At 42.4% G+C, this 71,488-nt stretch overlaps 5 protein-coding genes across 6 annotated transcripts; 3 read left to right on the plus strand and 2 right to left on the minus strand.

Moving 5' to 3' along the window:
- Window positions 1-9,783: 9,783 nt before the first annotated feature.
- meltf (melanotransferrin) lies at window positions 9,784-20,257 on the plus strand. 2 transcript variants are annotated; one of them, XM_085375966.1, is made up of 16 exons: window positions 9,784-9,826; window positions 10,447-10,601; window positions 11,006-11,105; window positions 13,727-13,909; window positions 14,893-15,046; window positions 15,159-15,237; window positions 15,376-15,528; window positions 16,738-16,903; window positions 17,000-17,151; window positions 17,636-17,732; window positions 17,830-18,024; window positions 18,380-18,533; window positions 19,011-19,078; window positions 19,180-19,367; window positions 19,558-19,750; window positions 20,190-20,257. In XM_085375966.1, exons 1-16 carry the CDS (start codon window positions 9,784-9,786, stop codon window positions 20,255-20,257), a joined length of 2,148 nt encoding a protein of 715 aa, XP_085232092.1. The 2 variants fall into 2 exon arrangements, with proteins under 2 accessions (XP_085232092.1, XP_085232090.1); XM_085375964.1 differs by having other exon boundaries at window positions 15,159-15,226; window positions 15,344-15,528; window positions 19,207-19,367.
- A 2,502-nt stretch (window positions 20,258-22,759) lies between these two features.
- LOC146614614 (protein NCBP2AS2-like) lies at window positions 22,760-24,425 on the minus strand. Its single transcript, XM_085376410.1, has 2 exons — window positions 24,367-24,425; window positions 22,760-24,270 (listed from the first exon to the last, which is right to left on the minus strand). Exon 2 carries the CDS (start codon window positions 24,218-24,220, stop codon window positions 23,915-23,917), a length of 306 nt encoding a protein of 101 aa, XP_085232536.1. The 5' UTR covers window positions 24,221-24,270; window positions 24,367-24,425; the 3' UTR covers window positions 22,760-23,914.
- Window positions 24,426-25,239: 814 nt separating this feature from the next.
- fkbp2 (FKBP prolyl isomerase 2) lies at window positions 25,240-26,478 on the plus strand. Its single transcript, XM_085376025.1, has 2 exons — window positions 25,240-25,753; window positions 26,125-26,478. Exon 1 carries the CDS (start codon window positions 25,310-25,312, stop codon window positions 25,724-25,726), a length of 417 nt encoding a protein of 138 aa, XP_085232151.1. The 5' UTR covers window positions 25,240-25,309; the 3' UTR covers window positions 25,727-25,753; window positions 26,125-26,478.
- A 22,936-nt stretch (window positions 26,479-49,414) lies between these two features.
- LOC146614616 (uncharacterized) lies at window positions 49,415-51,871 on the plus strand. The gene is made up of 4 exons (XM_085376081.1): window positions 49,415-49,436; window positions 50,239-50,433; window positions 50,522-50,598; window positions 50,855-51,871. Exons 2-4 carry the CDS (start codon window positions 50,308-50,310, stop codon window positions 51,828-51,830), a joined length of 1,179 nt encoding a protein of 392 aa, XP_085232207.1. The 5' UTR covers window positions 49,415-49,436; window positions 50,239-50,307; the 3' UTR covers window positions 51,831-51,871.
- A 585-nt stretch (window positions 51,872-52,456) lies between these two features.
- LOC146614617 (uncharacterized) lies at window positions 52,457-53,651 on the minus strand. The gene is made up of 2 exons (XM_085376621.1): window positions 53,468-53,651; window positions 52,457-53,185 (listed from the first exon to the last, which is right to left on the minus strand). The coding sequence occupies exons 1-2, from the start codon at window positions 53,636-53,638 to the stop codon at window positions 52,457-52,459; spliced, it is 900 nt and encodes a 299-aa protein (XP_085232747.1). The 5' UTR covers window positions 53,639-53,651.
- Between the last annotated feature and the right edge of the window lie 17,837 nt (window positions 53,652-71,488).

The raw sequence follows: 71,488 nt of genomic DNA on the forward strand, positions 1-71,488 counted from the left end.
CTTCAAGCAGCACAATTGGAAAAAAGTATCATTAGTTCAGGAAAAAAGGGTGCAGATTATATATTGATTATAAATAGGGTCTTGAATGGGTGCAAATATTAATTGTGTTGACAGGTGTTATTAAGAGTTTTTTTTTTTACCATACTTATGCTCAAAAAAAAGGGATGCAGACGGAAATTTCTAAACTCACACTGTCACCGCTTTCTTGAAGGTAATGCTCAACAACAGAGACACACTTATCCAAACACTAGGATTTGTTTTCCAGATGTTTAATATTCAGGTATATTCTATTAATACACATGGTTTGAAAAGCATACCATGAAATGATCAGGCAAAGTCCATTTCTGTCCCTGCAGTACAATCTACACAGATGTCCATTCATCCATCCATGGATTAATTTAGAATCATTTACAAACGTAAAGTGCACCACTGTGCTGCCCACATATGGAACCTCTATGGCTAACTAGTAGAACTCATAGCACTAGGCGCTCACAGTAATGTGTATGGATACCATTTCGAGGACCAAAAGAGGTACCTACAGGTATGTGGTTTACAATTCAGAAGAGAAGACAGAAAGAGGGGACACAAAGAATCAGAATCAGAATACTTTATTGATCCCTGGGGGAAATTATTTTTTTGTTACAGTGCTCCATTTTAAACCAACATTAAGACAAGACAGACAATACGCTAACTAAGAATAGTACAATATATACATATATATACATACATACATACATACATACATACATACATACATAAGTCACTCATAAATAAATAGTTGGAAAAGAAACATGTGTAGCTGTAGCAGCAAACAGTGTGTTAAGTGGATGCGTTGTACAGGGAGATGGCCACAGGCAGGAATGATTTCCTGTGTCGTTCAGTGGTGCTTTTCGGTAATCTCAGTCTCTCACTGAACGTGCTCCTGTGACTGACCAGCATGTCATGGAGTGGGTGGGAGGTGTTATCCAACATTGTCTTTATCTTGGACAGCATCCGCCTCTCCGACACCACCTTGAGGGAGTCCAGCTCCATCCCCACAACATTGCTGGCCTTACGGATTAGTTTATTAAGTCTGTTGGCATCTGCGACCCTCAGCCTGCTCCCCCAGCATGCAACAGCATAGAGGATCGCACTGGCCACAACAGACTCATAGAAAATCCTCAGCATTTTCTGGCAGATGTTGAAGGACCTCAGTCGCCTCAAAAAATAGAGACGACTCTGGCCCTTCCTGTAAAGTGCTGTGGTGTTTTTAGCCCAGTCCAGTTTATTGTCAATGTGTACTCCAAGGTATTTATAGTCCTCCACAATGTCAACACTGACCCCCTGAATTGAAACAGGGGTCAAGTGTTTCCTGGTCTTCCTGAAGTCCACGATCAGTTCCTTGGTCTTTGCCACGTTGAGCTGCAGATGATTCTGCTCACACCACGTGACAAAGGAGTCGACCAGATGGGTGTAGACACGATTGAGCAGGTAGATGATGGCGTCCTCAGTTCCGAGACGAGGCTGATAAGCGAACTGAAGGGGATCCAGGTGTGGTCTTACTATGGGTCGCAGCTGGTCCAGGATGAGCCTTTCCAGGGTCTTCATGATGTGGGAGGTCAGTGCCACGGGCCTGTAATCCTGGGGGCCACTGGGACGAGGCGTCTTTGGTACAGGGACGAGGCATGATGTCTTCCACATCACCGGGACCCTCTGCAGACTCAGACTCAGCATAAACAGTTTATGAAAGACTCCACACAGCTGGGGGGCACAGGTCTTGAGGACAAGGGGACTCACTCCGTCTGGTCCAGCAGACTTGCCTGAGTGAAGTCTCCTCATTTGCATCTCAACCTGGTATTGAGTGAAGGTGATGGGTGGGGGAGGGGTGTCAGGAATCTCACAGGAGGCAACAGCGCCATGTGAAGAGAGAGGCTGGCACAGTGGTGTGGTTCTGGATTCCAGGCTGACTACAGGTGAGGTTGTGGGGGTAGGAGCAGACACTGTGGTGTCGAATCTATTGAAAAACAGATTCAACTCATTGGCTCTATTCTCACCTCCCTCAGTTCCCCTGCTGTTGGTTGGCCTGAATCCAGTGATGGTCTTCGTGCCCCTCCACACCTCTCTCATGCTGTTCTGCTGGAGTTTCCACTCCAGCTTCCTCCTGTAATTGTCCTTAGCCTCTCTGATCTTGTCCTTTAGTAACACCTGGATCTTCCTCACCTCCTCTTTGTTGCCCCCTCTGAAAGGCAGACAAAGTAAAGAAAGAGTAGAGTAGAAAAAAACTTTGGTTTCTTTTTTCCTGAGTGGACCTCAGCAGGTTGTTCCTGGATCAACATTAGCATGCTGATCCAGGAACAACAACAACACGGGAATATCAGATAGACCTCGGATAGACGATGTGTGTGTACCCATAATTTAGAATTTGGTAGTTTCTATGTAGCAATATCCATATTTTAAACACGGCATAAAGTCATGCTATGACTGTCAGACTCAAACTGTCCAAACAATAGTCTTCATATACAATTCATGCAGCTATTTAGTTCCTTCCACTTATCAAACTCTGCCCTGCAACTTAAGAAAACACTAGCACATAAAATACAGCAAAATTTAAATAAAACGCAATGGGAGCTGGTTTTTGTTTTTTGCCTGCCCTCAAAAACTTTCATTGTGTTTATGAGCTTTTTTAAAGCTTTTGCAACTTTTTTTTTATTTGCTGGTGTTTTCTTAAGTTGCAGCATGTTTGACCAATCAGGCCCACCATACTAGCCCACCTGTCATAGAGTATACCCTATGACAGGCTGTTGGTCTAAGACAGAGGGACAAATGAACTTTCACACTCATATTCACTCATACTGCCAATTTGTAATCACCAGGTAACCCAACTTGCCTTTCTTTTGACTCTTGGACGAAGCTGGAGTGCCCAAGAAAAACCTATGCAGGCTCAAATAATGCTTTGTTCATATAATTACATAATGATAACCATAATAATAACATGAGTAATCATCTTTCAAATTTACGTCTTTTCTAATCAATGAACAAGAAAATAAAACACGTTTACCACGTAGTTATTACTGAAATGTTTGTTTTGGGGGTTTTGCCTTCCTGAGAACAAACTTTCAAAAGGGAGTTTTTTTTTTCCAAGTGCTTGCTCATAGGAGGTCAGTTGATTGTTGGGGTTTTCTTTGTATTGTTGTAAGGTTTATACCTTACAATATACAGTAAAGTGTGTTGAGGTGACACTGTTGTGATTAGATGCTATATAAATAAAACAGAGTTGAAGACCTTTTTGCAGATTCAGTTTACCCATTGGTTAAATAAAAAAACTGTAGCTACAAAACAAGACAACACAACAACAAAAATAAAGAGGCAGGTGAGATCCACCCAGGGTCTGGTCTGGTCCTCTCTCTCTCTCTCCTGCAGTCCAGGGTTGTTGTTTTTTTTATTATCATAATCTGATATTAAAGATTTAAATGATTTTTTGTGTGTAATTAGTATCAAATCATACATTTCAGATATTAACTAAAGGAAAAAAAGTAATCCCAGCCATACAGAGGACTACAAAATAATACAAGTGACTGAAAAACTTATTTTATGTTCATTCGACTTAGGCGCTCTGATGTCTGTACTTATCTCCACAGATATAATTCGTCACCAGGTCCAAGGTTCACACTTTCATAGTTCTTGAGTTCATCGAGTCCTGGAGTTCAGCTTGTCATTATCGAGAAGTTCGAAGCAAATATCCTGCAATAAAATACCCAGGGTCACTGGATATAAACTATTCCCATATCAGTCTTGGCAGGCCTAGGGCCTAGGGCCTTCTGTGCAAGTTAAACTGTCATATGATAATTATATGTTTAGGTACAGTGCATGCATGACACTGGCCCTGGTTCATGTGACCAATGAGAAAAGCCTAGAAGTGCTCAGGACAGTCATGCAGAGGCAGTTCAAAATTTTTATGCAAAGAACACTGTTTTGTCCTGCATTGTAAAATGCAGGTTAAACGCTTCATATTCAATGAAAGGCAGATTCTCATGTCTGCTGACAAAAAACACTGACTGAAAATGGCACCACTCTGACACCTCGGTGTGACTGTCACCTCCGTGTCATCCTCATGCTGTCACAGCGTAAAAAATGAGCAAGCTCACACCCGGACAGTTTCGCCACAGTGAGGTCTTTCTGCTGATGAAGTTTTATTATCATCATCTCCTGTCCCGTGCCTGGAAATGATCGTTGTTAGGTATCTGAACATTTTATCAACAATGAGAGCAATTACACATTTTATGATAAGGTCGACTTCCTGAGTTTTGGCAAAAGGCTGCAGATTTATAATTTGTTTTATGACCACAATAATGCATCCTCATGTGCTGCAGCATCCACTCAGCAGATGTTTGGCACTGCAGCATTGTAAAAAAAAAAAGAAAGAAAGAAAGAAAGAAAGAAAGAAAGAAAGAAAGAAAGAAAGAAAGAAACATAAAAAAGGATTCAAACCTCTTTGAACTTTCTATTATTATCTCTGGATGTCAAACATAAGGCCCGGAGGCCAGAATTGGTCCAGCAAAGATGCCAATCCAGCCCACTGGACAACACTGGAAAATGTGAAGCAGGGCATAAATATTGAACTTTTAAATATATTTTCAGACTTTTTGTATATGTGGATATCTACAATAGAAATTTAGACATTTTTTTCCTTTTTGTGGACCCACACTGAAAAAAATAGGACACTTTCTGTGAATTAACAAAAACATTCTGTTTTATAGAAGGGCTTTTTTCTCTCTATTTTTTTTTCCACATTTCTTCCTTGTAATTGAAGTTGTGCTGACTGGTTTCTTCCATGTACTATAGCAAATTTTCTTTATCATGTATAAAAATTGAGACACACTGTTGAAATTGCATTTTGTTGTTATATATTAAGATATCTCACTAATTAAATATTTTGTTATTTTGTTTTTTACAATGACAGAAAGGGGAGTTTCACTCCCACTTAAGATCAAAGTGGGCTGTATGTGGCCCACAATGTAAAATGAGAGTACAGTAACTCTCCTGAGACCTGTACAGTGAAACAGCCCCATACGGGACAAAGTTCATCCCTGTATATTATGCCTACAGGGAGTGCAGAATTATTAGGCAAGTTGTATTTTTGAGGAATAATGTTATTATTGAACAACAACCATGTTCTCAATGAACCCAAAAAACTCATTAATATCAAAGCTGAATGTTTTTGGAAGTAGTTTTTAGTTTGTTTTTAGTTTTAGCTATTTTAGGGGGATATCTGTGTGTGCAGGTGACTATTACTGTGCATAATTATTAGGCAACTTAACAAAAAACAAATATATACCCATTTCAATTATTTATTTTTACCAGTGAAACCAATATAACATCTCCACATTCACAAATATACATTTCTGACATTCAAAAACAAAACAAAAACAAATCAGCGACCAATATAGCCACCTTTCTTTGCAAGGACACTCAAAAGCCTGCCATCCATGGATTCTGTCAGTGTTTTGATCTGTTCCCCATCAACATTGCGTGCAGCAGCAACCACAGCCTCCCAGACACTGTTCAGAGAGGTGTACTGTTTTCCCTCCTTGTAAATCTCACATTTGATGATGGACCACAGATTCTCAATGGGGTTCAGATCAGGTGAACAAGGAGGCCATGTCATTAGTTTTTCTTCTTTTATACCCTTTCTTGCCAGCCACGCTGTGGAGTACTTGGACGCGTGTGATGGAGCATTGTCCTGCATGAAAATCATGTTTTTCTTGAAGGATGCAGACTTCTTCCTGTACCACTGCTTGAAGAAGGTGTCTTCCAGAAACTGGCAGTAGGACTGGGAGTTGAGCTTGACTCCATCCTCAACCCGAAAAGGCCCCACAAGCTCATCTTTGATGATACCAGCCCAAACCAGTACTCCACCTCCACCTTGCTGGCGTCTGAGTCGGACTGGAGCTCTCTGCCCTTTACCAATCCAGCCACGGGCCCATCCATCTGGCCCATCAAGACTCACTCTCATTTCATCAGTCCATAAAACCATAGACAAATCAGTCTTGAGACATTTCTTGGCCCAGTCTTGACGTTTCAGCTTGTGTGTCTTGTTCAGTGGTGGTCGTCTTTCAGCCTTTCTTACCTTGGCCATGTCTCTGAGTATTGCACACCTTGTGCTTTTGGGCACTCTAGTGATGTTGCAGCTCTGAAATATGGCCAAACTGGTGGCAAGTGGCATCTTGGCAGCTGCACGCTTGACTTTTCTCAGTTCATAGGCAGTTATTTTGTGCCTTGGTTTTTCCACACGCTTCTTGCGACCCTGTTGACTATTTTGAATGAAACGCTTGATTGTTCGATGATCACGCTTCAGAAGCTTTGCAATTTTGAGACTGCTGCATCCCTCTGCAAGATATCTCACTGTTTTTGACTTTTCTGAGCCTGTCAAGTCCTTCTTTTGACCCATTTTGCCAAAGGAAAGGACGTTGCCTAATAATTATGCACACCTGATATAGGGTGTTGATGTCATTAGACCACACCCCTTCTCATTACAGAGATGCACATCACCTAATATGCTTAATTGGTAGTAGGCTTTCGAGCCTATACAGCTTGGAGTAAGACAACATGCATGGAGAGGATGATGTGGACAAAATACTCATTTGCCTAATAATTCTGCACTCCCTGTAGGTGTGAAGTAAGGTACGGAGCCCCGCAGGGGACATGGGAGAAAAAAAAATTAAGACGGACTTTTGCGAGATCTCGCAAAACAAACTCGGGATCTCACAAAACTTTTGCGAGATCTCACAAAACAAACTCGGGATCTCGCAAAACTTTTGCGAGATCTCGCAAAAGTTTTTCTTCGGACGCTGGCTCGAAGCCAACCGGGAGGTCGAGGCACGATGTGCCGGGAAAGCGGTAGTAGTAGGTCTCGATCTCCTGTTAGCTTCGAGCTAACGGGAAGAATGCGGCTAAAACTTTTGAGAGATCTCGCAAAAGTTTTACGAGATCCCGAGTTTGTTTTGCGAGATCTCGCAAAACTTTTGCGAGATCTCGCAAAAGTCCGTCTTAAGTTTTTTTTTCTCCCATGTCCCCTGCGGGGCTCCGTAGTAAGGTGGAATAAAGTACACACATTTTCTTTGAAAAACGAAAGTGTGTTAAATGTCTAATATATATATATTCTATATATATATATCTTATTAGCAGTGTAGGGCCTAACACGTTATTAAGTAACTCGTTACAGTAACTACGTTATTATTGTGGTAACGAGCACGGTAACTAGTTATTATGCCAAAATCAGGAACGCGTTACTCGTTACTGGGATTTAGATCGTTATTCGTTACTTCGTGTGGTGGCGGAGCTTCCACAGATTCAGTCATATTAGCAAGTGGTGGAGGCCAACAGGTAGATGAGGGAAAGGAGAGGCAGGAGGAGCAGAGACCCGAGGCGGCCGCCGGTGAGTGTCAGGTGAACTGAACTTCAGGTAAGAAGTTATGACCTGCAGTCTCTCTGGGTCAGATATGAACCAAGTTTAGGTGGAGTTTATTTTCGTTGTGCTGACTTTTTCGTACTGCGTACTAGCTAGCATCATGGAGTTTCTATACAGCTGGGTGGTGCTATGATGTTACTGATGTTGAACTTTATTTTGTTTATAAGGTTAATTATTAGAGTTGCCAACCATCCCCTAAACAATGGAATTGTCTCGTATTCAAAGAAAATACTACGAGTTTCGTATTGAGGTGAAAAGGAACACAGTTTGTCCCGTAATTCAGCTACAATGAAAAAGACACAAAGCTGGAGTTACTCTGTGTCTTTGCTGCACAGCTGCATCTTCTTCTCTCATCCTCTCTCCCCTCCCTCTCCTGTTTCTACTTCAATCATAAAACTGATCAATGATCAGCTGATCGGCTTTTCTCTCTTGTTTGTTTATCGCCCACTTTGTACCAGAAAGAGTAAACCAGTGGATGTCGCGCTAAACAACAGCAGCACGTTTAAGCTTGATCAGCTGTTGTTAGAATTTATTTAATATTAATTTCTAGTATCAGCTGATGTTTGCTGGAGCCACAGCCGTAAAAGCTGCTGGTCATGATGTCGGTTTGGTTATCTGGTGAGAGGGGAACATGAAGATGAAACCAGGAGATGTCCTTACTGAATCATCAGAGCTGTGATGGAGAAACAGGTTTACCTTTTAGGTAACATGAATGAGTTGAAGAGAAGTTATGAACTGTTTCTGAGAGACAAATAACCCCAGGATCCTTTTCTAAGTAGCTGACAGCTGGTAACTGTGCAGGGGCGGCTCTAGCAAAGTGTTGCCAGGGGGGCAGGTAGGGCATTAACAGGGAGAGGTGGGCACAAAGAAACACTTTTCTTTCTTACTCTCATTTAAAATGTCTCGTTTTTAAAAAATAATTATCTGAGTCTTACAACAAATAAGTGATAGATTGATGCATATATACCATCAAAACGGTGTACATCACTGTCACAACAGTGTTTCTTTTCATTCAAAGGAATTATTTTTCCTATAATGGTGGGTCGGTCTCTAGTCAAAACGCACGGACCGATTTTTTTGTCCCAGTCCAGCCCTGTATGCAGCTCATTTGCACTCTGGTGTTACCTACATCTTCCTGTTTGGAAGGCAGAATTTCCGAGTTCTGAGTACAATCGAAAGCACCACGACTGCATTTTTCCTTTTGGATGTAAAAAGCGCACATGACGCTGTGACGTAGGCTAGAATCATGGGGCGGTCAACAACGGTCCAGGCGTGGGATTTCTCTCGTGGAAATATGCACATTATCTTTTCCTTTCTATTGGTAGGTGGCGCAGTGCACTTGTGGCAAGTAAGCAAGCTAGAAGACTGTCAATCTGGCTGGGTATCCAGTTACGGAATCAACACATTAACAGGAGAATTCTGAGTAAAACCAAAGTTACTTTCCCTAGTAACTAGTTACTTTGAAAGTAACGAGTAACTTGAAGTAACTGAGTTACTTTTGATAGAAGTAACTAGTAATGTAACTAAGTTACTAATTTAAAGTAACTTACCCAACACTGCTTGTTAATGATATAAAAGGCTCCCCCACCAGCATCAACAGATTTACTCACAGACTCATGCCTCTGCAACACTTTATTAATAAGTCGTAGTACTATAAATCCATCACAGAGAGACTTTTTTTTTATCTGCGGTAAAAATAACTTTTGTGTAGACATGTGTATTTCTTAATTTTAAGTGAGATTTTAAATGCCCAACTTTTACGTGTAATCCTTACATTGTGGTCACCTTGTGGTAACAAGGCCGAACTGACTGCAACTTATGGAAAACGAAGGTTACAAAAAAAACCCCAAATCATGTCAAATTTAGCAGTAAGAGCAGGTAAAAACACTTCTTGTTTTGTGAGTCAGTTACAACCTCAATGTGCTGGCCTGAATTCCTTCTTTCCTTTTGCACATCAGTGGAAAAGCACCACACTGATCAAGGAGAGGAGGGAGGGGGAAAGCAGAGGTGGGTTAAAAAAGACCTCTGTGTCCAGGCTTTGGCCTGCAGCCAGGCAGCGGCAGCAGAGACGTGTCAGACCTGGTAAACCAGGGAGGCACACTCCTTAAAGTCTAGAAAAAACTTGAGCTAATATCTTCTTTGAATCCCTGCAAGACACTATTATAGTTGTAAAACAGTGGAAAATACAGCCTTATACAAGCTTTGCACGTGGACTTTAAGCTGAGCCTTGGAGATTGAAGGAGGACTTTGACTCAGAAGTCACTTTATAAAGCAGAGGAGAGGAGAAAGGAGGTTATTTCATCCAGCAGAGCGGAAACAAGAACAAGGCTGTGGCCATGTGGAGGACAGTTGGAACACTACTGCTAATACTACATACTGGTAAGACTGGCTTTTTAAAGCTAAATATGCTGTAAATGTATGAAAGAAGGTGCAACCGTTTTTCTTTTATATGAAAGATCTTTGATCCTGTGTTGGATCGTATTGAGTGTCCATGTACATAAAAACAATTTTACTTTTAGATTTGAATATTCTTAAGACTCTTAAGATTTAAATAATTTGGCAAAAAAAAAGATTAACCAAAAATGATTAAGAAACCATAATGACAAACTGTGCACAACAACGTTACTTACAAAAGGTTTAAAAAGTAGGACATTTACCTTGTACTGGTGCCTTTTGTATTATTACAGTTATTTCTGGTTACATCTTTACTAACTGATGACCAATAAAAGTGAAGCTATTTCTATGAATAATCCCCTATTCTGGAGGAATAACACTGTTCAGTCCTTATTGCTGTACCACAGAGAAAAATATCTGAGAAAATGAATGTCGTGTGTGCAGTAAAAATATGCTTCCTTTCCCATTTAGTAAATTATTTTGCAACCCTTTTTAGATCCCAGCTCCCATGTTGGGAATAGCAGTGCTGAAGCAGAATGTAATTTTTGTAAATCAGGTGGTGTAACAATTTAATGCCAGAATAACTCCCTCTGTCTCTCCCTCAGTGTTTGGCCAAAGCACAATCAAATGGTGCACCATCTCACAGAACGAGCAGAGGAAATGTCAGGCCATGTCTCAGGCTTTCAGCGCAGCCTCCATCCGTCCTTCCCTCAGCTGCGTCAATGCAGCGTCAGTGGAGGACTGCGGTCAGAAACTACAGGTAAGATTGAACTGGTAGGAAATCAAACTTGAAGCTTCCTTGGACCCAGAAAGTTTGAAGATTGTTTATTTCAGTCATGTGGGACCAACAAGGACCCATTAAAGTTGATTAAATGCTCCGAGTACCATAAAGTACAGTCAGACTTCAGATAACAACATAAACCATGAACCAATAACTTGGTGATCTGTTATCAGCACAATGCACACTTTGTGTTTCTTTTTTTATGACAACCACAGACTGGGAGCTTCATGTTTATTTTAAAACCTTCATTGGTAAAGACTTGTTGTTGTTTCAAATATTTCTTCATTAGTTATCATCTTTGCAATGTTTGAGTTAATGAGTCATCCATTACTGCTGACGCCCTATGTCCTGTGTTTCACTATCATTAATATTTTTGTCTGCAGAGAAAGGAAGCTGATGCCCTGTCCATGTCTGCCAAAGACATCTACAACTTGGGGAAAACAGCTTCGTTTAAGATGGCTGGCAGTGAATCACAGGCTGGCTGTAAGACCCCAAATCAGTGAATTACAATTAAGGAGAAGTGATGAAGCTAGCGGGTTCTTAGCTTAGCTGAGCGCAGCATAAGTACAGGAACATGACAAAGTTTTTAAAAAAGGCCTTCGATCACTGCATGCTTGTTTAAATAATACAGAATAACTAGAAATGTCTAAATAAATAAAATAAATATTCTAACAACTGTTTCTTTGGCCATAGACAGACTACAATCAACTAACAAAACAATGAAAACAAAAGACACCCTGTTTCAGTTTTAAGGTTTTACATATTGGAACATTTAAATACAACCTCTAATGCAGTGGTTCTCAAACTGTGGTACACGTACCACTGGTGGTACGTGGGCTCCCTCTAGTGGTATACAGGAAGTCTCCAAAAACATTTTAAGATTAAATAATATACTATTTTCTGATTGAGGGATTTCTGAAAATTTTAAACCTACAGCTTTGCTGTCACTTCCAACATAAATGAAGACAAAACTAAACAGCAGTGATATTTGTAGGGTTATTAAAGTTGGACTAGCGGGTATATAATGATGTGCTATGTGGTGGCTAGCAACAGAGCTATGGTTAGCATAGTATAAACGCATTAGCACAGTGAAGCTGGAGGATGAACGCTAACTTTTTCAACTTGATAAATGTTAACACGAGGGTTCCCGATGGTTAGGGACAAATGCAGTTGTATGGCAGGATGCTGTAAACGGACCAGTCAGGAGACTAGTGAGGTTATCTATTCACAATATGACAAGTAGATATTGCACCTTGGTATTAAATAAATAAATAAATTAATTAATTAATAAAAAAAAAACGAACCTAAAATGCAGTACATCCCATGATTCAGTGAACCACGTTTAGCAGCAACAACTGAACATAATCACTTTCTGTATAACTTTATCAGGCTCTCACATCACTGGGGAGAATTTCGGTCCACTCCCTTTTCCAGAGCTACTTCAGATAATTGAGATTTGCACTCATTAATTTGTACACAGCTCTCTTAAGGTCGTGACAGAGCATTTCAATCAGGCTGAGGTTTGGACTTTGAATGGGCCTTTGCCACACCTTGATCACTTTTTCAGACATTCTGTTGTAAATTTGCTGCTAAGGCACAGATCACTGTCCATAGTATATGGCCGATTCCATGACTGCAATAGGTCTGAACGGCGTACTGCGCCCTGCAGTATTTGACAAATATTGTGTACGTTATGGCCAAACATCTCCAGGTTGGTCTTGTCTGTCTAAAGGACACTGATCCAGAAGCCTTGTGATTTTGTTCAGATGCAGCTTTGCAAATCCTAAGCTGTGCCTTATTCTTTTTTAGAGGAAAGAGGTTTTCTCCTGGCAACCCTTCAAACAATCTGTACTTGTTTAGTCTTTTTCTAATTGTGCTAATTCTAATGAACTTCTGAAATTAACATGGCAACTGAGGCCTGCCAGCCCGTGATCACTCCTGAGGCGTAATATAATGACCATTTGTCAAGTTCCTGAGGGACGTGAAAGGTGACCCTCCACGTTCTTATGCTATGCGACAGGTTAAGGATGAAATCCAGTAGAATGACACTCCAACCATGTATTCAAGCCCTAACCCCAACCTTATCCCTAAGGTTAACCAGCACTTTAATGACGTTGGATAGTGTTTTCCAAAGCGATTTAAGTATAACAAAAGTACATGTGTGGATTCATTCCAAACGATTCTCATGTTTCCTCATTTTTAAGATCTTGTAACCTAGGGACGTGTTGGGTGCCCGGAAGAGTAATATATCGAGGATTTGTCATGTACTGTAAAATGTTACGCTTTGGGAGTGAGAGTGTGTTGTTTTTGCAGTTCGTCTGAGCATCACACATTCTGGGGAGAATTTGCTGGGGTACCCACAGTTGGGAAAATTGTGTCAAAACTGATGCTTTTATAGAGATGCTCACACTTACTGATGATCAATTAATCGAATGTATTTGATAAGGAACACCTGGCTGCTACTCACCCTCTTAATTCCCGCAGAAGCAGTATGGTGTTTTTAGAGTTTCTCACACTATTTCTGAGTTTTGGCTCAGTTTGTAAGGGTTAGTTAATTTGTTGCTAATGAAACAAGAGTAGCTTGATTTCTCATAAAAAGCAAGCACATAGGCCTAAATAAACAGCATTACATATGAATAATGTTTTATTCATATGTAAAGGTTTTACTATTATTACATAGTAAAACTCATCTTTTGTCACTCTTGAAGCTTTTATGACATTTTAAGCTTTTATGACTCTTCAAAAAGGATTATCTTCTGAACTCAGCGGAGAATATATCTCATTTGCTCTTTATATCATGTCTTTCTATTGAGTTTATATCTTCTGGCTTATCTCTACTAACATTAATGCACAGTGTTTCATAGAGATAGCAAATGACCAAGTCAGCCATTATGTTTACCTAGGATAAGTGTGTTACATTATGACTGCTGTTAATCCCAACAATAATTGTACATGTGGGATATTTCAAAACTGATGTGGTAAACTATACTTTGATCCCAGATATCTTTTGGTCTCTTCAGTGTCAACATGTCAGACACCATTTGTGGGTCTAGATTTATCAGTCTCATACAGCGGTTGCTAATACCTGTGCTTTTTTGCTTCAGCTGTCACCACCTACCATGCAGTTGCTGTAGTGACGAAAAAAAACTCTGGCATCAATATCCACAACCTGGCAGGAAAGAAGAGCTGCCACACCGGGATAGGTCGCACTGCTGGGTGGAACATGCCCATAGGGTACTTGATAGACCAAGGCTACATGTCCGTGATGGGCTGCAACATCCCACAGGGTATGAATGACATGTTTGAGTTTTGAATATTTAGTCATTTTAGACAGAATACAACATGACAGGAACACAGTACAGCTAGCAGAGAATAACATGAGTTAAGTTTGTTTTATGGAGTAATCTTGAACAGGTGAGTACGGAGGTACAAGGCGAAGTGACCAGGACAACACAGCCTACAATTATTTTCACAGCTACATAGAACTTATTAATAAATGATCAGATGATAGCGAATATATATATTTATATATACACTAAAGGAACATTGTGTCATTTTAACTGGAAGTTGAACCTGCAGTAAAAAAATACCCGCATAGGAAGGTTATCATGATTAACATAGTGATGTGTGTTTTTAAAGTAAAAGCCTCCAAATGGTTGTATAAATCAGCGGTCCCCAACCTTTTTTGCGCCACAGACCGGTTTATGCCCGACAATATTTTCACGGACCGGCATTTAAGGTGTCGCGGATAAATACAACAAAATAAAACTAGTACCGGTACCGAAAAAAAAAGAGATATTCATAACACACGTGAAAAGACCGAGGAAAACCGAGTTAACGATAAAAAGGATAACAGGGACAGTGAGAAAGGGCACTTAAAAAGAGAAAAAAGAAAAATCTCCTGGATCACCTGTTGAGAGAAAAAGAAGAGAAAACAAGCAAAAAAAAAAAAACCAGAGCAACATACTAAACACAACACCATCGCATTAATCTAGCTAAGTATAAACAGCAGTAAATACTAAATATTGAATGTTGTTGTGCAGCAAGCAGGACCGACAGCACACAGTGTTTATTTTGGTACTTCGGTGTATGAACTCTACAGGAAAAATATTAAAATGATAATGCTAATAAAACTAACTGAGATTGCCTGCTGAACATTCAAAGTAAACTTTACACACTTCTCAAAATACATATTCTTACAGAATAATGTAATACACCGGTTGCATGTCACAGTAACATTTCGTTGCATGTGTGTGTGTTTGCATATTAGGTGTTGCAAATTTCTTCAATGCCAGTTGTATCCCTGGAGCTACCCAAGGTGAGCCCCAGTCTCTATGTCAGCTGTGCATAGGAGATGAAAGTGGGCAGCACAAATGTGAGATGAGCAGCAATGAGAGGTACTACAGCTACGAAGGAGCTTTCAGGTAAACCCACATTCACACTCATTACACTCTTACACAGAAGATACACAGTTAGGTATGAGTCCAGTATATCTGTTAATTTGTTTCTATTTCACAACAATCTTGGTCTCTGTAGGTGTTTGGCTGAAGGTGCTGGAGATGTGGCCTTCATCAAAGACACAACTGTAGGGGAGAACACTGACGGTAAAGTCATAGTTAGTGAAGGGTAGACAGACATTAGTTGGTTATTATAGTAATTAGTTTCCTACTAAGCCGGTTTTATCATTCAGGATGTAACTTAACCAGGTGCTTCTTCACCAGGTCGTGGTCCAACCTGGGCAAAAGATCTGAAGTCCTCAGACTATGAACTGCTGTGTCCTGATGGCACTAGAGCTCCTGTTACTCAGTGGAGCCGGTGCAACCTGGTCCCTGTCCCATCTCGTGGTGTTGTGGTCAGAAATGACATCAGTCCCTCTGTGGTGTTTAACATGCTGATGGAAGGCCTGGTAGGTCCAAACAAACCCTCCTTAGGAACATTCAGACATTAATGGCACATCAGTAGCACCTCAGTAAGCCAAGGGGTTATTTTTCTGCATTGTGAAAGTCAGAGCCTTTTTTTCCCCACCTACACAGTATGAATAACCATTACAAAAAAAATGTAAACAAAAAAACATTAATATCATTATTAAAGATGGTCACTAAATGTAAAGTTAAACAAACTCAGGCTACTGAACCTATTTGATTTTATAATCGGTTGAATACTACTACTACTACTACTAATAATAATATTAAATTGTATTTGCACTTTTCAAAACTAGTGTTACAAGGTTCTGCTGTCCAAACATTTTAAGTCAATTAAAAATCTTCACTAAAATTTGAAGGTGTGATTCAAATGTGAACAACTTAAAATTAATATTAATAGCAACTCCTAAAAGAAAAAGATGGAATTAAACATCATATATTCAAATAAACACACACATTTATGTACACATTTATGTACACATACCTAAAATTACAATATTCCTCCGGAGGTAGTAGCAAGCCTGGGTGACCTTGTTTGTGTCTCTCAAAGGTGAGATTAGAATTGAAAATCAATTAAATCTGTGCTGTGCTGCCATATGTTCCACTTACTGTCTGGTTACGTGCTTGTCAGTTGTACAGATGGCTAGTTAAGCCTGAATCAATCTCCAATAATAATTTTGGAAGAGTGTGTTCTTCGACCATCTGAAGCACCTCGGTTTAACTGTACTTATGCTACTGACAGCAAATTACCAGCTTCAGTGCTAAAAGCACGAGTAATGGCAAAAGCTCTGTGATATTAATAAAACTCCACAATAGTCACCAGTTTAGCCTTGGTGTGAGATTGCTTACATTTCTTATTGCATATAGAGTGTGTGGGTGTGTTAGTGTAGTTAAGAGTTCAAACTGGAGGTTGGCTGTGAGCTGAAAATGTAAGACTTCACTCAAGTCTGTGTTAGAGGCCAACTGAAATAATAGCTTAGAAACACTGGCATATGGTTTATATACATGTGAACATATGGTTACCACTTGGCTTTCAAGTTGTCAAGTTTGGAATAAAGTGTAAAAGTATTTTAAGATATGGCAGGATTTAACCATCTTAACCTTTACATGTGATAATGCCTTCCATGTTTTATTTGAATAACACTCTAGTCATAGTACTCCAGTGTTAATTGACATTGACCTCCTGTTTGCAGCAAAAGTCAAACTTCCCCATGTTTTCATCGGCGGATTATGGAGACGGAACTGTGCTTTTCTCTAATCTCGCCACCACCTTTAAGGCAGCTAACTCAGATGAACCCAAGAAGTGGATGGGTAATAGGTACCATAATGCTTTGAAGGCCATGGACTGTGATCCCAAAGGTGAACAATCTTTTATTAAACACTTCGGATCATTCCTTAACTTGCTTTAAAACCTATTTAACTGTCTTTACAACCTACAACTACCTCCCATGTCAGATATCCCAAATGCCCTGCGGTGGTGTGTGATATCCAGCGGTGAGCAGCAGAAATGTGCTGACATGAGCGTGGCCTTCCAGAGTAAAGGGCTAACTCCAAACATTAACTGTGTCTACGGGGACTCTGTGACTGACTGTATGAAGAAAATCAAGGTAACAGAAATCTCCCTACTGGTTCTTAGTCCCTAAAACGACAATAACTCAGATCATTGCATTCAGTTCCCTACAAACACGTCACGTAATGCAAGTGTTGCATTTACCTACTGCATAAAATGATATTGCCTGACTGAAAACCTTCACAGAGATATTGCCTAACATTTAGCTTTACTGAAATAGCAAACATGACTGTGTGGGCCCACAGTAGACAGCAAACCCACCCCTGTTCTACAGCCCACAGCAGTTTTGCCTTTTAGGGCAAAACTGCTATATTAAGGATACATAATACTCACATGTACATTGTCTTGTTACCTCACAACTAGCATGCACTTACGAATATATGTAAATATGTTACTTACTTATCTCAGACAGCTATTATACATCAGCCTGCAGAATACTTTTGTAGAAATGATATAAAAAATGCTTTATTCTAGCAGTTCTGGTATCTTTACTCCAGCGTTTCCTTGTCATGTGTTTATAGAACAAAGATGCCGACGCCATCACTCTGGATGGAGGTTATATCTACACTGCAGGCAAAGACTATGGCTTGGTCCCAGCTACTGGCGAGAGCTACACAGGTAAAAACACAGAGACTCCAAAATACAGTCACAGTGGTCTGGTTTCACAGACGAGAAGCAATCATGCAGGTGGGGTTTTTTTCTTTTCTTTCTCCAGACGACCATGATGGTTCCTCATACTACGCAGTTGCAGTGGTGAAAAAGAGCAGTTCTGACATTCGTAACCTAGACGACCTGCGTGGCCGTCGCTCCTGTCACACCGGATATGGCCGCACAGCTGGCTGGAACATTCCCGTAGCAGTTCTGATGGAGAGAGGTCTGATCAGCCCACAACAATGTCAGATACCCCAAGGTCAGTTTGGTGTGTGTGTGTGTGTGTGTGTGTGTGTGTGTGTGTGTGTGTGTGTGTGTGTGTGTGTGTGTGTGTGTGTGTGTGTTGTAGAAGTATGAGCTGATGTGGTCAGGAGGCAAATATAGAAAACTGTGAGCTTTGATAGCAGAGGCTGTAATAAAACTGTGTTATTTTTAGTTTCTCCAGTTCATTACAACCCTGATTAAGTTTTTTAAATTTTAGGCACATTTATGGTCAAACTGTAACACCAGTGGAATGATCAAACACTGCTGTTGCTCTTTCTTTTACCTCAGATAGAGCCTAAATTGTCAGGGCAGTCTCTAAATTTGCATTTTATGTTTCCCATGATGCTTAGCTGTTGGAGACTTCTTTGAAAAGTGCTGTGTACCAGGTGCGAATCAAGCCGGTTTCCCCAGCAGCCTGTGTGAACTCTGTGTGGGAGACGAATCAGGACAGAACAAATGCGAGAAAGGAAAAGACCTTTATGATGGCTACGACGGCGCCTTCAGGTACTAAAAACCCACCCCAAGCCCACTGCACCGCATCAGGAAATCTGGATTCATTCACTGAAGGAAGACATTTTTTACCCTCTTCTGTACAAACACTGCATTTCTTTAAGTCAGCATTTGTTAAAGCAGCTTTGAGCAATATTTTGCCCTGACAGTGTATCAAATAATTTAAGAGGATGTTGTTAAAATATTTTCTAATATAGCAGAAACAAGGTTTTGTCCTGTTTAAAGGAGATTTTCCTTCCCACTGTCGCCAAGTGCTTGCATATAGGTGGTTGTCAGGTTATTGGAAGGTCTTTACCTTTCAATTTTCAGCAGTGGAAGTTTCATACAGATCCAAATCACAGAAGCATTTCTGATATATTTGTGTATATGGGAAACATGCCACAGCTCCTCCAAATTATAAATTATTAATTCTATTGAAGATTAATGCACTCACGCCACACTTGCATGTGTTTGTTTATCCGGTCGTTTCAGGTGTGTGGCAAAAGGAGAGGGAGACGTGGCGTTCGTCAAGCATTCTACTGTCCTCGAAAACACTGACGGTAAGACGAGTAACACCGGACTTTGAGATGCTCACCTTTAAACGTCTCCTATTTTAGGGAGAATAAAAAAACAAAAAACAAAAAAACATGTTTACATTAAAGTCAGTCATCTGAATTGTGTTGTGTAGGTCTGCTGCCTTCAGATTTCCAGCTGCTCTGTCAGTCTGAAGGTAAAGCCGAGGTAACGCATTATAAATACTGCAACCTGGGCAGAGTCCCTTCCCACGCTGTAATGGTACGCCCAGACATGAACATCCATGCTATCTATGGACTTTTGGACCAAGCACAGGTAACGCTGTTCATCTGAATGTTCTTTGTGAGAGTCAGAGATCCTTCAGAATAAGAGTTTGGGGATTTTTGGCAGTATGTTCAAGGATGCTCTGAGGTCTGAGAATTCAAACTGGGCATCCAAAAGCATGAATTACTCTGTCAAGCATGATTTTCCCATGAAATTTTTATATCCATGTGTTTCTTTGCAGACATATTTTGGCAGTGACACAGGTACTGCTTTCAAGATGTTTGACTCACAGGTGTACAAAGGTACAGATCTTATTTTCAAAGACTCCACTGTGCGTCTCGTGGGTGTTGCTGACAGAAAGACCTACCAGGAGTGGCTGGGCCAGGTCTACTTGGACTCGCTGGTTGACTTGGAGTGCAGCTCATCGAATGCAGGTAAAGCCAACATGCTAACCTATGTATGTCAAGTCTGAAGCTCCAGGCACTAGCCTAGTGTAACATAAAGACTGGAAATGGGGAAACTAGTAGAAGTATGGCATGCTCACACAAGAGTTTAAGACAGATGATGGAAAATGAAATGAAACAATGCAGCGGCCTCTTTAAGTTGAAATGCCAGAGTGCAGTTGTCCTAAATTTCTGTCTTAAAGTTTGCAAGGAATAAAAAAAATGTGTGCTTTGTATCTGATACAAAAAGTTCCACTGATGGACAAAAATAAACAGATTGAAGACAATGGAGATCTAGAGTTGAAGAAAACTTGTTCCAACTTAAATTTGACTAAAAGCCAGCCATCTGTCTCGGGGATTGCTTCATTAACATAAAAATAAGTCTCATGTACAGCCTCGCTAATATTTCTTGATCTCTCTCCTTTTCCAGTGGCGTCCTCTGTGTGGCTGCTGCCAACTGCCTTGTTCAGCTTCATGCTGACCAACTACTGGATGTAACAACAGCATGACAGGCCTACACGGCTACTCTTTTCCCCACTCCTTTCCCCTTTTTCGTTTTTCTGTATGCTCTCCTTTCTGAGACACAACTGTCACTTCTTTTCCTTTTTTTTTCATTCACCTCTTTTCACCACATTAATGTCCAGGCTTTAATTCTTCTGATTGCTGTCCACTCAACCCCCGCCACCATAAATGCATTCACTGCCCTGGGAGCCCTTTGCCTTTCTGTATTTGCCTGATTGTATGTTAATTAAACACACGAGAGGACGGCATGTCGGAGCTGCCTTCGGATGTGCCTTCCTGTTTTTGTGGCAGAGGTATGAGTAAGCTACCAGTCGACTGTCAGCCAAATAGGGGAACGTGCTGCTGCCGCTTTGTTTACTAAAGGTGAGCTGCCATATCAGTGCATGTGCTGCCATCTGTTACTGTAAGTGGGTAATGCAGCACCGTCTCTCCAAATCTGGCTTTGCAAAGAAAGCGCAGTCTGACTTTTAAGCTCACGTGTGAGCCGTTAAAGATTTAAAACTGTCCTGACCTAGCCAGTTATAACTGGATTCACACCGGCTTTTTAGTTTCCCAAGGTTTCCTGTGAGTCCACAAGTCAGATTGCTGCTTTGCTGCCACTTGCACTGTAAATACTGCATACGAGCACAGCCTTTTTCTTGCTCCAGGCTGTTTCTACTGTAAGCTAATACCATATCAGTGAAAATGGACTAGTGTGACCTGCACACAGAGCTGTGCTGCGAATGTGTAATGACAAGCAACTCCATGTGCGTCCGTAGGCTGTCTGCTTCATGTATACTCCTCAAATGTTTAAATTTTAAGTCCTTAAATGATGCGATCAAGCCTGCACCAGTGCAGTGAAATCTGTTTTTTTCTCATTATTGATTGTAATCTGATGCATTTGATCGGGAACAGCAGTGTCAGCAGACAATACATGTTCCACCATCCAGCCATTTTCTGCACATTTTGCAGTTTATCCGTTTTTTCACAGATGGAGTGAATAAAACCAGCACAACCTGTCAGGTTCCAACAACTTTGGGGAGAACATGAAGGAGACACCCTGTGGTTTGTGTCGGAGGGTGAATGCGAATTTGTTTTTCTGGATGGTTGAAGTGACAGAGGAGTGTTGGTGCAAGACTTGTTTGGGTCATTTGGACTTTAAAACCTTGAAAAAATTGTTTAATTTCAATTTTTGTAGGTCTAGTCTGGTTAGGAAGGGGTTTGATTTTCCTTTAATCATTCCAGAGTGTGATCGCATGTCTTCCAACCCAAACAGCTCACTTACTCTCTCTTTAACAATGACTGTTTTTGCTCAGATTCACTGTACCTGTTGGATGCTGCTGCTGCTGCTGCTTGATGCTATTTCCTGTTGTTAACATGCTGATTGGATGTGAATTTTTCCTATGTTAAGAGATTTATTTTTATATGAAGTTCAGGTGCCATATCAGTGTATATGTACTGACTCATGTTGTCAGAAACCAATGCCTTCTCTTTCTGTGGATAAGACATGTATTTCTATGTGAAATGATGGAACATGTGACTAATATTTAGTTGCCAGGCCAGTGTGTCTGCACAAGTATTTCTAAATAAAGCTCTTTCTAATGAAATAAAGCTCTTTACTGCAAAATGCACTCTGTAGAGCCTTCTTTAAAATTGTCCAGTGTTTTTTTTTTTTTCACTTTTCTGTAGGTGTTTCAAATTCTCTCTCCATGAGGATCTTTTTTGTGGCCACTTTATTAGGCACAACTGTTCAACACTGTTAAACACAAATATCTAACCGACTAATCACATCACCGTAACTCAGTGCAATTAAACATGAGGGAGGTGACCTGTTCAGGTTTAAACTGAGCATCAGATTTGGGAAGAAAGTTGATTTAAGTGACTTTTTGGTGCCAGACGGGCTGGTCTGAGTCTTTAGAGGCTGCTGATCTGCTGAGAGTTTTCCACACAACTATTTCTAGAATATAGAGAGAATGATCTAAAAGTATCCAGTTGGCAGCAGTTCTCTGGGTAAAAATATTTTTATTATTCAGGGGACAATAATTCTTCAGGCTGATGGAAGGGAGCAGAAAGAAAATAACTACTTTTTACAACCAACATTTGCAGCAGAGCATCTCTAAACAGATTACACATCAAACTTTGAAGCAGGTGGGCTATGCCAGCAGAAAACCAAATTGGGTGCCCCTCCTGTCCACTGAGATCAGGACAACCCCCCCCCCCCCCCCTCCAAAAAAAACAAACAAACCCAATAATCAATTAGAAAACAATGCCTGGTCTGGTGAGTCCAAAAATCTGCTGTGACATTCAGACGACAGGGTCCAAATTTGGTATAAACAATATGAAATTATGGATCCTTCCTGCCCTTATATCAAAGGTTCAGGGTGATGGTGGCAGAACGATATTGGGAGTTTTTTGTGTGTGTGTGTGTGTGTGGGGGGGGGGGGGGGGGGGGGGGGGGGTTCTTTTTACACTTTGGGCCCTTTAGGACAAACTGACCATTGCTTAAATGCCACAGCCTACCTGAGAATTGTTACTGACTGCATCTTCTGATGGCTGCTTCCAGCAGGATCAAAGACCATGTCACAAAGATCAGATCACCTCAAACTGGTTTGTTGAACGTGATGGTGAGGTCACTATACTCAAATGAGCTCCACAGTCATCAGATCTCAATCCAATGGACAACTTCTGCCTCATGCTACCAGTAGCAGCTAAATGTAAAACTAGTGAAAGGAAAAAAAATAAAACAAAAAGGGGAAACAATGTCAGTGGCCTCCACCTGTAAAATTCCTACTCTTTTGGGGATAATTAGAGGGGCAGCAATAAGACTATTTCATTGACACCAAGGTAGCTGAAACTATAAAACCCTTCTGCTACTAAACTGACCAAATCAATATCCCGAAGTTTAATCAACTAATGCTGTACACCAATTAAAAAGTGTTCCTTTACTAAGAAGTTATTTTCATTTGGTAGCAAGTGTGCTTTCCCTGATATGACCGGATTCCTACTGTAAAACTCACCCATTGATTATGAGGTATAAAGTTTCTGGGCAATTGCACATATTTGTAATTGAGTCTCTGTACACCACAGCAGTTTAATACAATCAAGATGGGATTTAGGTGCAGACTATCAGCAGTTTTGAATTATAATATTTATTGATTGAGTCACATCTAAAAGGTCTTTTTACACAGCACATCTCACTTAATATGAATACTTTTTTATTCTAGAAACACAGAGCCAGAAAAGGCTCTTTGGCAGGATGATGTGTTACGGACAAATGATTGCACAGTTCGCTACAAGGGATGAATGTCAAGAAGACCTCATCAGAAGCCAATCTAAATCTTCTAAACAAAATGTTTTACTTAAACACAGCGTCCACGTCACCATCAGAAGTTTGTGGGAGGTAAAGAGCACACTTCAAGCTCCCACGTGTTTTCAGAAGTTTAAAAAGACATTGATTTTTCTAACCACAGTTTGTTATAAACTGACCTTGCAGATTGCAAGTACAGACATTACCGACCACCTGAGCGCACCCTGATGGTGATGGTTCACCAGCACGCCGTCTCTGTCCCATGCTGACACAATGTGCTCACACAATAGTTCTATTTAGTTCAAGCAGCAGCGTTTCGGTCACATCCCACAACCAGCTTGTCTTCTTCACTTCTTCACCTGCCTGGATCCGTCCTTCCAGCCTGACTTCACCTCATTCACAAACGTGTCTCTGACTCTCTTGAGGCGGCCACTGATCTCTCCCAGATCCACGGGCACTTTGCTGGCCTCGTCCCGGACCTGCCGTAGCGTCTGGGAGCGCAAGGCCCGGTCCGAGGCGTCCCGTCCGGCTATCTGAGCCTTGGTGATAGCGTAAGCTGTGATCTGAGCCGCCCTGCGAATCGGTCGAGACTCCGCCAACTTCTCAACGACGTGAAGGTTGTTGACGAGCGACGCTAACAGGCGAGCGAGCATTGTGGCAACTGGCTGTTAGCTTCTCCGTGTTCTCCCCGTGGGTTTCAGCCCTGTAAAGCCCACATACAAATCCATTATTGACCCTCGAAGTGTCGAGTACGTGGAGATGCAAGTTTAAGTACACAGAGAGAACTAGACGTACGTACCTCAGCTGAAGCAGGTGACCACTGAGTGACAGTGGGTGACGTAACGCAGACTGTGGGAGGGATGAGGCTAAAGTCGGTTTCGAGCTCGTCGTTCAGTGTTTCTTAAAGAAACAGGATCATCAAACGACTGTTTTCTTGGATTTAAAATGTTTCCATTAAAATTCAATTAATTGCATTTCACAGAACTGAAAGCAGTTTAAACAGTTTGCCATATGTGAACTTGGTTTTTGACTGTTAATGTGGACAGAGACTTGGCTCAGGGTTTCCTCTGCTGTCTTCCAGGGTAAATACGGCCATTCATACCACAACAAAATAAATACGCAGTTTACTTTAATATCCTATTTTTAAGATTTAAGACACACTTTTACTTTAATTTGTAATAAATAATTTTTAATAGAAAAAAATGTTCAGCGTCAAAACATACAAGACATTCCAGATGCATAATATTAAATTTCTAAGGCATAACAAGTAAAGTAAATATTTCACAAATTTAAAAGGATGTAACTTGATTTAAGACGGTTGCTAGGATTTACAAGGCTGAATGACACATTCAAATTGGAGAATTACAGCCTTAGTCCTTAGACTATTTTCTTTACATTTCTGCTTTAAAAAAACAAGAACAACAACAAAACTGTCAATAACAGTAAACTACCGTCTTTAGAAAACAAAAAGACATATTTATATATATATTATGTATAAGTGACAAGAAAAAGGGAACTTAGTCCCACACGGTACCGACCAGAATCAACCAATGTGAATCCAACTTCAGGTAATTTTTCCGGACGGGTTTTGTAGTAACACCACCCGGTAAACGACATCCGGTCGTATCTTACGTATATCCGCTTTCAAGAGCAGATTTCCTGCTCGTTTCTCATTTTGCTTCCCCCCATTTTTTGCTCGCTGGTCTTTTAGCTTCACTCTCGTCAGACTCGGTACTGCAGCCATGCGGGTGTACGTGCTGTTCGCGGTGGCGGTGCTCTCCCTGAGCCCGGCGGCGGTGAGTGGAGCCGAGAAGAAGAAGCTGCAGATCGGCATCAAGAAGCGAGTGGACAACTGCCCCATCAAATCCCGCAAAGGAGACGTGCTGAATATGCACTACACCGGAAAGCTGGAGGACGGCACCGAATTTGACAGTAGCATTCCCCGCGACAGGCCTTTCACCTTCACCCTGGGCACCGGCCAGGTGATCAAAGGCTGGGACCAGGGCCTGCTGGGCATGTGCGAGGGCGAGAAGAGGAAGCTGGTCATCCCCGCCGAGCTGGGCTACGGAGACCGGGGAGCCCCTCCAAAGATCCCCGGCGGAGCGACACTGATCTTCGAAGTGGAGCTGCTGAGCATCGAGAGGAGATCCGAGCTCTGACGAAGAAGAAGGACAGCTTTGAGAACGGTAAGATGTTAACACACCAGCCTGAGGGGCAAACAAAGTCTGCAGAAAGGATTGCTGCTTTCAGTGGTCATTCACCTAAAAGTGGCCCAGATAACATTTTCATAAGTTCAGATCCAGCTAGAAAACAACGTGCAGAGATTTTGGTAAAAGAAACAGCCTGACGGCGGGGTATCTTCTGCATTTTTAGACGTTTGTAAGCATTAATATCCTTAAAGCAAAAACACAGAGCTATATAACTAATGTAACTTATACATATGAAAAATCTTCGCGATTTGCTTAGGGGATGATGTCCTTGGACACACACTGACTGGGTTTTGTTTTGTTTTTTTACCCCGACTATAACAATATGCTCTTTAACTTTATTTTTCCAGGTTCCAGGAGATGCTGCGGCATTAAGTGGAGACCAAGTGACACCTGATGAAGATTAAAAGGCAAATGTGAAAGAAGAGTCAGCAAAGCTCCTGTTTTCCTTCTACCAGCTTTGCTTTTTATGCTCTGATTCATTGAATTGAAATTGAGAAGATGCAAGAACTGGCTGTTTGTACCAGCTAAACTCTAGAGTGAGGGTTGACAGGAGCAGCTATGTCCTGTATCCTGACTGTGCTGTGCCGTCTCTTCATCTCATTTCATTTTAATTTTCTGTAAGCGGGTTTATTCACATCTGCACACTGTTTTTGTTATTTGGGGGGTTTTGTTCAGAAAATAATTTAGTGTGAAGTGGGAGTCGGGTCAGACTAGGATCATTTTTTTCACTGTAAGAATTTGAATTCTGTAATAAAATGTTTGTTAGTACTTTTCTTGTTTTGATTTCTTTTTTTTTTTTTACTACTTGAAATAAAAGGACTGTGCATATATTTTTTAGCTAACCCCCAGTTATTTCTATTTTAATTTCAAGCAGACTTGCAATTGTTTTTTATGGTCTTTAGCAGTAGTTCTGCAGGCTTTCTGAAAGTCTTACTAGCATCCTGTTGCAAACATGCAAATTTTGTTTGCTCTATTCTAATTGAAACTAGAAAACCCCAAAATGGAAGACTCTCAGTAGTATGCAGTGTTAATTAGTGATGGGCAGATGAAGCCCCATGAAGCACTGAAGCTTTTCATCCAATTGGTTCACCCCAACGCGAAGCTTCATGAAGCTTCATTTGCTCTAGCAGGACACCTACTGGACGTAAAAATAATAGCTGGCATGAATTTGAAGAGTGTGGCATTTTGCAAACAGCCTGTAAATGTCAACAACAAAAGGAGTGTGTAAAACATGTATATTGTAGTGATGGCAGTATACTGTGTATATTTATAGTGGCAGTATGGGAAATGATTATTTGGAAATGCTTGAAATGGAAATGATCATTTACTGTGAGGTGAGGTGTGGTTGGGGTGTGGACAGTGGTTGTGCTTTTGTAACGTTGAGGTATGGACAGCTACACACTGCCTGTTCACATTTTATTCTGTAAAAACTAAATTTTCACTGCTTTTATGACCTTTTTAGTGGGGAGAACATAGCTAGGATTTAATGATTTAACAAATCTTTTGAATCCTTTGTCCTCCACAATGCTAAATGGCTGGGAGTCCTCAATCACCATGCTGACCAGGTCTTCATCTATTTGAGATTGTTCTCCTGAGGAAAGACAATAAAGATAAAGCACAAATATAAATATCACATACGTAACTTATAACAGTTGTATAATATTGTTATATCATTTAGTAACATTACTGCATCCTATATTATCATTGCATTTGATGGCTCACCTGGTCTTGCTCCACAATCGGTGTCCCCCTTATTCTCATGCAAAGCTCTGTAGTGCCTAAGCACGGATGAGGTGTTGTTGTTATATCCCAGCTCCCTGGCACATAGAAAACACTTCACCTTGTACAAAAGTCAAGACAGCTCAACATAAATTGTATTGCACCATCAGTATCATGAAAATACATCTTCTGTAGAAATTTACATACCTTGTTGGGAGGAATAAGATCAAAATGTTCCCACACAGGGGAGGACATCCTCCTCTTCTTAGCTGGCTCCATTCTCTCCTGACTTTCCTCACTCTCATAAACCTCCAAACGGTCTCCAAACTCTCACTAACCGCAACTCTCCATCAAACACCCACATTTTTGAATGAAGTCTGAGGGGTTTATATCGCTGTCATATCTCGCGGCAAAGTTCGAACCACTTCATGAACCAGTCACGTGGTACAGCCGGGCAGCGAGGCTTCGGACGTCATCATTTTCAGCTCCTCCCATAAATGAAGCAAGCCTCGATACGCGCTTCGCGGAAACGCCCCCTCCATTACTCGACACACGCTCCGAAGCCTCGATACAGAACGTCCCATCACTAGTGTTAATTCATCCTGACAGACAATGGAGCTAAAGGCATGCAAAATCCAAAAAAAAGAGCTCTGAATGTCTGTTACGGAGCCTGGAGACTAGTTTGCCTATGAGAGCTCAGCTTCATAAAAACAATTAACAATAAGTTCTCTCTCTCTCACTCACACACACACACACACATTTTCTATTAACAAAATAAGCTACTTGGAAAAAAAAAAGCAAAAGAAGGAAGGTAAAGTGGGGCACTGATCCTTTAGTAGCCAATAATAATAAAAGTGCAGTAGCCAATAGCGTGGCACCACATCTCACACAACAGCTGCACCAGTGGTCATGTGACTATGAGTCAGTTTAATAGTAGCAAGCGTTCAGTCTTTTGGTGGATATATATATATATATATAAAAAAGACTTTTAAAACCGTAATATTAATGAGTTAAAATCTCTATTTTTGGCATAAAAGCCAAATTTGCTGTTTTATTTATTTATTTTGTTGACTTTGAGTTGGTGTGAACTTTCATTAAAATACATATTTTAGTATGATTTTAAATAAACAATTGAAGTTCATTCGTGATTATGCACTTGCACTTGTGTAATAGAAACAGGACTCAAAATAGTATTTTAATGTTTTTATTAACATTTTGTTACAGGCCTTCGATGGGGTCTGTTTTTAAACTGTTTTTTTAACAGAAAAGCAGAGACAGGAGACATCAGTTGCGTTCGGTCTGCAGGCTCTTCCTCGTCTGATTTATTAACAGAGTTTAACAACGTCCTTTTCTTTTCATTTAGACACACACATTTCGCTTTTAACAACACAAACATTCAATTAGGTCCATAGCTCAAACCCTTTTGGTTACCTTGCACTCTCACAAGAATAAACTTACAAAATAATCATTGTATATGAACGTCCTTATTTACAATAAATCTGTAACCAATTTTACTGCATTTCAGCATCAAAACATTTCTGTGCAGCACCACTAACACTGCAATTAACCCGCTTATGTCACCTTTATACTTTTCTTATACTTTAACAGATTCAAACAATATATTACATTTGTAACCAATAAACAAAAATATTCTTCCCTTGCTCACAAACAGTTCACAATCATCCACAAACAGTATACATCAGACTATTTACATTTGACACATAAGAACTGGGTAGGTCCTAATCAACTGTAACTTCCAATAATGCCAGGATAAAAGAAGTGTCTAAGAGCTCCATTTGTCACAAAATAAAACAGGTAATAAGACCAGCTGCCTATTTAGACTACGAGTGAAATGGCGGCTGCCATTACAAATGGCGGTATAGTTAGCTTTCTCTCAATCAGTGAAAACACACTCTCTCACAACATTTGCGGTCTTTAAACTAAGACAGAAAAAGGTTTCTTGCCTTTATATGTACATTGTGGTGAGCAAACTTGAACTACTGACCTGTTTTTTTAACAGAAAAGCAGAGACAGGAGACATCAGTTGCGTTCGGTCTGCAGGCTCTTCCTCGTCTGAGGCCGAGACGCGTTGCAACAGCCTATCGCACTCACCACTATCTCCCCCTTGTGGCAATGCCACGCAATTACATTGTCCATAACGCTAAATGAAAAGTGCAATACCACCATAAAATCAGGTCTTTTACATCAAAAACAATTCACAACAAAATTACAATTGTGACCATACACTTGTGGGCGTCACACACTCCCCAACAAAAAGAAAATGGCTCCTGACATTTAACCTCTTACCCTTTAAAACTCATTATACTCATTACTCAAACAACTCTAATCACATCCCCTTCCCACATACCCACATTCCTTGTGTACTAACATGTATAGATTGGGCAGTTATAATATACAGGGAAGGTGCCTGGGTGTGCACAGTGAGATGTTGGAAGTAAGGTAACAGGGGATATGGTGGCATGGTGTAGTGTGTTGTGTTTGGTGACTCGTGCACTTCAGCACAACTGACTGATGGATGCACCCGGAGAGAGGGCTGGCCAAGGGTGTCATATGTGAAATGTGTAACAGGCCGTCGTTCTCTAGTAGACCTTCTTAGAACTGATTCATTAGTCGGCGGGGCCACGTTAGGTGTATACTGTGCCCTTTCTGAAAGCGGCAGTCCAACTTCTCCTTCGTCGACTGTGAAAGGCACTTCAGTGACTCCTGATTCCTGTACCCTCTCATGTTCCTCCTCTCCCATGTCGTTGTCAAGTTCAGTGCTTTGGTGTCCACCATCTTGTTCCATTCCTTGTTCCCTCAATTCATCTGTTGCTTCTGTTGGCTGAGGTGCTCCACAGTTGACCACTCTGCTGAACTCAGCTGTTCCTCTTGGGGGTCCAACAGTATGGTTACAGGTATGTAGTGCATCCTCTTTGTTCCCACTTCTCAAATCATACCTCAACTCATAATACATGGAACTCTCATCCTCATCGGAGCTTGCGTCAGAGTGGGGTTGAAACTCTGTCTCTCCTTGAGCTGGTTTTGGTTTCTTTTTCTTGACGGCGGATGGCCCGTCCCCCTTATCTACAGCAGGCAAGTCCACAGGAAGCTCATTGACAAGATGCAATAGATTGCGATGCAGAACACGCACTTTCTTCCCCTTTGCCTCTGAGGTCACTCTGTACACTGGGCTGTCATTGATCTGTTCCTTCACCACATAAATGGTGTTCTCCCAGTAGGACCTTAACTTGCCAGGACCACCCCTCTCAGTCAGGTTCCGCACTAGTACTCTGTCTCCAGGTTGGAGTACCACTCCTTTCAAATGCCGGTCATAGTGTTTCTTTCCACGATCACTTGACTTTTGGCTGTTTCCAGATGCAATCCTGTAAGCCTCAGTCATTCGTTCTTTCCATTTCTCAGCATAACCTCTTGCAGTTTGTGGCTCTCCATCAGTAACCAACTTGAACAGGAGGTCTACTGGCATTCGTGGATGTCGACCAAAAAGCAGAAAGAATGGCGAGTAACCCGTTGCTTCATGGCGAGTGCAATTGTACGCATGAACCATCTGTGGGAGATATTCTCTCCATCTTTCTTTTTTTTCTTCACTCAGGGTCCTCAGCATCTGCAAGATGGTACGATTAAAGCGTTCAGCTGGGTTGCCCTGAGGGTGGTACGGAGTTGTTCGAGAGTGCCCCACATTGCTCAACTGTTGTAGAGTCCGGAAAAGCTCGTTCTCGAACTCCCGCCCCTGATCATGGTGCAGCCTTAAAGGGTAGCCAAACCTGGGGATATAATCACTGAAAATCCTTTCAGCTGCAGTTTTGCCACTCTTGTTGCGGGTTGGATAGGCCTGGGCATACCTAGTAAAGTGGTCTACCACAACTAGGATATACCGATATCCGCCCCTGCTTGGCTCTAAGTGGAGGTAATCAACTGAAACCAATTCCATTGGTGAGCTTGTGGTAATGCTGGACATGGGAGCTCGGACATGTGTCACCGGTTTCTTCTGTTTGATGCACGGACACTGCCGGGTGACATAGGCTTCGATGTCTCGCCTCATGTATGGCCAGTAGAACCGTTGCCTCGCCAGGCTGAGAACTCTTTCTACCCCGACATGCCCCATGTCATCATGCAGATGTTTCAGGACCAGGGATTTGAAGCTAGCTGGTAAGACTAGTTGGCGCTTTTCTGCAGTCTTACGATACAGAACTCCGTCTTCTAAGCTCAGCTTTGTCCACTCATGCATCATTTTCCTTGCCGGACCTCTCACATTCCGTCTCATGTCATCTGTCAGCTTTTGATCTGAGTCTTTCATTTTCATGATCTCACCTATCGCAGGATCTGCTCTTTGAGCCCTTTGTAGTTCATCCAAATTGATGGGCGTGACCATTTCTTGGATTACTGGTTCAAGCTGGTCACCTTGCGCTAAAACCAGAGCAGCGATCCATGCGACATCTCCATGCTTGCCTGCTCCACATCCCTCCCAAGTAGCGGCAACAGCTTCTTTGGAGAGCTCTTTTGTACATTCAGTGACGTATCTGTCAATGTCAAGGGGACTCCTCGACAGGGTGTCTGCGTCAACATTTACTTTGCCAGGTCTGTACCTTATATCAAACCTGAAATCTGATAGCTCTCCCACCCATCTGAACCCAACCGCATTCAACTTGGCGGTACTCATGACATAAGTTAAGGGATTGTTGTCTGTGTAGATGGTAAAATACGGGGCATAGAACAAGTAATCCCTGAACTTCTCGCAGACAGCCCACTTGAGGGCGAGAAACTCAAGCTTGCCCGAGTGGAGTCTGTAATTCTTTTCAGCCGGTGTCAGTGTTCGGGAGCCGTATCCAATCACTCTTAGCTTCCCACTCTGATGTTGGTAGAGAACGGCCCCAAGTCCTTTATCAGATGCGTCTGTATGAAGGACGAAGGGAAGCTCAAAATCCGGGTAGGCAAGTACAGGGGGGTTTACCAACATATCAATCAACTTACACAGGGCACCCTGGTGCTTCTCTGCCCACTCAACTGGTGTTTTGGATGGTAACTGTGCGCCTTTCCCCTTCTGTCCTGTAACCTTCCCCAGAAGATGCTCCTCTTTGGTTTTCTTGGGTTGCAAAAGCTCATAGATGGGTTTTGCTATTCTCGAGAAATCCTGGATATATGAGCGATAGTAACTCAGGAACCCAGCAATCCTCCTCACATCTCCCACTGTGGCAGGTGTCTCCTTTTTCAGGGCGTACACTGCCTCGAGATCTTTTGGGTCAATGCGTACTCCTTCAGCTGACACTAAGCGCCCAACATACCTCACTTCTCTTTTAAATAGGTCACATTTTGTCGGCCGGAGTTTGACTCCGTAGTTCTGCAGGGCTCTCAAGACTTTCCTCAGCCCTTCCACATGTTCCTCAAAAGTCTTGGCGTAGCACAAGATGTCATCCAAGTATGGAATGCAGCACTCATCCCGAAGGGGAGCCAGCATTTCTTCCATACTGCGTTGGAATGCAGCAGGTGCGTTGGTAAGACCGAAGGGAATTCGCACCCATTCATAAAGGCCCCAGGGGGTGATGAATGCAGTCAGATGGCGGGATCCTTCTGCTATAAAGCCCTGGTGATAGGCTTTTCCCTGGTCCAAAATGGAGAACCAGTTGTACCCTCCCAAGGTGTCAATGAGGTCCTGGATTCTTGGTAATGGGTGGCGATCAGGTACTGTGCGCTGGTTCAGGAGACGGTAGTCGATACAGAGCCTTAGGGAGCCATCCTTTTTCCGCACGCAAACTATTGGCGCAGAGTAAGGGGATCTAGACTTTACAATCCATCCTCTTGCCAAGAGGTCCTCAATATACTCTTTAACCTCCTTATAGAGGGGTTTTGGAATTGAGGTGTACGATTTCTGAATTGGGGTTGTGTCTTTGAGTGTTATTGTCATTTCCAAGCTGGGAATGCACCCCATGTCATTCTCATCACGTGCAAAAGCCCCTGACTCTTCCCTTAACATTTTCTTGGCAACAGTCTGTTGGTCTTCAGTCAGGTGACTAACATCAACAGGTGGATCCCATTCCTGTGTTGCTTGATCTTCACCGCACTGCTGGGGTATTTGAGATACATCAGGGTCGACATCTTGAGTCACTTTGGGCTCACCGAGGTTTGGTAAGTCAGTTTGTACGACTCCTGCTATTGGTTCAATAGTTCCAAGGGCTGCTCTGCCGGTGAGGGTCACATCATGCTTAGTGTGATTGCCAATAGGTACTTTGACATATGGGACTCTGGCATCACAAACTGTGAGGAGGCTGTTGCCAATATCAAGCTGTTGCAGTTGTGGGTTGCTCTCAGTTGGTTCAAAGAGCACGAGGGGGTTGGACATGTCAACTGTAGAGGAGACTTTACACTTAACATACTTAACTTGACCAGCCGGGATTACTACATCATACAGGCCCACTTTTAGGACACTCTGGCTGACCACGTTATCACTGGTAAGCTTGGTCTGGATGAAGTTGACCAGTGCCGTCGCTGTGTCATCCTGGAGGTTCATCGCGCTGCGCAGGAGGCTCACAATGGTGGGTATGAGGTTTGTACTAGCATTTGGCCCCAGTATCAGCTGTTCAATTACATTGAAACCAATCAGGGGGCAGTCCATGGGCACACTGCTTACTAAAAAGGGGACTTGTACAGTCAAGTTTGGGTCACTATTCTCTGGGAGACTCACCATCACGCCCACCCAGCCGTCGTAGGGTAATGGCTGGCCATTAACACCAAGCACACTAAGAGCCTTATCTCCAATAAGTTCTGTCAGTGGCCGGAGTTTGTGGTCAGAGAGGTAGGTTTTTGCCCACTGGCGATCAATGAGACTCACTTGTGCACCTGTGTCCAATAAACAGTCCACTGCAAAGCTATGAATGTAACACTTGATTTTACATTTTTTCCCAACAAGCTGTGCCACTCTCTCACTTGCCCCTGTGTCTGCATTTTTCGTTGGAAGGGTCGCCCAACTACTTCTGACATGAGCAAACTCTTCTGAGCACATACCTCGTGATTTTGGGTCTGGCTGTCCACTGGTTCTGGGCGTGTGTGTATCAGCAGGAGGCCAACTAGAGCTTCTGGGTTGGCTTCGTTTGAGACATCCCACTGCCCTGTGACCTGTCTCCCCACAGATAAAACAATGAGTGCATGAAGTAGCCCCACTTTCAATACACTTGGGACAGCCATACTGTTTTGCAGTTTGTCTGGGCTTCTGCTTTGGGTGTGCACACTGACAAGTGGGTTCACGAGCCTGACTGGCTGTGAGAGACTCAACCACTTTGGTCAGGGTTTCCACCTTCGCAGCCAGCTCTTCTATGACTTTATTCTTACTCTTAGATTTACAGTCAGTCATTTCAGTGTCTTTAGCAGGTTCAAGTTGAGCAGTATGAGCATGTGTTACCTTTTGTCGAGTGGAATATCCCAGTCTTCGCTGTCGCTCACTCTCTTCGCTTGACACTTTGTTCACTTGCCTTATCAAGGCTTCATCTGACACACTGTAGTCTGATAGTAGTGGCTTGAGTTCATTACGAATGTCACTATATTTTGGTAGAAGACCTTGATGAATGGTGCGTAGAAATACATTTTGGATCGTACGTGTCTCATACGCAACGTCCATGTTATCCTGCCTGGATGCAAACATGACTTTCTGCTTCAGTCCAATCATCCTGTAGAGGAACTGTTGTGGAGTTTCATGGTCATGTTGCTTAGTGCTCAACAATTCCTGAAATAACTCACTCCCACTCTTCTCACTCAGGTGTGAACGTAGTAAGCTTTTGAGTTCAATGAGGGTCAAGTCATCTTTACTGATCAACATGTCCTTAAACTGTCCAGGCTTGATAATACGGAGCACACCTTGAATGATCTCTCCCTCTGTGTGCTTCACCTTGAGCCCCTCCTCAATCTGCTTACACAGTCCATGGTAGCTAATGTCAGATGCAATGTCCCCAACCTGACCACCATGTACTTTAAACTCTCTGCGTTGCAAAAATGGCAGGTCTCTTAGGGAAACCATGTGATCAGGCTTAGATTGTCGCATGTCTGTGGTGGAGCGGCTGTTTGTCACGCTCTCAGCTCGAGGCTGGAGTGACTGTGTAATAGTGGGGGTGGGTGTGTCTTGTGTTGCAGATGTCACTTGTAAATCTGCTAACTTTTTACCAAGTGCCTCGTAGTTAGCCTTTAGCATTTCATACTCTGTTATTTGTGGATTAACAGACTCAAGAGGCAATATAGCTGAGGTAAGTACATCACTCTGTTCCGGGTGCTTAAGTGTTGTGAGAGTAACAACATTTTCCTCTGAGACTACAGGGTGAGATACTTCAGCGGCATGACTATCAATGAGATGAATAATAGCATCTTTCAACAGCAGTAGGTGTGAAAACCCCTGATCCTCTAAGTCAAGCAATGTCTTACAGCGTAGATAAGCACAAACATAATCAAAACAACTTTCCTCATCACCACGTCTTACACTTGCGGGGTCCACATCAGGTACTGGTGTGATGTTTGTAGCAATCTGGAAGAGTTCCTCTGCTGTCAGTGCATAAAGACTCTTTCTGATCTGCCAAGCCAGTTCTTTTCTTTCACTGTCCTCCATTCTGTGTCTTTTGGCTAGCACTCCTCACAGTGCAGTCAGCTCAAACACGCAGCCCGTCACCTCTCCAGCAGGGGTTCCCCTCCTCGACACAGGTCCCGCTGCTGCCTCAGTTGCACGTCTGCTGTTCCAACACGCCTGCCCTGTGATGGCTGTCTCTGGTTCGTTGATTAAAGGATCAGCAGTCACCCACGTAGCATGCTGATCCCCGTACGGGCCACCAAAATTATGTTACAGGCCTTCGATGGGGTCTGTTTTTAAACTGTTTTTTTAACAGAAAAGCAGAGACAGGAGACATCAGTTGCGTTCGGTCTGCAGGCTCTTCCTCGTCTGATTTATTAACAGAGTTTAACAACGTCCTTTTCTTTTCATTTAGACACACACATTTCGCTTTTAACAACACAAACATTCAATTAGGTCCATAGCTCAAACCCTTTTGGTTACCTTGCACTCTCACAAGAATAAACTTACAAAATAATCATTGTATATGAACGTCCTTATTTACAATAAATCTGTAACCAATTTTACTGCATTTCAGCATCAAAACATTTCTGTGCAGCACCACTAACACTGCAATTAACCCGCTTATGTCACCTTTATACTTTTCTTATACTTTAACAGATTCAAACAATATATTACATTTGTAACCAATAAACAAAAATATTCTTCCCTTGCTCACAAACAGTTCACAATCATCCACAAACAGTATACATCAGACTATTTACATTTGACACATAAGAACTGGGTAGGTCCTAATCAACTGTAACTTCCAATAATGCCAGGATAAAAGAAGTGTCTAAGAGCTCCATTTGTCACAAAATAAAACAGGTAATAAGACCAGCTGCCTATTTAGACTACGAGTGAAATGGCGGCTGCCATTACAAATGGCGGTATAGTTAGCTTTCTCTCAATCAGTGAAAACACACTCTCTCACAACATTTGCGGTCTTTAAACTAAGACAGAAAAAGGTTTCTTGCCTTTATATGTACATTGTGGTGAGCAAACTTGAACTACTGACCTGTTTTTTTAACAGAAAAGCAGAGACAGGAGACATCAGTTGCGTTCGGTCTGCAGGCTCTTCCTCGTCTGAGGCCGAGACGCGTTGCAACAGCCTATCGCACTCACCACTATCTCCCCCTTGTGGCAATGCCACGCAATTACATTGTCCATAACGCTAAATGAAAAGTGCAATACCACCATAAAATCAGGTCTTTTACATCAAAAACAATTCACAACAAAATTACAATTGTGACCATACACTTGTGGGCGTCACAATTTATTACATTTCTGTTTTAGGCTTTTGGGGTTTTGTGATTTATGCAAATAGCTCTTTAAACTGTCACAGACAGTCTGCCTGCTGGTAACAGTGACTGTATTTTGGCAATGATTGAATATCAACCGATGACTTTACAAATCACTGTACGTGTTTTCTACAGTCAGCAATACCAACAGGCGGCGCCATTAACGCGATCTAGAAGCTGCTGTAACCGGACTTTTTCAAAGGACGGACACATGAAACGGAAGCAACGTCGTCGCTTTTTTTATTTTTATTCTTATAAACTTTATTTAACAAACAATTAGTATACAACATACGAACAGATGAAGTATACAAAACAACAGAACATGAACACACAAAGCCAGGGGTAAAAGAAAAAGGTAACAATTATAAGAATACACGCAAAAATTCACATACATAAATTTGTTTTGAGAGCCTTTTTGTTGGTGGAGTCTGATATTGATTGTATGTACATTTCCACATCCTTAAAATAATGACAGAAATATGGTGTTTTATTAGTAAACGTACATTTATGGATAAAAAATTTAGCTAAAAGTATTAACAAATTTATCAGAAAAAAAACATTTATCATACTTCTTGGGGAACTTAAAGAAACAGAATAAAACATTTTCCCATCGTAAAGAAAACTCCCTAAAAATATGGACAGTAACAAACCTGCTACGTCGTCGCTTTTCCGGCATGCTCCTAGTTGGATGAGAAGGGTCCAAGAGCACCTGACTGCAGCCTGTTTTCATGAACAAATGTGCCATTAGTAATTTAATAATTCTAGGAATCAACTAGTCTGCTTACACTGACCATGTTGCCACTTTGTTTGCATTTTTTTTTTTAAATCGTGCTTTATGGCAGATAAACACATATGTTTCTTTCCTGACCCTGGTTTAAGTAAGAGAGCTGGATTAAGTGCTTCTGTGGGCGACATGACACAAATATTCTCTAAACCACATTTTGCATTAGGATATGATTTATTGTTGGCATCAGAGGTGGAAAGTAACGAAGTACAAATACTTCATTACTGTACTTAAGTTTATTGCTTTATTGCTGTATTTTTTATTTTTTGTTGTTGCCTACTTTCTACTTCTACTTCTTACATTTTAGCATTTGTACTCCCTACATTTTCAAATCGGGGTCGTTACACTTGTTATTTAGTGGTCAGTTTGAAACGTATTTGTTTTTTGCTTGTTATTGAACAAATTTACTTGACTACTTTTCACTATCTGTAATATCAATGCACATTGTTCTGTATTGTACTGCATATTGTACTTTATTGAGGTCTCTCATTCTACCTGCATCAATGTTGTAAAGTTTGTTACAAAGAGATTTATATATTTACAAATACTTCTATTCTCTACTGCTTTTTTATTGCCTAGATTTTAGTTAGCCTTTATTAAACTGTATGTTATACACACATGTATAACATACAATACCACATTTATTTGGTGTGGTTATTTGAAATGAAAGTATCTTGTAAAGTATTTTTTTTAAATTAAGACTTTTCTCCCCAAATCTATTACATGCTAAGTGTAACATGTTATTTCTGCTAAAACCTGAACTGTTTGTTTTTTTTTTTGGGGGGGGGGGGGGGGGGGGGGATGTGGAATTTGGGTCAGTTTCAAGCTGAAGCCAATGTTCGCTGTGCACAAGTTTAAGGTCTGTGGTGATATGACACAAGTGGTCAGAATTGGACTTCGATTGAGGCATCTAAAAATGGTAGCTGCACTGTAAGATATAAGTGAAGGATTTCTCCGTCATCAGTAGATAGAGTTTTCCTTCGAGACGTGGGCAGCGATAAGCAGAGTTTTGTCCTTTCCTTATAAGATTCCTAATTATTCAAAGTAACGCTCAGGTATGCCGTTCAGCAGGTTAGTTACGACGTCGGGAGCAGTTAGGAGAACAAAGTGATACAGAGACTGTTCAGGTTGCTCTCCCACAATCAACTCAAAGGTTTATTCATCAGACAACAGTTTATATAGAGGAAAAAGGTTCGTGTGTCAGCAGATTCTCAGTTCAAACCGGTACAGGCCAAATAAGGAAGCGTCTTCCTGCCCTCTGAGCAAAGAAGTATCCTTTGTATAGTTTATCAGTTCAGCTACAATTTATGATTATCCCAGCAAAATACACTCCTAGACATAGAATACAGAGTTCTTTCATTAGTGAATTCTGAAACAAACCACCTGGCCTTTAACAAGCTCTTTTCTAGGAGATAAAGAAGGGAAGATGGGAGTAAGGGAGTGATCTCTGTGGTGTTTTCGACCTTGGTACCAGCCTGTGATTCTTACACATTAATTCTTGGGTCACAGAGAAAGAGAAAAACAACTGGTAAATGGGCCTTATTGAGTAACAGTTTTCCTGTATAATATCACTATAAAACAATATCCTGTAAATGCTACCATGGTATCAAAATATCACAACAATAAGTTAGGGTGACCCACTGAGTCATCAGACTCAGGACCATGACAACACCTAACTGTAATAATAATGGATTGGATTTATATAGCGCTTTTCAAGGCACCCAAAGCGCTTTACAATGCCACTATTCATTCACTCTCGCATTCATACACTGGTGGAGGCAAGCTACGGTTGTAGCCACAGCTGCCCTGGGGCAGACTGACAGAAGCGAGGCTGCCATTTCGCGCCATCGGCCCCTCTGGCCAGCACCAGTAGGCAAGTAGGGTAAAGTGTCTTGCCCAAGGACACAACGACCAGGACAGAGAGCCCAGGGATCGAACCGGCGACCTTCCGGTTACAGCCACGGTCGCCCAGTTGTAGTTGTCTCTTAGCTTTAGCAGCCACTCAGTGTTGCTTCACCAAGGAATTATTCTACATTTCTTTTTTTAATGTGTCTTTTGTTTAGCCCTTTGTAGCTTTTTTCCCTCCACATGCTCAGTCAGGTTGATAAATGAAACTTAGCTAATCCCTTGGTTGCAGCGTTATATCTGGTGTATCTACCAACATTAAAGTCACAGTTTAAACTTTTTGCTGTTAATACTCACAGGAAGAAGGTAATGTAGGTACTGAGGAACCTAAAGTGCAAATTATTTTAGTAAGGAAGAAAAAAGGAGTGTATGATTCAGTTTGATACCTACACTAGCTGATGCAATTACAGTCAGGCATTTCAAGGTAGGATAAATATAGGTCTTGCCTTCTGAGCAGATGGAGTCTGCCAGGGTTTGATGTGAACCTGTAGACACTGGCTCCACGGGATGCTTTTCATTTGACAGCTGCAGCTTGGCCTAAACATCAACAGCTAAACTGTGAAGATGATAAGGAGGACCCCAGCCTGCTGAGAGGCAGCATCCCACCAACAGAATTATATAAATATACAGTACTGTATGCAGTATTATATAATGTTCTCTATGGATGAGGAAAAGATTTTAGGACAAATAAGGAGTTTCAAGATGGAAATGATGAAAAAACTTTCATTTGGCACTGTTTGGTTCTGGCTTGAAAGATTACTTGAAATTCAAAATACTTGAGATAAATTTACAAAAAGGCTTTAGGATAATGAAAGTACTCATTCAAGTGCCTTTAAAAGCATTCAGCCCCCTTCTGAGTGGTTCTACAATGCCTCCTATGAACTGACATATCATGTGACTCAGGTAGTGGAACAGGTCATCCACCAACAGGGAGATTGGTGGATCAATCCCCAGTTCCTCTAGTCTGCATGTTGGAGTAACCTTGGGCAAGATGCTGAACCCTGAAATACACCTAATGCACCTACTGGAGTTTGAGTGTGTTATTGTGTGAATGAGACTTTTAGCAGAAAGTGGTTTGAGTGCACAAATTGAGTGGAAAGGTGCTATATAATTACCAGTATTTGTATGTCTGTGAAGGTTCTCAGTCATCCAGGTCATCGTAGTCAAAGGAGCTTGTAAAGAAAAGCGTCTGGACTTCTTTAAGTTACTTGAAGATATTTCACCGAGAAGCTTCTTCAGTTCTAATGCCAGGTTTCACAATGAGCTCACCCGAAACCCTGGCTGATTGGGACCCACACCCTTTTTTTTTTTTTTGCCTGTCCCGTTTGGCTCTTTTGCCATCAGAATTATTGTCTAAAGGCAAAGAAAGATGCCCAACGGATTTACTTTACCAAATTGACCATCCCAGCCTTGCCGTAATGGTCCATTTAATTCACCTTTTTATTGTTTATTTTATTTTCACTTGCTGAATACGGGACAGACTTGACTGGAGGAAAGAAGGGGAGAAAGAAAGAGGGAAAGGGAAACAGCTGAGAAGAGGGACGGGGGAGAAGGGCAAAAGACAAAAACCAACAGAACGGGCAGAAAAAAATAAAAATAAAAAAATGCATATATCGATCACCTGGATCACCTGTTGAGAAAGAAAAAAGAAAACAAGCAGAAGAGAACAAGAGTAATAGAATAAACAACATCACAATGATATATGGGAATATGACAGTAAATACTAAATATTAAACATTATTGTGCAGCACATAAGATCAACAGAACACAGTGTGCTTTGAGGTAGGAGCCAAAAAGGGTGTAGTTTGTGGGTGTGATCACCCGTGTGTACACCTGTGAGCATGGACGCGCTTGTTTTTTTAAAAGGTTCCTTCATGTAATGATCTGCTAGAGGGTGTGGGGGGGCCACAGCCCTGTCCTCCAAGGCATGAAGCAGGTATGGAGGAGATCAAAACTCCAGACATCTAAAGGCCCCCAGAACGCAAGAGATCAAGGAAGACTAACAGGGGGGCAGCCGCGCCACTGTCCCAGAAAGAGCTGAGGAGAGTCCCAGATGAGGGCTCACTCAGCAGCCGCGGAGCAGAAGCCAGGGGGAGTTGCAGTGACGCGCCCGTGAGCTCCGCCGGCAGCCAGCTGTGCCTGAGTGACCGAGCCCCAGGCCGAGAGGCCGGGGGCACCCCACCTCCGAAGTGGCCCGAGCGAGCCCCAGGCTCCAGGCCCCGATAAGCGGCCGCCAAGGAGTGAGCCGGTGTGTACCTGGACGCCCATCCCCGGACACAAAGAACCACCAACGCACCGATGTCTGAGGGAGTCCGCCACTGGCAGGGGAAGTGGTGGTGGGGGGAGATAGGCCTCCAAACCTTGGAGTGTCATGGTCCTGGGTCGTGCGACCCAGTGTTTTGTGTTTTAGCCTATTTTGATGTTTATTCTTTGTTTAGGGTCACTAAGGCAGTCCAGCCATTTGTACATATTACCCGTGTATTAAGTCTCCCTTGCCCTTCGTGTGTTTATGTCTGCGTGTCTTATATTGTCAAGTCCATGCTGTCGGTTATGTCATCTCCCCTGTACTACGTCTCCCCGGTTCATGTGTCTTGTCTAATCTCCATGTTTCCTGTTTTACTTTGAAAGTCTGTATTCACGGTCAGTGTATTCAGTTTCACTCCTTCTGTCCTGTCGTTAAGTTCATGTGTGTCAGCTGTGTTCCCATGTGTGGCCACTTCCCCTGATCATCCCTCATGTGTATTTAGTCTCTGTGTTTCATACAGTCTGTCTCGCGTCGTCTGTGTTACCACCTCCTGTGTTCTGTACCTCCAGCCATAGTCTTTCCTTAGTTTTGTCCAGTTTAGGTTTTCTGTTGAGTACTACACGTATGCTGCCCTCATTCTGTTTTTGTTCTTTTCATCAGCCATAATAAAAGGCTCGTTTTGTTGGAATCCACTCCTGCATCCTCGTTTGTGTTCGCACCTGGGTCCACCACACACCTTTCCGCACGGTCTGCCTCCGCAGACCGTGACATGGAGGGCCTGAGATGTCCCCAGAGAGGTGGCGTCTGATACCCAACCTGACATATAGACACAGACATACAGGCACACACAGATACAAACATCCATTCCCACCCTCATGCTCTCATATGCACTTACTCCACACTCAACCAACGTGGAGACAGACATAAAGAGACGCTGTACACACGATCACACTCCCCAAGCGTACTCTACAAACCGGGTCTAGGTACCCTTGCCCCTGGAGGGGGGAACTGCACCCAGACCCAGGTGGTGTTACCCTTTTCCCTGCGGTGGGGAGAGGCAGACCGCCCCGACTCCGCAGCAGCAGGGAGGCCCCACACTCCAGACCGCAGTCGGACGGCCAACTCCTCCTCCTAGCCCTCCCCGCTCCAGCAGGTCGCAGAGAACGGGGGTGAGAGAAGACTCCAAACCTCCCTCCACCCGCTCATTGTAGTGTTGATGCATGTGTGTTCTAAGGTGCATTTAAAACCCAGGAGGGCATGGAGCTACCTGCCAGAGAGCAGCAGGTAAGAGCATGGTCCCTCCTGCTAGCCCTCAATGTCTACGTGTATTTAAAATTGAGAGGTGGGAAACGATGCCAGGGGTGAGGTGTACACCCTGATGGTAATTTGGAATCCGTGTATCGTGCCCACCCCCAAGATCCTATATGTATGTGTAATGAGAGTGTGAGTAATGTGAATGTCTAAGTTGTGGGATAAAATTGAGGCAGAGGCAGCCAGAAGGGGACAGAGGGGAGGGGGGGGGGGGGGGTAGCCTCCTCTGCACCCTGGTGACATACCCCTACTCCAAGGCCCTGCATGTGTGGGTGGTTGTGGTGGAGCGGGAAGAGGGAGGCAGCTGGAGATGGGGAGGGAAGGAAGGGAGGGGCAAGTGACCCCTCCCTGGGGCCAGCTCCCCCGCTGACCCCAGTAGGCACCCCCATACTCCGCGACCCGCCAGGGGAAGGGGGTCCAGGCCCATCCAGACCCGGGCCCAGTGCAGCAGCGCCTCCCAGCCCACCCCCATTTTCCCACCTTGGCTCAGGCGATTAGAGGATCATCAGGAGGTCCTTTTGCCCCTCTTTGGGGGGATACTCCCACTAGGTTTAAATCTGGGACTCTCCACCATTTGACCTTAGAACTGAAGAAGCTTCTCGGATGAGAGGTGAAACGTCTTCAAGAAACTTAAAGAAGTCCAGACGCTTTTCTTTACAAGCTCCTTTGACCAGTATTTGTACCACATCATTGTAAGCTGTGCCAGACTTCAATAAATGTAATCTGAAGAGCAACCTTTATTTACATTTTTAAAAGCACAAAGTTTACCTTTAATACCATAATATCACAAGTCTTTGCTCTAATTCATCCCAAAGGTGTTCTATCAGTTTGAGGTCAGCGAAGGCCAGTAAACCTCCTCCACACCAAACTCGCTCATCCACATCTTTATGGACCTTGCTTTGTGCTCTGATGCAGTTATGCTGCAACGGGAACTGAACATCCCAACAAAGTTTGGAGTATGAAATTGTCCAAAATGTCTTGGTAAACTGAGCCATTAAGACCTCCTTTGACTGGAACCTCCTGAAAAAGAAAAAAAAAAGAAAAAAAAAAAACACACCATAATCTCTCTTCCACCAAACTTTACATTGGGCACCCTGCAGTCAGACTAACTGGCAACTGCCAAACCCAGACTCGTTCATCAGATTGTGAGACGGAGAACCTGATGTAAGGCTTGGATATAGCTGCTCAGCCACGGAAACCCATTACATGAAGCTCTCTATGCTCTTTTCACTAGGCGAATTTTGGCCATATAGTGTATATACACATGCAAACTAGTGGGAAGTTTCTGTACTGTAAACCAACTTGTAAATGAGCTGATCGATCAGAGTTAGGAAATGGACTGTGCACAACTGAAAGTGACTGAGGAAAATCTCCTGTAATTATAATTGTGTTCAATTAGCCTTAACATGATTACCAAAGGGACTAGGTGCTCTGCAATTGGAGCAAAAGAAGATGCACAGGTATGAGTGCGTTCAAATTAAACTCCCCTAAGTGTTTCACTCAGCTGACATTGATCTTTAGTGAGCGAGCACAAGTAACACATGTACTGCGGCACTTTGGGAACACAGAAGATGAGGTATTGCTCTGGAGAAAGCTGTAGGGTATTGAGAGTGTTGTGGAGCGTGATATTAGGGCCAACGTTTCCCATCGAGAGACCGACGCCGTAACTGTTTGCAAGCATCACCAGTCCAGCAGTTATGACAGACAGGATCTCTCAGCTGGAACAAGACATAGAAAAGAATAGCAAAGACTTAGAGTTGCTGTCCAAACAGACACCTTTTTATGATCATTATTATGAGTTATGCTCAAATGAAACTACCTGATACAAGTCTTTTGTTACAGCACTGTCAACATCCAGTTTTCAACAAAGGAAAGCAAACTGCATTAACATGCATTATTCCAAATTGACAGAGATCATACTGCAACAGTGTCTTGCCATTATGCAACTAATGCACCTATTGTCAGTCCTTCATTATCACCACGAGTGTTTGTTCTAATCAGGACTCATTGTCACTGGTAACACACTCTGGAGATTAGAGTACCAGTTGAATGAACGCCTCAAATCAAGTTTCTTCTTTCTCTTTTTGGACATAAAGCAGTATGCAGAATCCTTACTTCTCCTCACCTATCCTTTAGTAAACTCACTATTAAAGGAGTTATCCAAAATGAATGTAGACACATTTAGCAGTGCTTTGTCAGCCCCATCAACCCTGTGTGGGCAAAGCTTCAAAAACATGCAATTTAAGAATTTAAAAAGTTGACAGAATCATTCTGCAGGTCCATGTTTTTTTTTTTTACACTGGACACCATACTGTAACCAGCACTTAAAGCTGAGAGCAGCAATGAGCCAAAAATATTAATATAGCTCACACAACTGAACGACAATAATAACAGTAATAGGATCCAATCAGCAACACTGAAAATGCTCCTAACAACCACAGAGAGGACAGCTGGCTCAAGCTTTGATCAAAAGGCTGTCACTCCGGGCCTGACACTTCACACCTTCATCCCCTTTAAAAAAAAAAAAAATCAAAATAAGACGTCAGATGTGAGCTGAATATCATCTGGCTACGTGTCAAAATAGTGAGGTGTGGGATGTTGGAGGGGGCAATGGGAATTGTTCAAACTACATAACAACTCATACCTGCGAGCTCAACAACAGGATGTGTATTAAGACAGTCAAGATGAGCCTACACTCCTAGTCTCTATCAGTACTACAGAACTCCGGAGGGACTAGAAACCATATATCATCAGAGATGGCGGGAAAAAGACAATACTGGTCTTAACAAAAAGCAAGCTTTTATTTAGGGCCGAAAACTCACGGAAAAAAACAACAACAAAGTAACTGAGGGAAAACCTGAACATAGACTAGGAAACTATGACTCTTACCGAGAAAATAGACTATGACTAAACAACATACAAACCATGACTTAATATGGCTGGGAAACTGTGACAAGGGGTAGGGGAGATAACACAGACGACACAACACTGAACACAGCAAGACTGAGGACTAAATACACACATGAGGTGATCAGGGGAAGTGGAGACACATGAGGATACAGCTGACTAGCATGAAACATAATGACAGCACAGGGGAGAGTAAAACTAAATGCAGTGAACAAAGAACACCAGACTCTTTCAAAATAAAACAGGAAACACAGAGACATAGACATGAAGATAAATCATGACATGAACTTAACATAACCACACAGACATGAAACATGACAGGTAGATGCACGAATCAGGGAGACTGAGTACAGGGGGAGATGACAGAAACAACTAAGAAATAAAGGACCTCTGGATGTCTGGAGTTTTGATCTCCTCCATACCTGCTTCATACCCTGGAGGACGGGGCTGTGGCTCCCCACACTCCCTAGCAGATCGTTACATGGAGAAACCTTTGGAATGCAAGCATGCTGATCCACACAGGTATGCACACAGGTGTACACACGGGTATTCACAGACGCGGACTACACCTTTCTTGGATGCTGCCTCAAAGCACATTGTGCGCTGTCTATCTTGCGTGCTGCACAATATCGTTTATTACTTAGTATCTACTGATATTTACTGCTAGCTAGTTTATTGTGATGGTGCCGTTTTTTTTATTATGTTGCTCTTAGTTGTTTGCTTTCTCTTCTGTTTTTTTTTCTCCATACAGGTGATCCAGGTGTTTTGTTTTTTTGTTGTTGTTTTTTTGTTTTTTTCTTCCCCCCTTTCTCACCGTCTCTTCTCCCCTTTGGTTTTCTTTCTCTCCCTCTCTTTCTTTCATTCTCTCTCCCTGTCCTATCCCCCAGTCATGTCTGTCCCGTTTGTAGGAACTGAAAATAAAATAAATTCATAATTATAATAAAGGTCAATCAAATGGACCAATATGGCAAGGCCATGATGATCCACTTGGTAAAATAAATCCGCTTGGCATCTTTCTTGGCCTTAAGACAACAATTCTGATGGCTAAAGATCCAAATGGGACACAAAAAAAAGAAGAAAAAAAAAAGAAAAAAAAAGAAATAAAGGACTAAATAGCCACCTAGAAATTAACTAGATCAAAAACGGATACAAAATACATAAAACTCAAACACTGGGTCACACGACCCAGCCCATGACAGTTAGTCTCTCATCCAAGATAAGTCTTGCCAATGTTTAAGCCAGGAGCCATGTTTTTTATTAAATATTCACTAGCTATAGACTGTATGACAGGAACACAGCTGTCATTGATCATCAAATGATATGCATCTGTTAGCTTTAACCTCAGTGGCAAATATTTCCTGGAAATGGATCACAGATCTATGAACATCCATTTAAGAACATTTAAGGCTGTTAAAAAAAAAAAGAAAGTTGTATTAGCATCTGGGATGTGGCATCATGTCTGCCGGATGTCCATATTAGTGTCGCTGTGATGTCTTCCCTGGACTTTTCCCTTTTTGTCAGTACCCAAAAACAAACACACAAAGAATAACAGTATGACCCATGTGGCTCATACCTGACACCAAAGGCCAGTACAAATACGCTCAGCAACAGACAGTCAACAACAGACAGTGCAGATATACATGAATGGTAATAAAGAAAATCATGTTTTAATATTTAAAAATCACCTTCTGATGCTTTGAGTGTCACAACAAATGAGTCACTGACTAAAAACTGTTGTATTTAAAAACACATACTTTTCTCATAGCAAGAATATGATTTCGTGGTTGGTAATAGAGCCTCTGACTGGACCGCTACTGGATGTTAGTCGCATCTAATGTTATTTATTTCCCTGTAACTCTGGGTGATAACATTACTGGTTGCTTTTAATGTATTAAACATAGCCCCGGGCTACATTTCCCTAAAACAAGGTTTCCTCCTCAGAAATTTGATTCACTCGCCTTCCCTCCTGTCTTTTCTCACTCTTCCATCTGAGCTATTTCCTCCACCCAGCACGTGTCTTTCATCTTAGTCGATTGCCACGCTGACAGATGAAGGGCTGATCTACCAAACAGACCTACTGAGTGAAGGAGTATAAATATACCTGAAGTAGATCTGCACTTGACCATTCATGGGTCAAATGTTTCAGATTTCCTTAAACATCACATTGAAGCTACTCTCCCATCTGAAGCAAGGAAGATCTTTCATAGATCATATTAGGTTTTTTCCTCTTTCCTCTGTGTTGATTTTACAGTGTCAGCTCTAACTCCTGCCATTATTTTCACTGACACGCAACCCATGTTTTTATGTCCCCAGCGTCATGCCTTTATGGTGTATCGGATGACAGATGAAACAAATTTAATGGAACCGCAGATGATGAAACACTATCCAACAGCATGTGAGAGGAAGGACAGAGGGCTTTTTAGGGCTCGACACAGAGCACCTACCTGTCATATCTGTTACAGTGATTCTTCCTCAGCGCAGTGCTGAATCAAGAGCTCACATTTACGCTGAATGTAAAGCAGGCGGCCAGATAAAGCACCTCCCTTCCCGCAACACTTCCCCTATGGCGACAAAATGTCAAACTACCATGTGCTAATTTAGCTCCTTTAAGGGCACGCTGGAACTCTCGGGTGTAGATGCATTTCTAAAGCAGCCACTGAGGAGTGAATGGACTACTTGCACTAACACTTCCGCGTTCTATGTAGTCCTGCCCCAGTGCTTCCGGTGCGGTTAAACCATGGCGACGTTCTACACTCGCTGCCTACAAGAGCTCCCAAAATTGAACATCACTGATGTTCATCGGATTTGCAGAGTGACGACTACCCCCGCCAGCAAATTAGATAAAGGATCTAAGTTATATGCTGCATCATATATACACAACTACGAAGGTAAGAAAACGTAAATTAACCGACAAAGAAACGCTAGCTAACGTCAAATGCAAACACTACGTTACTCCGCTATGTCCTTCATTTGATGTCAGTTCTCTACATTACATGTTTTCTTAAACGGTGTTTTATGTCGTCCTAAACTATAGTTGAGGTTTTCTTAACTAATGTCACTTTTGTAGTTAGACACTGTTATAATGGCGTTAGGTAGTTGGCTAACTATGGAGGTAGTTAACTACCTAATGCTACTCTTGCTAAGTGTAAAATATATGTTTAAGACATGCTGAAATGAGTAATACAGAAATAATGCTAATGGTACTTGTATCTTTATTCAGTGTCCAATAAAGACAGGTTGTCAGGGGAGGTCGGTGTGAGAGCCCTGTGCTACAGGTCAATGAGGAAGAGTGAGGCACCACACAGACTAAGTGTAGGCAGGAAGCTGTGTAAAGTTGTTAATCCCCGTTCAGTGGGGTTCAGTTCATTTAAGCATTAGTTAAGTTCATTCCTAAAGGCCCATCAACTTGAATGTTTTCCTTGTCTCCCTGCTTTATCACTCCTAATTTGACTAGTCAGATAGTTAAATCAACGTGTGTTTGGGTGATCAGAAACATTTGACAACAAGTTAATACTGCAAATATACACAATCTAAGTTATTACAGTTATCAAGCATGGTTAAGTTGTTTTAATAGGGAGAGAAGGAAACACTAAGCATTCAGGAGGGTACGTAACCATAACACTGAACTATGTTCCTGTTCGGCTCTTCCATGAAGATGTTACATTTTTAATTTTCGTTCTTTCTTCTTAGATTAAGCTTCTGGATTCATCGCCGGTGATACTGACACATAGCCAGTGCTCCTGTGTGGCAGGCGCTGTTATGTGCAATCACACAGTGGCACTGCTCTTCCAAACAGCACACTACTCACAACTCAGAGTGCCGGTTGTCCCCCCTGTGCATAGCTGCACGGAATCTGAACAGCAATGGCACAAGCCACGGACAGTGGTAATTTAAATGAGGTTAAAGTTTTTGAATTAGTCCATGTTTACATATGAACAGCAACACCATCCATAGTAAATGTGTCTTCTGTTAGGGTGTGAGGCCAGGACCCATCAACTCCATGATCTTCACTAAGCCGGTACCAAATAGGATGGCCCAGACTGGAGTACGGTAATTACATTTGTAAAATTTGGTTTCACGTGTTACAAATGTATGTTGCTATTTTTTTCATACATACATGTGTCAGAATAGGTATTAATTTACATACAACATTACACTTTCTGAAGACGGCTAACTCAGTCATGTACATATACATCCCAGTCTCTAACTTATGCACCACTGTTTTACACCTTTTAGTTTTTAGTTTAGTTGTTGTTCAGTATAACAACCTTCTTCCTTACATTATTGTCATTGATGTTTTCTTTAGGAGTGGCTTCTACAGAGGCATGGTGGGTCCGTTACCAGATCCCTGCTTGTTCAGAATAACGGAGGCATATGCAAAATTTAATATTGAGGACAGGCCACTTGTGACCACAATGAACATGAGACCTGACAAGCCCCTTGTGGAAAGTGCCTTTGGGCTGGTGCAGGAGGGCAGTGTTCTGTCATATCAGCAGCCGGTTTTGACAACCCGGTACATCACACTACACCGTGATGCACCACCAACACCGCACTTGCCTCTGGAGGGGTATGACATCTTGCCATCAGATTGTGTGTTTGTGTGCTCAGAAGAAGAGCTTCTGCATCTGAAAAGCTTGTCTGTAACTCTGGAAATGGCTCACAAAATAGAGGAAGCTACACGTGAGCAAAGCTCTTCGTCTGAGTGGCATCAGCTCCGCAGGCCCAGAGTGACTGCCTCTAGGTTTCGGGAGGTGTGTCACGTCAGAGGCCAGAGCTCGGCCGAGTCACTAGCAGAGCGTATATTGAAGGGAACAAGGCAGACAGCAGACATGAGGAGAGGAACTGAGATGGAGCCTGCAATAGCAGCAGAGTATAGTAGGCTAATGAATATTAACTACTCACCCTGTGGTCTGGTCATTCACCCCATTGCCCCCTGGCTTGCTGCATCTCCTGATGGTGTTGTTTTTGACCCCAATGAATACCCCCAGTTTGGCTTCGTCGAATTCAAATGTCCCAATGTACAAAACTTTATTGACTGCAAATATGTGCAGATGGAATGTGGTACCCCTAAACTAAAAAAGAGCCACGCATATTACTGGCAAGTGCAAGGACAACTGCTCATCAGTGGGATGCAGTGGTGTGACTTTGTTGTGTGTGCACAAGAGGACTACCTAGTGCAAAGAATATACATGGATACAGATGTGCACAATGCAATCAGAGAAAAGGCAGACTATTTCTTTTTTTACATATATATGCCAAGATACCTGTGTTTGAAAAAATGAACAGTGAAAACATAGCAAAAAGAAAAACAGATCCTTCAGGCTGGCTGGAACAAAATAACTGATGTTTTATTTTCAATATATTTCATGAATTATTTTGTTGTTACATGTTACCTTTATGTGACATCAATAAACTGTTATTTAAGCAATGGCATCAATTTAATTTTTAAAAACACACATTAAAACGTTGAATTTGTGCAGAACTTATTTCCATGGTAAGTATTTAAAACTCCATGCCTAGCATACTGATATACATTTAGACAATAACTGAACTGTAGAAAATGACAAATGGTATTTTTGATGTTCCAAAAGCTCAATGTCACTTATGATTTTAAAACGATTTAGTGATTTACTTTATAATTTTGATAAACAGTTTTGTTGAATCTGAATAGTAATATAGTAGTATAATTAAACAGTATTATTAACATTAAACATTTGCAATGAATTTGAATTATCAATAACTGAAACTCAACTATCAGCACTCAAGTACCAGTTCTGTAATCAAGTATTGTCAGCTGAGAAGGAAGAAATGCAACTGTAGTGGCCTCAGCTGCAGGTCATTTTCCATAAGTTACTGGCACTGGTGTCTTGGGAAAAATCCATCTTGTCTCACTTAACCCATTTTTTAACTAATGCTGTGTTCTGGTAATTTGACAGCATGCCACTGCAAACAGTTGGTTGATATTATAAACATGTGACATGGTAATGATGCTATCAAAAAGTTTGTTCTGTTTGATCCTCCTAATGACTCGCTCCACATGTACCCTGAGTCTGGCTATGGCCTGCGTCTCGTTAACCTGGTATGCTGGCATCTGCTTCTGCTTAGATAGAAAAGGTGGGCAGTACACTTTGCATTTACAACAATCAGTGATTAGGAAGCCCTTATCTACCATCACTGCCATGTCTTCAGTCAACTTCTCAGCAATGCCTGATTGTTTGAATAGTTCCTTGTCACTAACCGAACCAGCATACAGATTAGAGATGAATGTCACTGGACCATGTGGAGCTATGCCAACCAGGGCTTTCATCGTACAGTGGGATTTGTACGAAGAGTACATTTCACTTTGGAGAAGTGGTGAGGATGGTGTCTGACACCTCAGCTCTGTACAGTCAAGGATCATCTGGGTGTCTGAGAAATCTTTGAATTCCTCAGGGAGGTAAGCTTGCACTTCTTCACGTGTAAGCCAGATGCACTGAGACCCCAGTGCAGTGGCAAGAAAATTTGTCCATGTTGCAATAATGCGGCTCACTGTGGACTGGTGTATGTTAAATCGGTGTGCCAGGTCCCTCTCCTTCAAACCAACTGACAGGAAAACCAGGAAAAGAAAAAACTCGTCAATTGGCTGTAGCAGCTGCCTCTGGAAGGTGAAAACAAAAGGGAAAATGTTACTCCTTAAGCTATGAACTAGTAAAATTATTCTTTTCTTGGCTAAATGTTTTGTAATGGTTAGGCATACCATACTGTACCATGGGGTAAACAATGAGGTGCTGTAGTGCACAGGTGTATGTATGTAAAGGATACTGAGTCTAGCATACATACACCTGTGTATGTATGCTACTGTACATAATGTAATGTTATTGTACATAAATACAATAACATTACACCTCTAGTTCTAACTACCAACAAACCCATAACCTACTGTTGATGTGCGTGCAGGTGTCAACACTTCTTCGTTCCGATTGGCAGCTGACTTGGCTCTTGAAACCCGGATCATTTTATAGATGCAAGGCTCAATCAAAACCCAGAATGCCATCAAATGATCATAGCTTGGAAATCTATTCACGAGAGAGACATACATCGTGTCAATCATTAATTAACATTACACACTGACATAAAAATAATGTAAACTGTGACAAATATGCTAATGGTATGCTGTATAAAATAGTCTGATTAAGAGTATTTGGTGTTGTATTTTACCTGTAGCATTAGGATATCGTTTAAATACTAAAGCATCTACATAAAACATACAATCAGCAGAGAAAAAGTAAATATCTATTTTGTTTTCATTAAGACTGGAAAAACTTTCGAAATTTAACTGATGGTGACCTTGGTATATTTTAAACAGTTAGCTTGAATAGAATCGGATGTCAGTGTCGGAGCCAGCAAAACGCTGTAACCCAAATTCTCGCTGGACACGTAACTCCTGTATTTCCTTCCTCAGAGTCTCCACGTCTTTGGACAGGTCTTCTGCAGCTGATGCAGATATGTCCAATGCAGACGGCTCAGGGACTGAGCAGTAGTCATGATCTCTTGTAAGACTGTGCTCTTCTTGATCGTCAGGAGGAACTAGTTCAGGGCGTCGCTCCGTTCTCTCCCAAACACTACGCCGCGGTGGTTCAACTTTATAGCCATTCCACTCAAAAAGTGTTGGTACAGTACCTTTAATAAGCCTCCTTCGACCATCGAGGGTTGTTGGCTCTATGAGTTGATCACTGGCAAAGTGTCTGCAGCAGACCCTGGTGTGAGAGGTAATCGTGAAATGATCCCGGCGTATGTTCACCAGCCATTGTCTTCTCAAGTCGGAATGGGTCGGAAAGGCATGAAAACTTAGTATGCCGTTAAATTTGGCTGAAGCTGAACAAAGTGGGACACAGCAATGCTCGGAGTATTTCTTCTCCTGTTTTTGAAAATGTTCTGTTTTAAATACTTTCCTTTTTATACTCATTCTGAAGCGACATTAGCATAGCTACCGATAGATAAGCAAACGTACCGGAAACGCACAAGCGGTACTATTTGGAAACGGAAATACGTCACATGCCCTAGTGCAAGTAGTCTATTACTTTGCTGTAATGAGATCCCCCCTCAATAACATGAAATCTGCATGTTTAGTCACTGAACTGTTCGAAGTGCCTGTAGCTGATATTTTCCAGGCAAAAAAATAGAAAGAAAAGGAAAGAAATGAGATAAAATGACTGTTTCTTCTGACACAGTAGAAAGGTGACGCATTTGTCCATCAGTGAGCCCAGGACAACATGTCTACAGGGAGTGCAGAATTATTAGGCAAATGAGTATTTTGTCCACATCATCCTCTTCATGCATGTTGTCTTACTCCAAGCTGTATAGGCTCGAAAGCCTACTACCAATTAAGCATATTAGGTGATGTGCAACTCTGTAATGAGAAGGGGTGTGGTCTCATGACATCAACACCCTATATCAGGTGTGCATAATTATTAGGCAACATCCTTTCCTTTGGCAAAATGGGTCAAAAGAAGGACTTGAGAGGCTCAGAAAAGTCAAAAACAGTGAGATATCTTGCAGAGGGATGCAGCAGTCTCAAAATTGCAAAGCTTCTGAAGCGTGATCATCGAACAATCAAGCGTTTCATTCAAAATAGTCAATAGGGTCGCAAGAAGCGTGTGGAAAAACCAAGGCGCAAAATAACTGCCCATGAACTGAGAAAAGTCAAGCGTGCAGCTGCCAAGATGCCATTTGCCACTAGTTTGGCCATATTTCAGAGCTGCAACATCACTGGAGTGCCCAAAAGCACAAGGTGTGCAATACTCAGAGACATGGCCAAGGTAAGAAAGGCTGAAAGACGACCACCACTGAACAAGACACACAAGCTGAAACGTCAAGACTGGGCCAAGAAATATCTCAAGACTGATTTTTCTAAGGTTTTATGGACTGATGAAATGAGAGTGAGTCTTGATGGGCCAGATGGATGGGCCCGTGGCTGGATTGGTAAAGGGCAGAGAGCTCCAGTCCGACTCAGACGCCAGCAAGGTGGAGGTGGAGTACTGGTTTGGGCTGGTATCATCAAAGATGAGCTTGTGGGGCCTTTTCGGGTTGAGGATGGAGTCAAGCTCAACTCCCAGTCCTACTTAGATTAGATTAGATTAGATAGAACTTTATTAATCCCTCGGGTGGGTTCCTCTGGGAAATTCGATTTCCAAAAAGCACAGCACCGACAGAAGTTCCAGAGTTCCAGAATATTATATATATATATATATATATATATATATATATATACACACACACACACACACACACACACACACACACACACACACACACACACATATAAATACAGAGACAATATAAATAAAATATACGAAGGGGATAAATAGAATAAATAGGAATAAAAAATAAAAATACAAGTGAATGAATTGCACATTTCGAGTATTGAGGTCTATTGCACTGTTGACTATTTACAAAAGTATTGCACAAAAGGTATTGCACAGTGGGGTGAAGAGGCACTACAGCTTAGTTGTTCCCCCCTCCTTTGTCCTCCTGTTTCCCCTCCCTCTCCCCTCCAGGGAGGAGTTAAACAGTTTGATGGCGTGTGGGACAAAGGAGTTTTTAAGTCTGTTAGTTCTTGTCTTGGGGAGAAGCAACCTGTCACTGAACAGACTCTTCTGGTTGTTAATGGCCGTGTGCAGAGGATGCCTGGCATTGTCCATAATGTCCATCAGTTTCTTTAGTGTCCTTTTCTCTGCCACTGTCACCAGAGTGTCCAGCTTCATGCCGACCACAGAGCCAGCCCTCCTGATCAGTTTTTCCAGCCTGGATGCTGGAAAAACTGCCAGTTTCTGGAAGACACCTTCTTCAAGCAGTGGTACAGGAAGAAGTCTGCATCCTTCAAGAAAAACATGATTTTCATGCAGGACAATGCTCCATCACACGCGTCCAAGTACTCCACAGCGTGGCTGGCTAGAAAGGGTATAAAAGAAGAAAAACTAATGACATGGCCACCTTGTTCACCTGATCTGAACCCCATTGAGAACCTGTGGTCCATCATCAAATGTGAGATTTACAAGGAGGGAAAACAGTACACCTCTCTGAACAGTGTCTGGGAGGCTGTGGTTGCTGCTGCACGCAATGTTGATGGTGAACAGATCAAAACACTGACAGAATCCATGGATGGCAGGCTTTTGAGTGTCCTTGCAAAGAAAGGTGGCTATATTGTTCGCTGATTTGTTTTTGAATGTCAGAAATGTATATTTGTGAATGTGGAGATGTTATATTGGTTTCACTGGTAAAAATAAATAATTGAAATGGGTATATATTTGTTTTTTGTTAAGTTGCCTAATAATTATGCACAGTAATAGTCACCTGCACACACAGATATCCCCCTAAAATAGCTAAAACTGAAAACAAACTAAAAACTACTTCCAAAAACATTCAGCTTTGATATTAATGAGTTTTTTGGGTTTATTGAGAACATGGTTGTTGTTCAATAATAAAATTATTCCTCAAAAATACAACTTGCCTAATAATTCTGCACTCCCTGTATGTAAAAAACAAAACAAAAACGATTTTCAATTTTTTTGTAGTTTATTGCACTTTTTTGCAATTAATGTAGTTACTATGGACTTAATGCATACATATTATTAAAATATGGGCTATAACAGTTGTATTGATGTATAGCAACTTGAAATGCTCTCACAAATGGCACTACAACATGTAAAAAAATAATATAAGCTCTGGCGGACTTGGTTCTATGGTAGGTCTTAAAGGGTTAAATAAATATCGTCAAATAATCGAGATCTCAATTTCAGTGAAAATAATCATGATTATCGTTTTTGCCATAATCGAGCAGCCCTACCAGCCAGAGTGGATTCTGGAGTCTTCCCACGCTCCTGTTAGTGATCCTCCATCTGGATGGATGATAACAACCTTCTGAACAATCTAGCAGGTGGAGATGGCCCATATCTATGGGACTGATTTCTGCTTATAACGCCTGATGGACTGAACACATCCGAAGCGGGTGAATAAAGTCACCTACTCACTAGCTGTGCCATTACCCAGCATACACCTCTCCCTCCATAAATGCAATAAACGATACAAAAGTAATAGCCTATAATTAATTTATCTGCTGTTTCTCAGGTAGTTTCTTACATGGTATAATTTATTGTGTTCTATATACGTCACTACAATGTGATTTCGGAAATGTATAAATATACGGACAACAGGCTCTTCTGCGGCAATCTCTTGTCGTCAATAAACAACGTTTAGGAAGCTCTATAGTATTCAATAAGAGGACCCTGGACGTCAATTCTCGACGCAAGGGGGGTACCCTGCGCATCGATAAGTAAAGCAGAGGGAGCCTGACCATGCGTCACACATTTGACGAGCTGGGAGTGAGAACGTGTTGTTCAAGCAGGTGGCTCCGAAGGGGTTGCTAAGCAACAGTGTAGTTGATTTTTTTTTCCTTTTTTTTGTGTCCCATTTGGATCTTTAGCCATCAGAATTGTTGTCTTAAGGCCAAGAAAGATGCCAAGCGGATTTATTTTACCAAGTGGATCATCATGGCCTTGCCATATTGGTCCATTTGATTGACCTTTATTATAATTATGAATTTATTTTATTTTCAGTTGCTACAAACGGGACAGACATGACTGGGGGATAGGACAGGGAGAAAGAATGAAAGAAAGAGAGGGAGAGAAAGAAAACCAAAGGGGAGAAGAGACGGTGAGAAAGGGGGGAAGAAAGAAAGAAAAAAACAACAAAACACCTGGATCACCTGTATGGAGAAAAAAAAAACAGAAGAGAAAGCAAACAACAAAGAGCAACATAATAAAAAAAACAGCACCATCACAATAAACTAGCTAGCAGTAGATAACAGTAGATACTAAATATTAAACGATATTGTGCAGCACGCAAGATAGACAGCGCACAATGTGCTTTGAGGCAGCAGCCAAGAAAGCTGTAGTCCGCGTCTGTGAACACCCGTGTGTACACCTGTGTGGATCAGCATGCTTGTATTCCAAAGGTTTCTCCATGTAACGATCTGCTAGGGAGTGTGGGGAGCCATAGCCCCGTCCACCAGGGTATGAAGCAGCTTCCTCCTGGGAAGAGCTGAGTAGAGCCCCAAACGAGAGGTCACCCAGCAGCTACGGAACAGAGGCCAGAGGGGGTTGCAGTGGCGTGCCCGCGGGCTCTGCCGGCAGCCAGCTGTGCCAGAGAGGACCGAGCTTCAGGCCCAGAGGCCAGAGGCCTGAGGGCATCCCACCCCCCGGAAGGAGCCCAGCCGGGCCACAGGCGCCCGGCCCTGCCAATCGGCCACCAGGAGTGAGCCGGTACATACATGAGCGCCCAGCCCCAGACGACAAGGACCACCAACACACCAACGTCTGAGGGCATCAGCCACCGGTACGTACTCTGCATGAAAACAAGCGCTCACTCTTCCTGCTCAACAAATGACAAGGGCGGAGCCTTATACCACGTGATACAGAAGCTGTGCCGTGTGATGCTAATATTAGCAGGGAAAAAACAACGGAGAGCATGTCAGGGATGACGAGAAAGTGACAGGAGAAAATCCGTTCCGGTCAACCACCCAAACACCAATAACGGGAACCTTATACAGCGCTTCCCTATACACGTCGAACTCAAAGAAATTACGGAGGCTATCACTTATCACCTGAAGATATGGCTCCCATCAACACTGTGCAAAACGAGGGATTTAGGAAAATGATCAACACCCTAGACAAACGCTACACAGTGCCGTCCCGCAACTATTTTTCTATTGTTGCACTACCTGCTCTGTACATGCAGTGTCGAGTGGAGATGGAATTTCAAGCAGTACAACATTTTGCGGCAACAACAAAACGTGAGACATTTGTTGTTTTTATGTTTAGTTATTGTTTTATGTTCAGTCTCAACTGTTACGAAGTTGATGTGCAGTTAATAAGTGCAATAAATATTTATACTGGAAAAGAAAATCGTGAGAATCGTGATCTCAATTCTAAGCCAAAAAATCGTGATTCTCATTTTATGCAAAATCGTGCAGCCCTAATTCCCACCCCATATGCACAACCAAATACTCGGCACTCACCCAACGTGTAGACAGACACAAATAGACACTGCACAGACAGTCGCACTCCCCAAACATACTCTATATCCCAGGTCCAGGTACCCCCGCCCTCAGAGGGGCAAGCCGCACCTAGACCCAGGAGGTGTAACCCTTCTCTCTGGGGTGGAGGCAAGCGGGCCACCTCCTTATCTGCAGTAGCAGGGAGGCCCCGCATCCCAGACCCCAGTCTGACGGCCAGCACCTCCTCCCAGCCCCCCAGCCCTGACGGCTAACAGAACCGGGGTGAGTGAAGACCTCAAACCTCTCTACGCCCGCTCATATGTAGTGTTGCTGTGTGCTGTTGTAAAGAGCGTTGCATTTAAAACTCAGGAGAGCATGGTACTTGCTTCCTCTCAGAGAGCAGCACGGCTCCTCCCGAAAACCCTTAGTGTCTAAATGCATTTAAAATTGAGGGTAGGGCACCAGCGCCAGAGGTGGGTTGGAGTACACCGACCATCCTCTGGATGCTGTAAAACGTGCCCACCCTCAAGGCCCTATATGTATGTGTTATGTGAGAGTGTGAATAATGTGAATGTCTAGGTTGCAGAATAAAATTGAGGCACAGGCGGCCAGAAGGGGACAGAGGGGGAGTGCCTCCACTGCACCCTGGTGACAAACCTGCACCCCAAGCCCTGCGTGTGTGGGTGGGTGTTGTAGAGCTGGAATAGGGAGGCAGCTGAGGATGGGGAGGGAAGAAAGGGAGGGGCAATCGGCCCCTCCCTGGGGCCAGTTCCCCCGCTTACCCCAGTAGGCACCCCCAACTCTGGAACCCACCAGGGCAAGGGGGCCCAGGCCCATCCGGACTGGGGCCCGCAGCAGCAGCACCGCCCAACCCCACAGAGTCCGGGGCAGCCCACCCGACACCACCCCAGAGAAAACTGCACCCACCCCATCATCCAATCATCTCCCAAACTACACAAGACAATAGACACCCAGGTTGAGTTCATTCTCCACCTCTCCTATATCTCTCCCCCCACCTGCAGAGTGAGCTCCTGTAGTGAGGAGACCACCTGCAAAGATATAACAACCTCCCCACCAGTTAGAGAGCCCCCTAATTGGGCCGATGCACCAGAGGTCCCCTGCACTGGGGCTGAGCCCCCATGCACCCACCCGCCCACTGCTCCGGCGACATAACAGCCAGGACCCAAGCCCCCAAGGCCCGGCCAGCACCCCAGACCGGGGGGCGGAGCACCCCCAGACCCCCAAGCCTCCACGCCTGTCCCGGACCCTCCCAGGGGCAGCCAGGCTACCAGGCCAGTAACCAACGTCCGCCAGCACAGACCCTCCCCCATCTCCGCTGTACGCAGCCACAAGGAAAACACCATCTAAGAGCCCCTAGAGCTCCTAACCAGGTCATGGCCACATCCCCCAGGTTAGGCCCTCTAGGGAAACGTCCCTAGGGACTCCCCAGACGCCCTAAGGCCATCCCTACCCCCATATCAACCACAATAGCGAAGGCAGGACCAAACCATGACCCCCCACCCCCACTAGGTGATGAAGCCGATCAAAGGAGCCCAAAGGGATTGATCAAATGTGATGGCAGAGGTTGTATCAAGACTAATGTGATCTATTAGATGGTTTTTATATTGGTTAGAATTAAGATTAAGTTTAGTTGATTTTATTGAAGTGGGCGGTGCCAGTCTGACGTTCGGCTGACACAGATGAAAGGACAGCGTGATGTCACAGAAGAGATTTGTTAAGAGGGTGGCTCCTAACATCTTAAAAAACATCCTTAAATAGTCAAGAAAGTTGTATGGTTCAACCATTTACTTGACACCTTTAGCATCAAAAGCTATGAACAGAAGTTCAACCCTGTCTTCAACAAAGCGAATCTAAATTCTCAACAAAGAGACACAGATTTAAACACAATGGAAGAAACAATGGAACATGACATAGATAGAAGAGCATCTCTAAATTCTGAAACAAATTCAAACACAATAGATCCGGAAGTGCACATGGATTTTATAATCAGCTGTCTAATTAAACTGCTAACAGTTATCCAGGACAGTTCTGCAGAAGGAGAAACCTCTTTGGAAAATTATGTAACCCCAAATAAATCCTCTGTTAAACTTGAAGCCTGCGGGCCACTGAAAAACCAGTGGGATGCAAAAAAAGAAGAGGATAAGGCATGGCTGAAAAGACTTATTCAAGCTTTTATTTCGCAGCTTGCGAAGATATCAGAGTACGAGCCTTCCTATTCTCTCCAAAAACATCTTTTGGATTTAGTTGGGCCTCAACTCGAGGGAAATGATTTACCTTTAGGCCTAGAAAGACAGGAACATTTTGCCAGTATTGCTAAATCAATTTGCACTAGTCTTAGCAAACGCAAACCGGGAGTTGATTTACTCGATTTAATTAATCCACAGAAACCTGGGGCTGACAAAACAGTTGCCTTAATATTCCAAAAAAATTGTTTTGGCAGCAAATTATATCCATCCGTTAGAATTGTTTCAACAGAAAGAAAAATACAGATTTTTGGTGAAAATCTGTGTGTATGAACTTGTTTTGCAGGGAACGTCATCAGTGAGGAATTACTTTTAGCTATCTCCAACCGGCTTACTGCGAAAATCTGGGATGCAATCACGTATGACTTTTATAAAATGCCCTTAGCAAAATTCAAAAACTTCAACAAGGCGATTTTCAAGGCCCTGTGTAAAAGGTCGCCTGCAAGATCTATTCTGGAAAATATGAGATTTGATCCAGGCCTCGACGAAGTTGTTAAAATTTTCATAGACGAGGCAGCCAAAAAATCCAAGGTACGTCGATTTTTCGCATTCATTTGGAAAATGTTTTGCTGCACCAGGAGACAAAGCCCCAAGGAGGAATCTAATGATGACTCTGATCCGGACCCGGAACAAAAACCAAAAACTGACAATCCCAAAACACCAGCGCATTGGAGAGACAGTGACATCTCACAGACTATTGACAGAATGGGAAAGAAACAAAACTACAGATTTTAAGTGGAAATCTGTATTATGGAACTTGTTATCCATGTTGTAAAAAAAAATCAGGCTTTGTCATCAGTCTGGAAAAAATTTCAGCTATCACCAACTGGCTGTCTACTAAAGTCTGGCCAAAAATCAGGCATGTATCTCATAAAATCCCCTTAAAGAAGTTTGAAAACTTACACAAGGCGATTTTCAAATTCCTATGTCTGTCACGGTCTGGCTGGCAGACCGTGGGGATATGGGGGAAGGAGGACCCAAAACGCATGGTTCTGCGATGCAAACAGTGCACTTTATTTACAGTGAAGGTAACAGATGCACAATAAATCCCCTTTGCTCCCTAGACTCCCATGTGTGTGTTCCCCTCCGACGTCCGTGCTCGTGCTCCCAGCAGTTGTGTTTCTGCACACCCTGTGCGTGCTGCCCTTCTGGTCCCTCGTTCCACCTGCAGGACAATACAGAAGCAGCCGTTAAACACTGAACCCGCGCGCACACACGATCCGCACTTCCTAATACTACACACTGACTTGGAGTCCTAGCTTAATGATCCCGCGCTGGTGGGAGCTCCAACACTCTCCTTAGTAGCTCCCCCGACAAGCCCTGATCACCAACAATTGTGTGGCAGGAACTTCAGGTGTGGCCAGTCCTCCTGCAGCGCCACACCCATCAGGCCTGCATGTGGCTGTTCTCCATCCTCCAGCCACACATGTACACACCCTGCCTCTACATATGAGTGGAACACAGAACACAGCATAGTGCAGAAAAACACACATCCCCAAATAACAACAACAGCACTAATAATAATAATAATAGTAATAATAATACCAATAATAATAATACTAATAATAATGCATCCTGCTCACGGACCCCCGAGTCCTCCAGAGCCGGGTCCGTGACAATGTCAAAGGTGCAAAAATGCAAAAACAATTCTGCTATTGATGGTATCAAATCAGGATGTCATCAACAAAGAAATTTTAACTTTTTCATGAAAAAGGCAGCCAAAAAATCCAAAGTACATCGATTCTTCGCATTCGCTGGCAAAATGTTTGGTTTCACCAGCAGACCAAATGTGGTTTCCCCAATGGATTCTCCACTTTGCCAAAGCCAGAGTGAGTCTGATGAGTCTAATGATGATTCTGACCTGGACCAGTCCCGTACTATTTGCCTTTTGAATGAATCTGATGCTGTCAATTCACAGGAAAAGCCAAAAAAAACAAAAAACAAAACTTAAAAAAAGATCAATCACCAGAAAGAGAAACAGTGGAACACATATGGAACAAATTGGAGAGGGACACTCTGTCAGTGTGTCATGGCAAAATACCAATCTTTCCTTTTTTAACCATACAAACCTCAGCTTCCCCAGCTTTATTTAACTCTGATTCCCTCCAAAAACCTTTTCAATTGGGCCAACTTCAGGCCCAGCAGGATTTCTCTATCAGTGAAGATTTAATGGCAGGCAGCCAAAGTTTCCATCATGTAGGGAAAACATAAAACTAATTAGAGACTTTAGATTGGCTAGTGTTAAAATCATAATGGCTCTTTAATCAATCCAGTGATTGTTGAAACCTATAGAACGGTCGCAGCAGATGGCCGCCCCAAACTGAGCCTGGTTCTGCTGAGGGTTCTTCCTATTAAAGGGAGGTTTTCCTTCCCACTGTCGCCAAAGTGCTTGCTCAGAGGGGTTTGTCTGTTGGCTTTTCTTTTTAACACTGTAAGGTAACAAACTCACAGTAATACACTGTAAAGTTGTTATCTTACAGTAGGGATGTCGAACTCCAGGCCTCGAGGGCCGCTATCCTGCAGGTTGTCGATGTGTCCTTGAGCCAACACAGCTGATTTAAATGGCTAAATTACCTCCTCAACAAGTTCCCCAGAGGCCTGGTAATCAACTAGTCATTTGATTCAGGTGTGTTCACCCAGGGTAATATCTAAAACCTGCAGGATACCAGCCTTCGAAGAACACAACTATGTGTGTTAATTAGCTTAGTCAGGTTGTATTCAAGTTGAGTGAAATCATGGTAGTACCAAATGATTCTCTTCTTGCAGCTGTGTATAGATAGATAGCAGGTGTGTTAAGAGCAGTGATATTTACATTATGACTAAATGTCTGTCAGAATGGTCCGCATCACACATTACTCACTTTCTCTCTCTTTGAGGATTGTTTGATCATTTAAATACTAATTGTTCCAGCAACAAAGCCGAAACTCAGACTAAACTATCCACTGTTGGGATTTAAATATATATGCTTAAAAGGCCCTGGGACCATTTTGTGGCTTTTGCATTTTTCAATTCCAAGCCATTTGCACTGTGTTGAATGGAATATAGCCAAATTGAGGGTGACACTTTGGAGTCTTGGCCTTAAATATTTTTATTTGTCCACCAGGTGGCGCCCTTTGTTCATATTTTCAGCATTGAACGAACTCAAGCCAAAAATTCTGATTTTGAGCGTGTCTTTCAGGTTTAAAAAGTGGAAAGAAAGAGTGGTGTTGTGTGTCACTATCGATGACCTTTATATAAAGGTCTTTATGTCTAAAAAAAAGAAAAAAGACACAAACACACTTTTTTTTCCAAAAGTATTTAAAAGTATTTCCTCTCAGACAGCCACACTCCAATGCAAACAAATTAAATATAAAAGCAAGGACCAAAAGCAAATTAGATTTTATTTTTCCCTTCAAAATTACTTTTTAAATACAGCTGCGGTTGAATGACCTATGACCCGGAAGTAGTCATTGATGGAAAGCTAAGACACCACATTTCTAAATAGACGCAATGAGCAGAAAATGGAGCTTCTCTCCTCTCACACTGTCATGGATCATGTAGCGACACCAATTATCTGCAAATTGTGAGCGAAGAGGAGATCGATGGGAACAGCCTATGACTATGCTCCGGAAGCAGCGTACAGCGTCTGACTCGGCGTGTGCAAAAAATGCGCACTACTGATGGGATTTCCGGCTCTTTCGGTTTGGCTCACTAAAAAGAGCCGGCTCTTTTGGCTCCGAACCGGCTTTAATTAATTTATTATTAACAATAATATAAAATTATGCACAAAAGGAATTACTGATGTACAAAAAAAAGTGGTTTTATTTATATATGTTTATATATAAATATATGAGGTGGCCCCTAGAGACAAAACACGTACAAACTCCAAAAAGCACATACAAACTCCAAAACACATTTCTAGCATGAACTGAACTTCCAAAACAGAGCTACCTAGATCACTTAAATTACACAATTGACTATGTGCACGTTAGCATATGCTACTTCCGGTGTGGAAACTCCTTTGGGGAGCTTTGTTTCCGGTGTCCTATTCGCGCCTGGTTTACGGTCCAAAACAAGTTAAGCAAATGAATGAATCAAGCGGCGATTTACATTTCTATAGATGTCTTGGGCATTTACCCAATATATCTGTAAATGATGTTCATCGACTTGTCGATATTTTTCCCCCGCGCCTCGGAGCAAAAGAGAAAAGGGATTCAAATGTTATATTGCTCAGCTGTCCATCGATTATCGCGGGTGTTATGTTCTAAAAATAACCAGCGATAGGTGAAATCAAGTTGCCAATTTTATTTTTTGATGGTGCAAAACGTTTCGTGGACATCGTGGACATACAGTACTGCACTTCAGAGTCACACTCCTAGCGATCGATGCAGCAATTCTGTACTGTACAGGAGAGACGTCACGGAGGAGATCGTCTGTAGTGATCAGGACGCAGGACACAATGTGATGTAAAAAAAAAGCATGCAAACTTGCACTAAAAAATCCGCGAAACAGCGAGGTGAAAGGTGAACCGCGTTATAGCGAGGGACCTCTGTAATTTTTAAGGTAAGTCACAACATACCCTTCGTAAATACTAATGTATAGAAACCGTTACCAGCAATCATTCATTTTTTGTGTGGCTTTTTTCACGGTTTGTTAACATGCTGTGTAGGTGTGTACTTGACTAGCTGATATCGACATAATGGGGGAAACATCTGGTTTGACTATTCTTCACCTGTAGTTTGAATGCTGAACATTTGCCTGTTTAAATCATAAGACCAGTCATTATACAGAGATACTTCTGAATGTGGACGATGTGTCTTCTGCATGCAGTAATGCAGTTCTGCTTGTGTTGAGTGACGTAAACAACTGATCGATCTAAACGCTTTAAACGTCAAAATTGATCATTAGATTTTTTATGACACAACAGCGGTGAGTGTTCCCACCTTCTGCTCTTTGTAACTTCACGCAATCTTTCCGTTTTCGAGTTTTGGACATGATTTTGGAGTATATCTTCGCAGTAGCGATTGACCGCAAAGTAAAGCTACGGGAAATGCACAACCCCACATCCGGTCTCAAACCAGGAAGTTAGCATTGTCTTGTGCACATAGTCAATTGAAAGCATGAAAGCATATGTGTATTGTTTATGTATTTATACACAAGCATTCATATATAGTCAAATAATAATAAAAAAAAAGTTCATTTACCTGTTATTACCACACACCAAATCCGGTCGTTGGTACTTGCTGGCTTGTGTAGCCACTAGGTAACAAAAGCTCAACACTGCCCCTAGCATCCTGGAGCACTTCTGTTGTCTTTTGTACGTGTTTTGGAGTTTGTACGTGCTTCGGAGTTTGTACGTATTTTGGAGTTTTTACGTGTTTTGGAGTTTGTACGTGCTTCGGAGTTTGTACGTATTTTGGAGTTTTTACGTGTTTTGGAGTTTGTACGTGCTTCAGGGTTTGTACGTGCTTCAGAGTTCGTACGTGATTTGAAGTTTGTATGTGCTTTGTCTACTGGGGCCACCGTAAATATACTTTTATTTATTCCTTCCACATAAAATGTAATAAATAAATCATATAATACAAAAATCAACTATTCACATTTCAACTTTGAACTATTTAAATGTTCAGCTTTTTCCTTTTACAAATTTAAAGTGAAACAACACCAAATACTGCAAAACACAACACAATTAAATATAAATTGAAATATGAAAACAAAAACAACATGCATAATCTCTGTCATATGGGCCTGCATGAATAAACTTTCTGAATCCTTTATCATCCGCAACTGAAAATGAAAACTGTCAAAAATGTTCCTCAATGTAAACTCGTCCTGCGAAAGATGTAAACAGAAACCTGCTTCATTGGCGCATATGTTTTGGAATTGTCCCTGTATAACAACATACTGGAATAATGTCTTTCAAACCTTGTCTAAGATTCTAAAAAAAACCCCAGTTAAACCAGACCCAATCTGTGCTTTATTTGGAGTGAAGCCGTTTAATTTTACTAAACTGGAAACAAAAAGTGCATCCTATCACATCAGCGTTAATACAAGATGTAATGAGACATTTGCAGCTGGAAAGAATTAAACTCCTACTTAGGGGGAGGTTGGAAGAATTCCATTCAACCTGGCAACCTTTTATAGATCTCTTCAATACAGCACAGATATAAACTATCACTGAGCCTCATTGGTAGTCCGATAAATAACATTCTCTGTCCAGCTTTCTTTTGTTGTTTGTTGTATTTTATTCTGTTCAATTTTTACTGTATATATGTAATCAGTTATATTTGAATCTTTTTCATCTTTATGGAAAAGAAAACTGGGAAACCAAGTAAAGAGATTTGGAAAAAAAAATAGTAGATAAATTATTGTTGTACGTTCTCAAAAGCACATATGATGAGCTGTGTTAATGTGCCAGCAACATCTTATAACAGCTTAATGATAATATATGAAACAAAATTATTTTTACTTACTGCAATATGGGCAGAATCAATTATCTGGCCAACATTTCTGTTTTTCAGGACACTTGCCCCCACTGGCTATCCAATGATTCTACTTTTTCTTTTAGCTTTTTTTTGGTGGACAGACTTCCGAAGCAGACACAGCAGGTTCTTCTGCTTGCCTGATTGGGAGATGTACAGGGCCTGAATTTGGGGCGTGTCATGTTGAAACAAAAATTATTACACACAGAAAAGGCAGCAGAGAGACAAAAGGCAAATTATAGGTTAACAAGCACACTGACCAAAACAAAAAAGATGAAGAGTTAAAGAGACAAATATGCAGATAGAAACAGAGAGACAGACCAATAAGGACAGCAGTAAGAACAGATACAAACACAGTAACGTGGCTCTTAAATGTGCCTTTAGGAGTTTCTCAAAAATCTGATGTAGGAAGCAATAATAGGCTGATTGCTGAAGAACCTGTTGAGAAAAAAAAAGCATTCAGAATTCAGAAGCACCTTATACGCCAGTGTTCTCTTTATCTGTGTTGCCACATTGGGAGATATTTTGAGGACTGGCTACCATAGACAGGTGGAGAGGATTTTATTTGTGTTGATGCAAGTTTGACTTGTTTTAAATACAAGTATGAATATATACATTAAAACCCTTTGTGAACTGTAAAGGGTTGGTGTAGTGTAACGATTTAGATAAACCCTGTTTACTGTCCATTTGTATTTCATTTGCATTTGCAGCATAGATGATCGGTGTGCTATTTATTGATTATAATGATGTGGTGTGGCAAGATATATGCACTTAAATGTCAAGTCATTCGCTGTTCCACGAAATTGCTCATCTTAACCCATAGAACTGCTAAAAGCAACTCTTTCGGTATTTTTTGCATTTTAAATTAGAAAAATAATATAAAAAAATCTACAGATTCAGATTCTTACTTACCTGTGGTACGATCGAGTACAGTGACATCACTGCCGCTGATCTAATATGAAACAACACTTTCTCAAAAAAAAACAGAAAAGTGAGTCACCGTGTATTCTTTAACAGCACCGAAGATTTTTGCCTAACGAAAAAGTTCTTTTTTATTTAATTCAATTTAATATGTAAGAGTGAGATTGTCCGAAGCAGATGGTAAAATGACTGCATGTATTCAGAGGAGATATTTACAATAGAACACAAGGTAATTCATTTTTGCAGTAAGTTCACAGTATTTCATGCTGAGTGCTTGGGTGCATGTAGTTCCCTGGATTGGAGAGGTCTATAACTTTGTTTGTTTGTTTGTTTGTTTTTTAAATAAACATGTTTTTTGAAAAAAAAAGAGTTGAACATTTATTTTGAAGAGTCGGAGATCTTTTTAACCTGACTGGCACTCAGACACTCGGAGCACATGGGACACGATGTCTCCCTCTCCAGCAACCTGGAACAAAGTTCTGCTTCTGCTGCGTTGGTGACCAACTTGATGGCTCTTCCCTGGTTAGCCCCTACGACGCCTAGCATTTTGTATGCCCTGCAAAGGGATTGACCCGCGAATCCTCGACATCCCACTTCGATGGGTTGGCATCTTGCCCGCCAGTCATTACTCCGGCACTCTTCCACTAACTCAGAATACTTTGCCCTCTTTCTCTCATGAGCTTTATCAACGTCTTCGTCGAACTGGAGCCACTCCTTCTCCTTGCTAGCTTGAGGCCACTGCACCCGACGATGTTCTGATGACTTGTGAGCTTCAGGGGCCTGCATCACCTGGAGGCTCCGGGGAGTGTGGGGTGACTCTGGGCCTGGTTCCTCCTTCGTCTCACCAGGTGTGCTTCCTGCGCACTGTGATGCCAACACCTTCTCCTCATACTTCATTTTGGCCTGGTGGATCCGCAGGCCATGTCGGTTCTTGCATATCTTTCCTCATATGCATTCCGCGGTCGTTGTCATATTACCATTGCCAAGTGTCGTATTTCTTTGATCCATCCGGTGGGATTCTCTTCCACCCCCCTCTTGGGAATCCTTGGGGGCATGCCGTTCGCCATCTCGATCGCCAGGTTGTCTTCGGTGTTAGGGCACAACAAGAAGTGCTTCAGCGCCTGACAGTTGTCCAGAATTAAAAGAGCCGTTTGAATAACAGGAGTCATAAAACTAAACATGACTGATGAGTGAATTCATTGCTCTTACTCTGCTGTACTGTCCACACTTCTGAAAGAACTTGCCAGCCTGCAGGTGTTTCTTCTCTCCCTCAAAGTAGAGAGCGATGCTCTGACAGTCCTCCTGTGTGGCCTCAGAGCCTGATGAACACAAAACCCACCAAAACCAACCTACGCATAATTAAACAGAATGACCTCCTTCTGCTCCGTTCTCCTGCTCGTCGCAGGTGAGCGCTTTGCCGGATGGGCCTTGGGTTACGCGTAAATGGGCCTAAGATAGGACCTCGGGCTCTCCGTTGCTCCTCGTCTTCCTTGCTCCTTCTCCATCATTCTCCTGCACCTCGCTAGTAAAAGAGCAGCTGCTTGGCCTGCCTATTACGCGAACACCGCCCTCCAGTTGGACCTCGGGCTCTGCGTTGCTCCTCGTCCTCCTTGCTCCCTCTTCATCGCTCTCATGCTCCTCGCTAGTGAAAGAGAAGCTGTTTGGCCTGCCTATTACACGAACACCACCCTCCAGTTGGACCTCGGGCTCTCCGTGCCTCCTCCTCCTCCTCCTTGCTCCCTCTCCATCATTCTCAAGTGCCTCGCTAGTGAAAGAGCAGCCGTTTGGCCTGCCCATTATGTGAACACGGCCCTCCGTTTATGCTCCTCGCGAGCGTATGCTTAGGTCTGCGGATGGCCGGTTTTGCGAACACCGCTCTCTAGTTGGACCTTGGGCTCTCCATTGCTCCTCGTACTCCTTACTCCCTCTACATCGTTCTCAAGCGCCTCGCTAGTGAAAGAGTAGCTCTGTGGCCTGCCTAATACGCGAACACCGCCCTCCGTTTGGACTTCAGACACTCCTTGCCTCCTCCTCATCCTTGCTCCCTCTACATCGTTCTCAAGCGCCTCGGTAGCGTACGCTTAGGTCTGCGGAGGGCGGGTTACGCGAACACAGACCTCCGTTTGGACCTCGGACCCTCGCTCTCACGGGCCTCGCTGGCGAGCCCTTAGCTTTGGGGAGGGCGGGTTTTGCGAACACCACCGTCTGTGAGGAACCCAGTACCTCCCACACACACACACAGGAGGTAGTGAGGAGTAGAA

The sequence above is a fragment of the Diplotaxodon limnothrissa genome, linkage group LG17 (genome assembly GCF_057381915.1).
Source record: "Diplotaxodon limnothrissa isolate DT_005_m linkage group LG17, D_limnothrissa_male_GT1.1, whole genome shotgun sequence".
Lineage (NCBI taxonomy): Eukaryota > Metazoa > Chordata > Actinopteri > Cichliformes > Cichlidae > Diplotaxodon > Diplotaxodon limnothrissa.

Bases quoted from the DNA above. Each gene is read 5' to 3' on its own strand.
- fkbp2 (XM_085376025.1), top strand. From the start codon at position 25,310: ATGCGGGTGTACGTGCTGTTCGCGGTGGCGGTGCTCTCCCTGAGCCCG.
- LOC146614614 (XM_085376410.1), bottom strand. From the start codon at position 24,220: ATGCTCGCTCGCCTGTTAGCGTCGCTCGTCAACAACCTTCACGTCGTT.
- LOC146614617 (XM_085376621.1), bottom strand. From the start codon at position 53,638: ATGATTGACACGATGTATGTCTCTCTCGTGAATAGATTTCCAAGCTAT. The intron at 53,186-53,467 runs GTAGGTTATGGG...TTCACCTTCCAG, and splicing joins CACCTGCACGCACATCAACA to AGGCAGCTGCTACAGCCAAT.
- LOC146614616 (XM_085376081.1), top strand. From the start codon at position 50,308: ATGTGCAATCACACAGTGGCACTGCTCTTCCAAACAGCACACTACTCA. The intron at 50,434-50,521 runs GTAATTTAAATG...GTCTTCTGTTAG, and splicing joins GGCACAAGCCACGGACAGTG to GGTGTGAGGCCAGGACCCAT. The intron at 50,599-50,854 runs GTAATTACATTT...TGTTTTCTTTAG, and splicing joins ATGGCCCAGACTGGAGTACG to GAGTGGCTTCTACAGAGGCA.
- meltf (XM_085375966.1), top strand. From the start codon at position 9,784: ATGTGGAGGACAGTTGGAACACTACTGCTAATACTACATACTG. The intron at 11,106-13,726 runs GTAAGACCCCAA...TTTTTGCTTCAG, and splicing joins CAGTGAATCACAGGCTGGCT to CTGTCACCACCTACCATGCA. The intron at 18,025-18,379 runs GTCAGTTTGGTG...CATGATGCTTAG, and splicing joins ACAATGTCAGATACCCCAAG to CTGTTGGAGACTTCTTTGAA.